The sequence below is a fragment of the Vicia villosa genome, unplaced genomic scaffold (assembly GCF_029867415.1).
Source record: "Vicia villosa cultivar HV-30 ecotype Madison, WI unplaced genomic scaffold, Vvil1.0 ctg.000189F_1_1, whole genome shotgun sequence".
Taxonomy (NCBI): Eukaryota; Viridiplantae; Streptophyta; class Magnoliopsida; order Fabales; family Fabaceae; genus Vicia; species Vicia villosa.
Genome location: NW_026705059.1, coordinates 654,772 through 726,860, shown reverse-complemented (window position 1 = coordinate 726,860; position 72,089 = coordinate 654,772). Strand labels below are relative to the sequence as shown.

General features: G+C 35.5%; 1 protein-coding gene and 1 non-coding gene across 2 annotated transcripts; one reads left to right on the top strand and one right to left on the bottom strand.

Annotated features, from left to right (window-relative positions):
- Nucleotides 1–11,605: 11,605 nt before the first annotated feature.
- On the top strand, nt 11,606–11,678 carry TRNAK-UUU (transfer RNA lysine (anticodon UUU)). The gene has a single exon. It is a non-coding gene; the product is annotated as a tRNA-Lys (tRNA).
- Nucleotides 11,679–19,816: 8,138 nt separating this feature from the next.
- Nucleotides 19,817–27,982, bottom strand: LOC131625146 (protein PAT1 homolog). The gene is made up of 5 exons (XM_058896043.1): nt 27,585–27,982; nt 26,843–26,985; nt 26,597–26,653; nt 24,320–24,383; nt 19,817–22,658 (listed from the first exon to the last, which is right to left on the bottom strand). The coding sequence occupies exons 1-5, from the start codon at nt 27,673–27,675 to the stop codon at nt 20,377–20,379; spliced, it is 2,637 nt and encodes an 878-aa protein (XP_058752026.1). The 5' UTR covers nt 27,676–27,982; the 3' UTR covers nt 19,817–20,376.
- Between the last annotated feature and the right edge of the window lie 44,107 nt (nt 27,983–72,089).

Genomic DNA, 72,089 nt, shown 5'->3' with positions numbered 1-72,089 from the left:
TAAATATTTGGGTGTGGGCTTTATGAATTGAAATATATATTATTTTGAAATACTATACTTTGCAGCACAATGGTATGTATGTTTTGCTTTTTATTATATATTTATATAATATTAGTTTCATTAACCTTTCAAATTTTATTTTTTAATATAAATTTTAGGTAATATTTATTTTTTGTAATTAAATATTTAAAGATTTATGATATGACTAAATTATTTATTATTAAGTTCTTAGGCTAAAAAATATCATATAATTATTAGTGATTTGATCTTGTTCTATAAAAAGATATATTGTTAAATTTTATTTTACAATAATATATTTAAACAATGATCGTACATCTTGGTATTGCGTATGTTAAATCATCATCATCAAGGAGCGCGTCAATATGAATTCTCCATGAAAGATCAAACATCTGAATTTGTACTTATATTTGTTTACCTCGTCTGTTGAGTGATATTTGTAAACACTATATCAGTTATCTTTTTATATTGATTGTATTTCCATAAAGGACTAAGTTCCAGTCATGTTCTGGGAGAAGACACGAAGATCTAGTTGGTTCTAGTTCCATGTGTTTGATAAATCTAAGATATATATTATTTGAACAAGGACATATCTTAATAATTTATAATCGATTGGATTATAGTGAAATCTCTCAATTGTGATGGGAATTGGACGTAACTCCAAGTTGTAGAAAACCAAAAAAAATTAGAATCAAGGACAATTAGAAGTAAGGAATTGAATTAATATGAATAAAGCTAGTTAAGGAGTTTGGACTTTGTAAGAAGAAGAATATGAAAATAATGTAATATGATATAATGATAAAGTGAAATTAAGATAAGTGAGAATTAAGAGTGAAACTATGTTATAATAGAGACTAGTAAAGATTAATAGATATGATAAGTATATACATCCTAGTGGACACTCAATCATATTATATGTTTGGGTTAATAGGTATTTACACCCCTGTAATGTTAGCAAATTTTGTTTTTCCCCCCTCCGTTGCCAAAGGCAGGTTTTGGCAACGATTTTTTTGAAAAAACCGTTGCCAAAACCTACCTTTAGCAACGGAGGGGGGAAAAGCAAAATTCGCTAACATTACAGGGGTGTAAATGCCTATTAACCCTATATGTTTTTAGTAATTTTATTAATATTTATAATGTTATTTTTAGCTTATTTTCTGTGAAATAGATAAAGACAAGACATAGTTCAAAACATTATGGAAAAAGCTCGATCTGATTCAAAATAATTCTAATTAGACAAAATTTATGATGTTTTCTTGATGGAAGTTATTGTCACAAGAAGTGAAGCGAGACTTAGACACAAAAATTATAAGAAAATGAGAAGTCTGAAGAAATCAACCAATTTTCTTAAGTTCCATATTCATTGTTAGCTACTGGAAAAATCACATTGCACCTAGCATGTCAACACAACATGTTACAAGTTATATACTCTAATTTGAGAATGGGAGGAGACAGGGAAGTTCCCTCATAAACACACATAGGAGCTTTTGATAACCATTACATTGGCGAGCTTTAAACACACCCACAAACCTTAAACCTTAGACGACCCAACACAATTAGGGGATGTCCATCACTAACTTGGGCTTCAACTTCAATCTACCTTACCACTAGTGACGATGATGATGATATCATTTTTAGCGGTGATTGATAACGACGATAATTATAACACTCCAATTTAAATTATATCTTTTATTTGGAATTTTATGAATTTTGTGTGATTTATTTGATTAAATTAAATTATTTTGGATGGTTGGGGTGTGTGACCATGAGGTAAAGGTGCGTGGAGAGTAATTAGATATGAGTGGAGTAATTTAAAATTATTAGAATTATTTAAAAATAAAAATATTTTTTTTGTGATTTATTTAACTAAAATAGGAGAATAGAGAAACAAGGGTTAAAGTTGGCATCTAGGAGAAGAATGAAGACAAAATAAAGAGTTAGAGGAGTAAGTGAGGGTAGAATTGGGAAAGCCCAATTAAGGAGTTGATTTTCTTATAAATATGAGAGTTAGGAGATGAGCTTTTTTGTCAGTGCGTGAAAAGTTGGAAGAGAAAAAAGAAAGGCTTGGGCAAGAAGAAGGATAAGAAGGGCTTGGGAGAAATCAAGGATTCTTTCATCTTTGCTGGAATAATCAGGTAAGAGTGGGAATCTGGTTTAATAATATTGGTATGAATGGATTGATGGTAGAATAAGATTTAAGTTTTTTTTTGAATTGATGATGATTGTTGATGTTTGATGAATAAAATTATGTTTTTCTTTATGGTGTTCGTGTATATTCCCCATTGATGAGTTTTGAAGGTTTTAGGAATTAATACAATATTTGTAGGTTCTTGAGTTTAATAATTGAATTAATGATAATTGACGAATACATGATGAAATTAGGATGGCAATTTGATTCATTGTGTTAGCAACCTGAAATAAGCTAATTAGATGTTAGAGTGTGTTTGGAGGGAATAAGAATTGGAACCATGGTGATACGTAATAGTAAAAGATGAATTTTTGGAAAAAACAGCAAGACCAATCGATTGGAATTCCTTCCAAAAGCGTGGGATCATGGACAGAACAGTAGAACAATCGATTGTTCTGCAACATAAACCTATTATTTTGTTGAGTATTTTGACCATAACTTTTGAGCCGTAAGTCCAAATGAAAGTTCGTTTGAAGCATTGGAAAGCTAAAGCAATTCCCTATCTAATGGTAGTATACACATAGACTGAATAGGTCTATGGTTTTATTGAATTTATCTGTTTTATTAATGAATTGTTGTATTGTGTATTTATGTTGTATGATAATGATGTAACTAGGTTATTACTATCATGATAATGTTGTTAATGATGATACATGTTCTGATATATTAATAATATGATTTTGGTGATTATGTTGTTGGTGGAATACACTGTTAGGAGAGGGGCCAAGTGTATGTGTTGTTGCATAATTGAGAGTTCATGCATTCATATTGTCTGAACTTCGATTCTTTATTTGAGCCACGATCCTAAGGTGATCGTTTGGATGTGAGTAGCTAATTCCTATGTTGAAGGATTAGTGAAGCGTTACTTATGGTGATGGTATCGATTTTTGTATGCTTCGGTTCCAAGAGGGAATCGATCCTATGGTGGGGAACATGGAGTGAAATGAACCTAAGTATTCATAATTTGGTATCACATGCATGACGAGTTAGTTGTCGATTGCATTTACATTGTGTTGCATCTTGATGATTTATTTCGGTATTATGATGTATGAATTAGAATACTTGATATGTTTATTTCGTTGTTATATATTTGTGATGTGGTGATTATTCTACTTCAAATTGTTCTTTACTGCTAATTATTGAACACTTAGGTTCCTTGGTACGCGACATGTGTGTGAAACACTGTCGGTGCTTGCTTGTTTTTTAATCGTTTGTCTATAGGAGTGGAACTTAAACAAATGGGGGAGAAAAATTTTCTTCTTTGAGATGTTTTAGTTGTGAATTGTTGGTTCGGTGCGATGTCGATTGCAATAGTGCAAGTGTTGTTGGAGTTGTGTTATTTCTCAAACCCGAAGAGAGCGTCAAATCGAGATTCTCGTCTACCGATCAAGTTGGGATGTCTTTTAGGGAGAACAATAAGGTATTATTGATATTTGCTCCTCAGAGAGTGAAGATCAATGTGAAGGCTAGTGGTATGCCATTGGTGTGTGATTCCTGATGTTTTTCCTGAGGATATATGTGACTTACATCTAGAGCGTGAATTTAAGTTCGCGAAGGTGAAGAGATGTTTATTTCTTCTAAGCAAGTAGATGAGTCTATGAAAGCTGTTTAATTCTTCTAAGCAAGCAGTTTTAAATACAACCGACCTAACAAATTTATAAATATTTACAAAATTGCCACCGCATCGCTTCTTAAGTCAGATGGTTTGTGAACTGACTTAAAAACCTCTGCTAAAAAGATATTTTTGTACTAGTGTCATCAGATTCATGTGAAGGCTGAAGATATTCAGAAGACTGCTTTTAGAATGAGATATGGTCACTACGAATATTTTGTGATGCCATTTGGTGTGACCATTGTGCCAGGTGTGTCTATGGAATATATGAATATGGCTTTTCATCAGTATTTGGATAAGTTTTGTGATAGTGTTTATCGATGACATACTAATTTATTTGAAGACAGACAAAGAGCATGATGAGCATTTGAGAATTATGCTGGAGTTGTTGAAGGAGAAAAAATTATATGCTAAGTTATCTAAGTGTGAGTTTTGGTTAAGGTAACTGAGTTTTCTTGGCCATGTAATTTCTAGTTGTGGTGTTGTTGATCCGTCAAAAGTTGAGGTCGTGGTGCGGTGGGAAACTCTGAAGTTTGTGACAAAGATTACAATTTTTTGGGTTTAATTGGTTACTACTGTAAGTTTATTGAAGGTTTTTCTAAGTTAGCATTGTCATTGACTCTGCTAACTAGGAAAGGTCAAGCATATGTGTGGGATGTGAAATGTGAAAAGAGCCTCCAAGAGCTTAAGAAGAGGTTGACGCCGGCTCCAATGTTGATTCTGCCGAGTCCAACTGAATCTTTTGTCGTATATTGTGATGCTTCCAAGATGGGGTTGAGTGGTGTACTAATGCAAAACGAACAAGTTATGGATTATGCTTCGAGGCAACTTAGAGCTTATGAAACGAATTATACTACGCATGACTTAGAATTGGCCACCGTTGTGTTCGCACTTAAAATTTAGAGACATTATCTATTTGGCTCTATATTTGAAGTGTTCAATGATCAAAATAGCTTGAAGTTCTTGTTCAACCAGAATGCATTAAATATGAGACAAAGAAGGTGGCTAGAGTTGTTGAAGGACTATGATTTTGGTTTGAATTACCATCCCGGTAAAGTAAATGTCGTAGCTGATGCCTAGAGTCGAAATACATTGCATATGTTAACCTTAATGGCTAGAGAGCTAGAGCTAATAGAAGAATTTAGAGATTTAAGTTTGGTTTGTGAAGTTACGCCGCATAATATGAAACTAGGCATGTTAAAGCTTACTGGTGGTATTTTGGAAAATATTAGAGAGAGTCAAAAGAATGATTTGAAATTGGTCGATTGTTTGACCTTAATTAATCAAGTTCAAGGTGGTGATTTTAGATTGATGATAATGATGTTATAAGATTCTGTGACAAAATTTGTATTCCTGATGTGTCTGAACTCAAGAAGAGTATTCTTGAAGAAGGACACCAAAGTGGTATGAGCATTCACCCCGGGGATACTAAAATGTATCAAGACTTGAAGAAGATCTCTTGGTAGTCAGGGATGAAACAACAAGTTGCTGAATTTGTGTATGCTTGTTTGACTTGCCAAAAGTCAAAGACTGGGCATCAAAAGTCGTTAGGTTTGATGTAGTCGTTGCCTATTCTTGAGTAGAAATGGGATAGCATTTCGATGGATTTTGTGTCAGGATTGCCAAGGACGGTGAAAGGTTGTTATAATATATGGGTTATTATGGATAATTTGACTAATTCTGCTTATTTCATTCTGGTTCGTCTTAACTATATGTTGTAGAAGTTGGTTGAGCTGTATATTGAGAGAATTGTAAGTTTGCATGGGATTCTATTCAGTATTGTATCTCATAAAGATCTAAGATTTACATCGAAGTTCTGGGAGAGTTTGCAAACTTGTTTGGGGACTAAGCTGAAGTTGAGTTCTACATATCATCCACAAATGAACAGTCAAATAGAGAGGATCATCCCGTCGTTGGAGGATTTGCTGAGGGCTTATATGATAGAACAAGAAGGTGATTGGGATAACTTCTTGCCATTGATTGAGTTTACCTATAACAACAGTTTCCATTCGAATATTACAAATGGTAAAATTCGAAGCCTTGTATGGTAGAAGGTGTAGGACGCCTTTTGTGTTGGTATGAATCAGGAGAGGGTGATGTAATTGAGCATGAGATTTTCCAACAGACCACGAAGAATATCAAAGTGATTCAGTAGAATATGAGAGCTTCTTTGAGTCTCCAAAAGAGTTATCATGATAAACGGAGGAAATCACTTGAGTTCCAAGAGGAGGAACACATGTGTTTTAGGGTTACTCTGATAACCGGTGTTGGTTGAGCTTTGAAGTCTCAAAATCTAACTCCATGTTTCATCGGTCCCTACCAGATTTTGTAGAGGATAGGAGAAGTGGCCTATCAGATTGCTTTGCCACCGTTGCTTACTAATATTCATGATGTATTTTACGTGTCTCAGTTAAAGAGGTATATTCTAGATCGGTTTCATGTGATCCAAGTGGATAATGTGCATGTGAGAGATAACTTGACTGTTGAGGCATCACCCATGCAGATAGAGGATCGAGAAGTGAAGAAGTTGCATGGTAAAGAGATTACCTTAGTGAAGGTAGCCTGGGGAGGACCAGCTGGTGGAAACGTGACTTGAGAGCTTGAAAGACAGATGAGGGATTCGTATCTAAATTTGTTCACTTGAGGTAATTTTCGAGGGCTAAAATTCTTTAAATTGGGGAGAGTTGTAACACTCCAATTTAGATTATCTTTTATTTAGAATTTTTATGAATTCGGTATGATTTATTTGATTGAACTAAATTATTTTAGATGGTTGGGGTGTGTGACCATTAGGTAGAGGGGTGTGAAGAGTAATTAGAGATGAGTGGAGTAATTTAAAATTATTAGAATTGTTTAATAATAAAAATAGAAATGATTTTTTGTGATTTATTTAATTAAAATAAGAGAATAGAGAAACAAGGGGTAAAGTTGGCATTTAAGAAAAAATAAGGACAAATTAGAGAGTTAGAGGAGTAAGTGAAGGTAGAATGGGGAAATCCCAATTGGGGAGTTGGATTTTTTATAAATAGGAGAGTTAGGGATTTAAGGAGATTTTCTGTCAGTACGTGAAAAGTTAGAAGAGAAGAAAGAAAGGCCAGAGCAAGAGGAAGGAGAAGAATGACTTAGGAGAAATCAAGGATTCTTTCATCTTTGTCGGAATGAATAATCATATAAGGTTCGGAATTCAGTTTAATAATAGGGGCATGGATGGATTGATGGGTATAATAGTATTTAAGTTTCTTTTGAATTGATGATGATTGTTGATGTTTGATGAATAAAATTCTGATTTTCTTGATGGTGTCCATGTATATTCCCGGTTGATGAGTTTTGAAGGTCTCAGAGATGAATGCAATATGTGTAGGTTGTTGTAAATTATTATGTTGAAACTTGTGTTACTGAGCAGAATGTGTTTCTATGACATATGTGAAACCCTTGTGTTAGTAATCACGATTAAATTATGTGAAAGTTCATGTGTGGGGTTTATGGTGTTACAATAATGATGGAAAAAGGTGATTAGGGGGAACCATAGAAGGAGTTAAATGAGATTCGTGACATGGCAAGAACAACACTGCTCATCCACAAACCTTTATCAAATATATTGAAGGTGTTTTATATATAGCAAGCTTTATAGTGGTAATTGCATCAATTTGATAAATTTTTGAATGCTTTTGTGTATGGCATTTTATTATACTTTTTTGGTTTACATTGGGTTAGAAACATTCTTTACTTGTGTGCCTTTCAAGCTCATATATGTTTAATAATATAAATTAATATCGGCTGCGAAAAACTTCATCATGGGTGAATCTTGTATTTATTTTGATGAAGTCAACTATTGCATTCTATAATGATTTATTTGTTAAAGACTCGCATGGGCAAGATAAAGACCTTTCCTTGTTGGGTGCTCACCTAGGCATGACTTCAACTTGTTAAATGGCCCTCCCTAATAGGAAAGTGGGGATGATGCTGTGTATACAGTCCATAACCATGTATGGAAGAAGTCATGACCATGATTCCCTAAGTAGCATATATTCAACATGTTCCCTAGTCAAGGTGAGACAGTTATTGCTTCTTAGGAGTTCCCAAAATCCAGGTCCATAGGCCTTTATAAATATCTCACCCTTAGGTCTGAAGAGGACAATTTGATATTCATAGAGTATACCTTTAAATACAAAGCTTCTAGACCTCATGATTTTGCTCTAACCCCAAAGAAAACATCTCCAAAACAGGGTTCCTCACCCTCATGAGCTTGCATATAATCCAAAAACACTAAATCCTTTGGCAACCCCTACCAGCGTAGGGTTGTTACGCATATGTAATTTTTTAGAAAGCACACATTTCCTTTTTTCCCATGGAATGTTTTGTAAATTGTCATAGTAATGTTGTATGTGATATCCATTTTGCAAGCATTAGTTATTACTCAAAGCCAAGGTATGTGGTTAACCAAGTAACATTTGTCTACTGGGTGATCTTAAAGTTTTTAAAGAAAATTCATGCAACCTTATGAGTGCTTAATTTGCAAAATGGTTGTCTGTAGAAAAGATTTTATAGTGAGATACAAGTTGATGTTTTTGTAAAAGCTTTTGACCTTGAGGTCACTGACAAAGCTTCAATTCATAGGTCACAAACACATGCTTTAGATGCAACGACAAGACAACTCAAGGAAGTAAAAGGAAAACCCAAAATCGATTATGCTATGGAATTTGGACGCCATCGGTTGAAGGAATAAGTATATATTGGACCTTAACTAAAGGATCCTTGCCATTCATTAGGCTTTCGAATGTTGGACTTCAATAAAGTATTCTTGCCTCATATAAGGCTATTAAATTCTAGAGCTTCAATGAAGTGTCCTTGCCACCCATGAGGCTATTAAATGTTGGAACTTCAACGTAGTATCCTTGACGCCTACGAGTCTATTGAATGTTAGATCCTTAAAGAGGAATCCTTGTCGTCCACGAGGCTATTGAATGTTAGAACTTTAATGAAATATCATTTCCGCCCACGAGCCTACTGAATGATGGATTTCAATAAAGTATCCTTTCCGCCCATGAGGCTATTGAATATTAGAACTTTAGTGAAGCATCATTGTCACCCATGAGGAGACTGAATGATGGAACTTCAATGATGTATCTTTTCCACTCGTGAGGCTATTGAATATTAGATCCTCAAAGAGGAATCCTTGTTTCCCACGAGGATGTTAAATTTTGGAACTTTATTAAAGTATCCTTGTCGCCCACAAAACTCTTAAATGTCGGAAATTCAATGAAGTACCATTGCCACCCACGGGGCTATTTAGTGTTATAACTTCAATGAAGTATCATTTCTTCCCACGAGGGTTTTGAATGTTGGAACTTCAAATAAGTATCCTTGTCGCCCCCTCCGGCTATATAAAGTTAGATTCTTAAAGAGGAAACATTTCCGCCCATGGGGCTATCAAATGTTGAAACTTCAACATAATATCCTTATAGCCTGCGAGGTTGTTTAATGTTGAAACTCCATTGAAGTATCCTTATCTCGCATGAGGCTATTGAAGGATGGAACTTCAACAAAGTATCTTTGTCTACCATGAGGTTGTTGAATATTGGATCCTCAAGTAGGAGTCCTTATAGCCCATAAGGCTATTGAATATTGGAACTTCAATGAAGTATCATTACTCCCCAAAAGGATATTGACTAGTGGAAATTCAATGAAGTATCCTTCCCACCCATGAGGCTATTAAATGCTAGAACTTCAATGAAGTATCCTTTCCGCCCATAAGTGTATTAAATCTTGAACCCTAAAAGATGAATCCTTTCTGCCTGTGAGGTTATTGAATGTTGGAACTTCGATAAAGTATCATTGTTGCCTTATGATACATATCGTCACGAGGCTGCCACCTAATTATCCTTATCAATGTCATCTCTAAGCAATGTTTGTGGGACTCTCCCCATACAACTCTTGAGGGACTCATCTCAAACAATAAATTTGTATCGCCAAAGCATCATAAACTTTGAAATTAATTGAAAAAATACAATGGAAATCAAATATCCTAAAGGGAATCACCATATAGTCTAAACGTTTTTTTTATAAGCCTCTAAGGGCATAAGAGGTCTACAAAAGGTGGTAATATATTTGGTAAGAAGTAAACTAAAAATACCAAAGTAACCACGTTCAGGGCGGGGTTGATTCCTTATCCTTTTGAACAAATCCAAAGCTTACCTGAGGGACTCGCCCCAAGCTGACTTGAGGTGCTCTCCCTAAGCTTATTTAAGGAACTCGCCCCAAGTTTCGCTTAAGGGACTCACAAAATCATTAAAATAGTATCTATGTTCGAGATAAATCACTTTTCACTTTCCAATGCCCCTACTTGAGAGACTATGGAGTGGGATAATTTTGTTGGACCTTAATAAGGGTATCCTATGAGAATCGAAAGCGCCAGATACATTAACATCGGGCGAGCTCTTTAAAAAAAGGTAATAACCACCCAAAATAGACCTATAGGTTACCTTATTGGGTTAGGCCGTCCAAGGTGAATTGTGTGATAGGGCTTAGGTCAACACCCATGGTTGGCACCACCTATCACATGTAATAATGACGTGGTTGAGGAATAACGGTCTAAAGAACCAGTCAAGAAGGATGTCATGGGGAAACCTAGAGAGTTTAAAGGGTATAGGTTAAAGTCTCAAACATTTGGATACCTTTGGGAAAACCTGAATGGGCTTTGTCATTCAATATAGGTGAATCATATGTGCCAAATGAAATATTTATATTACATCTTATATGTTATTATTTATGATGTTAATTAATCATATAAATGATATCTAAGTATGTATACCATGATTTCAATTAAGAATAATGAAGTATACGGTATGAATGATTGTAGTTGGAGAATTCAGTAAGATATAATTCTCACTCCAAGTCATTTATTTTCTTTACAAATAAACATGTATTGGATAAGGGTAAACAAAAAGAGACTTAGTAGTTATTTTGAATATTTAATATATTTTGTGTATTATTTGTTTTATCATGTAATAAAGTGAAGTAATGCTAAAGTTGAACTTTAAACAAGTGACAAATTTTTCGAGTTAGTAAGATTATAAATATTCTCAATGTATCTAGTATACATGTTCCATATGTGCGTGTAACATTGTGTTGTTGTTGTTAGGGGTGAAAATAGGCTGAGCCGAGCAAGGCTTTGCCAAGCCTGAGTCTGGCCTGCTAAAAATTTCAAAGCCTAATTTTGGCCTATGGCCTATCAAAGACTTGTTTTTAGACCTGATCATGGCCTTTTCGAATGCCTGATTGGCCTATTAGCCTACATAAAAGTCTATTTTATTTGAACATTTTCAAATAAGCAATTCAATTAATGTTAAAATAGACTAACAAATTAAAAGATTAATTAGACTTGATGTTTACTTGCATTGACTTATCCAAGTTTACCTATTAACATATATTTTGTGATACTATTTGTTTGAGAGAATTTATGAAAACAACTAATGACATTGTTCATAAGGTTTTTTCACCGTATTTTCATAAGTCCTTCTAGACATCTAAAATTTATTTTTGTATTTTAATTTTAAATATAAACATCATATAATAATAATAATAATAATAATAATAATAATAATAAAATTATTCATATTTATTTAAATAGGCCGGCCTGATAGGCTTTAAAGGTTTTTTTTTTGCGGCCTGTGGCGTGGCCTTTTTAACTAAACATGCTTATTATGAGTTGTGGACCCTATTAATACTATAATTTTGGCAACATAATATTTATGTTGTTTATTATTATATTTCAAATCAGATAGCAAGCCGTCTTAGCTCAGCTGGTAGAGCGCGTGGCTTTTAACCACGTGGTCGTGGGTTCGATTCCCACAGACGGCGCATAATAACCTTTTTTAATTATATTTTGAAATCTTTGGTTTTGATTACAACAAATAAGAAATTATCTTTAAAGATATTTTATAATTTGTCTATGTTTTATGCAATCTAATAACTTTTTACAAAAAAATTGTTGAAATAAATTATTTTTATCTATAATATAAGTGATCAAACATATTTTATCTGTGTGATTTTATTTATCATTATTATTATATGACAGAGAAAAATAGTTGAATATATAATTAATATCATATGTTTAAAAATACTATTCTATATGTTATCGACACTTACATCGTGGATACTATAGTCTTACGTAGTTCATGGAAATTTATAACTATTTGTGATATATCATCTATAATAATAATAATAATAATAATAATAATAATAATAATAATAATAATAATAATAATAATAATAATAATAATAATAATAATAATAATAATATTGAAGTCTCATATATTTTCAAACTTGTAACCTAATTATGTCTCAAGTGTATGTGACTTTATTTACAACCTTAGAATTTTTAGTGAATAATTCAAAACTTGGTATAATTTCATATTCAACTTTTGTATGTTGGGATTTAGTTTCACTCATATGATGATGTACTTTTGGTAAGTACAATAGAGTCGACCATGTATACAATGAGATGCACAAGAGGGTTATTTGGTTTTGATGTGTGAAAAAGTGATTGAATCCCTAAAACCGTATGATCGAGGTATTTATATATTTAACCCTCTGGTCCAATTTTTGTCTTGAAAACTGATTCCAATGCCTATATGTTCGTTTAGATCATGGGAATATGAGGAATCATTCCTCCACCCTTAGTAGGGGTACAATTATCTTGTTGAACTAGTGGTTACTTCATTTATTTCTCCAATACGCGGCTTAACAATTTCATCTATGATTCACAGTTAGGACATATTGGGTTGGAGCCGGTGATATATGATTGAGGCATATTCAGTTGGACCGAGCAATATCATGTGACTGCCAAGTGATGTCACCCTTTCATGTTGAATATTCTTCTGCTTCAATCTTAGGTTAAATGTGTGATGGGATAAACTTTAAAGGCCCATGAGAAGTTATCCTAGTTTATAGCCCCTCAACCACAAGGTCTGGAAAGGCGATGTGACTAAAATAAGGCATATTGGTTCATAATCCCTCAAACACGAGGCTTGGAAATGCGATGTTATTTAAGCGAGGTTGTGTTAATTTATAGTTTCTTGAAACTTAAGGCTTGGAAGAGGTGGTCCATACGGTGTGAGACCTCCATAGGCATAAGGCCTAGAAGGATAGTCACTTAGCTACAAGGCCTAGAAGAGTGAGTACCTCAAGCACGATACATGAAAGGGATGGTACCTTGAGAATGAGGCCTGGAAGAGCGAGTGTGTGGAGGGTTAATTCTCATTTATGAGGTGTGACGCCCCATGATGTTGATGTCATGCGTCGCAGTTGTGTTCTTCGGGGTACATGATGCATTTAAATAGATGTAATGATGAAACTTCCTTGGAAAGGTACAAGCAATGTGTGTCGTCAATCTATTTACATACTTGTAGTGAGGTTTGTTGATCCTTTACCCCTGTTGTAGTAGGTATAACTCTATTGTATGGGTGACGATGACCCTACTCGGCCTGGGGGTAAATCAAACTATAAAAGCACGAGTCATAGTTCTTCCTTTCTCATCGATTCCTTATGCATTTTTCTCTGAAATTTCTTAGGGTATCTTATTCAATCTCATCTCCATCATATAACTAAACACATTTAAGGTGTATAACTTTTCCCCCAATCGTTCCTTTTATTTTTCACTACTAGCAATGGAGATTCTTAGAGAATTAGTTGAAAATGAATTTGCAGTAGGACTCATTACATAAAAGGGTATTTGAGATATATGGGGACATTTTGTGGCGAATTCAAGGAGGACTGGAAAGAGGGTCGATTAGAATCTTGGATATTTATAAATGTTTGGTGTGACACCTCATATTTCATTAACCCTAAATTAGTCAAAGACGACTAATACTAAAAGTTTCTTGTATTCTTCCATATTTAAGTCGTTCGATTACTTTGTATTCAGTTAATTTATTAAGTGAGAATTTAAGTAGAATCATGGATGATACAAGAGGAAGAACATTTATGGGTAAAACAAGAATAGAAGGTTAATTTCAGGGGCCAAAGAGTCTTTTGCCAATGGGCTATTTAAGCCCTCGAGAAAGAAGGAACTGAGACTTCCTCATCCTGATTCTCAATTTTAGAGAGAAGAGTGTGTGTAACTGAGATAGATAGATAGATACATAGATATATATATATATATATATATATATATATATATATATATATATATATATAGAGAGAGAGAGAGAGAGAGAGAGAGAGAGAGTGAGTGAGAGAGAGAGAGAGAGAGAGAGAGTGAGAGAGAGAGAGAGAGAGAGAAAGAGAATAGGAGAGAAAGAGAATAGGAGGAAAAAGAAGAAGAAGAAGACATAAGGACTAAACAACGGAGTCTCGCTCTTGAAGATGTGTTTTGTAATACCCTGATTTTTTGATATTTTATTTTAATAGATTTTTTGAGTGTTTTTAAGTTAATTATTTAAGTTGGTGGATTTTGTGTAGAGTTTTATGGTATTAAAACTTAGTGTATAAGTGAGGAATTATGGTAGATTATAATTAATTAGACTTTTTATTAATTTAATATTTTCAATTGAATTCAGAGTGATTAATTTAATTAGAATTTTTGAGATTATTGATTTTATTTAGAATTATTAATATTTTTAGTTGAACAAACAATAATAGAAAAATGAGAATATGAGTTTTGAGGTAATAATAGATATTTTAAATAGTTTATGAATTATTTTGAGGGGAAATAGTGAGAATTAACAAAATAAAAGAGAAATTAGGTTTTATTTATTTATTTAAATAGAGAAGTTGGGAGAGAATTAGTCAGTACATGAATAGTTGAGAAAGAGGCAAAAGAAGAAAAACCCTAGGAGAGCTTTTGGAAAGGGAAGAAAGAAACTGCCATTATTAAAGCTTCAAGTTTATTCAAATTCAAGGTAGGAGAAACTATTCATGTATATGTGTTTAAGCAAATGAATAGTGAGGGTTTCTTACCCTCCTGTCTTCGGTTCTTTTCTTTCCTTTTTGATGATGTTTGAGGTCGAAGAAGGATTATGCAAAACCTTTCTAAGACGGTTTATATGATGTTGTTTTTATGTTTGTTGGGTTTTGATTTGTTATTTGACCAAATATGTTGGTGTGTTCATATTTTGAAGCCTTTTGATAAGACACGAGTTGATCACATAATTTCTGTTGATGCCTTTTGATAAGGAAAGAATATAAAAGTTATTAATTAATAAAATATGATGATGCCTAAGAGTAAGGCGAGAGTCAATTGTTGAATATGTGATGTTTGTTGTGATAAAATGTTGAATATGTCTTGGTGGGTGTTTTGTTGTTTGTTTTCTTCATATAATTTCAAACACCCACCAAAATTGAGTCAATTGTTGAATATGTGATGTTTGATGGTTGTTTCTTTGTAAGGAGAGACATAAATGCACGAATATGTCTTCATATAATTTCATTTTAATAAAGATAGTTTTATTTAAGACATTATCGTGCATTTAAAGTATGTACTTTTTTTAGGCTTTAGGCAAGGAGATCCAATATCTCCTTATTTATTTACGATCTGTATGAATAAATTGTCTCATATGATTCTAGAAGCAGTTGAAGAAGACAAGGGGAGTGTATGAAGGATGGGAGGAAAGGACCTAAGATTTATCATTTAATGTTTGCAAATGACCTATTATTGTTTGGAAGAGCTTATGAAAAGCAAATGAGGATTATCAAAGGTGTGTTAGATAAATTCTATGTAATATCAGGTGAAAGGATAAGTTATGAGAAGTCTACTATTCTCTTTTTCGAAAACATTGATCTTATGACTAGGAAGTTGGTCCTACAAGTGGCAGGTCCAGGGTCGTATCAACCAATATTGAAGCCTGAAGCGAACTCTAAGAATTGTGCCCTTATAAAATTATTTTTTATATAAATAATTTAAGCAAATTTTATTTTTTTGAGCTTTTTGAGATGCAAAATCGTTTATTAAATTATCATAATTGATTTCTAGTAAAATTTCTTTTTCAATAAATAATAAAGTCATTTTGTTTAATCTTTATTGATACATTGTTAATCTTAACTAGGATTTTATTAATTTTAATTTTGAAAAACAAGATTTCGCAGAAGCATCACTTACATGAATTGTTAACATTATTGTAACAACTACAATAATTCTAAATAAAATATTTCTCCATGTTCTTTATCTTTATTTATTTGTTCTTGGACATGTTTGTTAATTGGTTTTTTGGTCATGCAGCCTAGTGATTGGAGTACACCCTTCTCAGGTTCGAACTTGCGAGCCTGCACCTGATGTTCTTGCACATCTACCAATCGAGTTGACTTAACGGGACATGCTTGTCAATTCTTTTTTTTAATAGTCTTATTTCTAAATCAATCCAAGTACTCGAGTTTATAATTTGTTTGTTAGATATCTCATGATTCCTTAACTTAAAACAAATATTTCTTCAATCCTTACTTCGTTCATTAACTAATTTATCCGAAGTATAAACATTGTTAAACAATTTGTAACAAAAACAAAATGTTGTATCTAGGTCTTGAGAGTAAATTTGCTATTGTCTTTCTCACTTTTATCCACTAGGCATTTTTTGAATATAAAGTGATGAGAAAAAGTGTCATGATAATTCACCCTTAGGAAAATTGATTTTGGTAATTTTAATTGGATCTTTTTCTACTAATAAATCTTGCAAACTCATACCGATATTGGTCCATTGACTAGGATCGTTTATATTTTTAACTATAGATGTTCTATTTTCACTTTCATTTTCATTATGACTAGAATAATGAATGTTATTTTTTCCAATAGCTTACATTTTTTCTCCATTTTCATTTTCATCATTGTTTACGCTGTTTACATTTCTGGTATAATGCATGCATACTCTGGTTTTTGAATATTTTGGATTATGAAGTTTCACATTAAGTTATTTATATTTTGTACAATAAGATTATTGAATGATCTCACTAAAGCAAAATAGGTGTAGTTTACAGTAAAGCAACAAGCAAAAGTAAGTTTGGCAGTATTCTGAATTTTATCGTCTCCACAGAGATCAGAACGAGGGATCAAATGTCGTTCAATAGTCTCCATGTTTCTAAGCTTGGGTGTGCAAATTGTTTACATGTATAAGGTATAAAATGTATAAAAAACATAAAAGTAAAGTCTTAGAGAGAATAGAACTTTTCAGGATTGGATTTCATTCGCCCATAGAATATGCATTTTACCAATCAGTTAAATACAATCTAGACATTCATTAATAACATCACGTATCGCTCATAACTGAAGTCATGTCTAACGCAAAATTGAGATTTCAGCCTTATTATTTAATCGACGATATCTCGACCTATCAAACAATACGACAACATTAAGAATCAACACTCTTGTGAATGTTAAACCTAAAGTTATGTCTAGCATTTAGAATCTAACAGAGGCAAAGATGTCCTTAGTATTAAATCAGGCAAAAATTACAAATAAAACAATGATCAATAAAAACCTATAACAACAGGCATTCTCTTAATCTTAGCATGTAAACAAAGTTAATCACCTCTATAATTACGTATCACTCGTCAACACCGTCTATGTCTAGAGCGGCGTTGCATATTATACCGGTTGTTTAATAGATAATGTCTCAACAAATCAAACTACAAGTAACATGAAAATTTGATACAAAGTGAATATCAACACCGAATTTTACCCTTTATAGTTCCTTTCCAATGAGTTGTATACAGTGTCTTGAAACAAAAGCGTACAACCTGGAATAGAAATGAGTGTTATACTGATGCTCAATATTGACAATAATATTTTGAAATGACACTTTGATTAAACCTAGCTGCAACTTCAACATGGTGTTCACAACATCCCAACTTCAGCATAAATCTCCCCGACTTGTAGTGAACATGTTTTTTAGTCTCCAATGAGCATACTTCACCCTAAAAACCATAAATAGAAACACATTCCATGACATTCATCAATGCAAGTTCTCGATCCGTCACCACAATCTTCGATAGCAATTTTTCCAAAGAGAACAACTCTTTGAGCTTCTCCAGTGCCAATGTGAAATTCTCCTCCCTTTCATGTTCCAAATATGCAAAGGCAATTGAAAACGTCAACTTCGTTGACGTAACACCAACAATCTCAATTAGTGGTATATGGTACCTGCACGATGAAAATGCAATTAATCAAACTCAACTCAACATCTACAACAAATATCAAGATGTGCATTAAAAATATATTACTTGTTTGTCTTGTATGTGCAATAAAAAATCAACACCAAATGAAACATATTCAACAAATTCACAGAATCAGGATGTTTCCAAAAGATATTAGCTACATCTGAGTTGTCCTTATTTCTAGTCCAACACATGTATTTCTCTTTATGAATAAGGCTCAACAACATCTGCATTTTTGTCAATGCACCTCTCTTGTCAGTTATGTATGTAGCTATAACTGTATACACCTGAGTAACACTCGTGAGATTTTCTGGATCTTTATCTTTCTAAGTAGTAACTATGTACCTTGGAGCCATATTGTACTTCGTCGTGTCATTCACAAACTTTATTTCATGATCTTTTAGACAGCCCAATATGTCATGGCCTTGTAAATCCTTGGATAGTTTATGATTGTGCATCCCTTATCTAACCATCACCTTCCAACCGGTACCATTTGGAACAGATATCTGCCTAAACGGATATTTAACTTTCATATTATATAGACCTTCTAAGGAATTAGTGCTCTCAGATAATTTTTTCCTTCTTTTGTAATTTCCTCCTCTCTCACAACCCATAATCAATTTATCATTCCTCCATGATATTCCATTAACAACATCTGAACAAATTTGAGACAACAATAATGTCATGTCGTTTACCAGTAGCTTGTGCCCATGTTAAAACTTTAGATCAAAATTTAAATTCGTCAATTACAACACATAAATATTAAACTATCATTTTCATAAACAATTTAAAATTGCATTAATTGAATAAGAAATATACGGTATATGTGGTGAAGAATTCCGTAAAATCTGTACGGAAATTCGTCGAAGAAGTTATCGACTCTGGACCACATAAGAAAAGAACATGATCTGCAAACATACCGGAAATTTCAAGCAATTTCAAAATTTCCGATAATACCGAAAATTTCAAAATTTCTTGTAGATTTTGTGGCAAACCAAAAATTTCAAATATTCTAGTAAGTTACTCTGATTTATTTTTCAGCACCGACAAATTTGAAATTTCTAGTAATTCGCTACCAAAAATTTATCAAATACAAATATATTTCCAATACAACAACTATTTCGTGTACCGGAAGTTTTAAGAGTGTACCAAAAAATTTAAATTTTAATGATTTTGAAAAGTGATTTTTTTTAACTATAACTATTTTTAAATAAATAGTATCAAAGACATTTTTGTCAATAAATAAAATAAAAAAATGGGGTTCTTTTGTCAATACAAAAATACAAAGAATACCATATATAATTTAAGGGGTGGCATATGGAATCTTCGTAGGTAAGTTTCAACTACCTAAAAGCAATATCATCCATTACCATGTGTTGAACTATAACTATCAAATTCTAAAAATTGTAAGTCCACACTTATTCTTAAAGTCAGTTAGTGAGAATTGAATAATTAGAAAGATAAGAAAGTCATGCATACGTAACTAGAAAGAAAAGAAATAGTAAAGTTAGTACTTACGAAGACAATGAGGTTGGATTTCACACTAAAAAAGAAAAGGTTAAAAATGGTTTAGTTGAGTCAAATCAATTGACAATCATATCGTATAAAAACATCAATTATTCAAATCCGCAACATCTCAAATATTCAACTTAAAAAATGTGAACCGGAACCACTAGACTACATATCATGTGAAAGATAATATGCAGTTATAAATTACTATTACTATGATTTTTTAAAGTATGTCAAACATAGATGGAAACAGTGAAAAAAACAGAATATTCTCACTAGGGAATACATAAGAAGCGCATATATACAAATTGACAATTCTAAAACGTATCTGAAAAATGATAAAATCATGCAACAAGGTACAATATAACTTATTATTCACCAGTGTTCTTTCGAGTTTTTCAGCAAGCTAAATAGTCAACCAACCTGTTTCTTGGTAAAGTTTCACATCCCCGATAGCCCTTAAGAAAACACATCTTCAACCGATTCGGTGCAGATTACAACCCACCCTTACCCTTCTATATATAATAATAAGAAAGGAAACATGGGAATCATATATACCTAAACCTGTACATACTAACAACTACTGTGTTCCTAACAGCCACACGTAGTAACAAATTAAAACCCCTTCTTGTCAATAGAAAAATAAAAGACAAGAGGAACAAATCAAGCCAAGTGTATCATAAAATAAAGGGCCTGATTGCATATTTGTTTCACAATGCTGCATATTTTTTCTGCATCATGACAACTAGTAGATGATGAAGGATGAGTAAGAAGCCTTCATCCATCATATAAGATTGCTCCAGAAGTACTTTTGAGCACTGAATGTATCTGAACAGATGCAGGGTTGTGTAAGATGTGATTTTTCAACCTAAAAACCATTATGGAGAGCTTTTCTTGCAGCTATCTTTCAACTTAGCACTGTCTCTGAATTCAGAAGACCTCCGCTTCCTCCGGAGTTACTGTTAAATCCAACCACAGGAACAGATCGCTGGGCAAAATCCAGTAAAAGCTTCCTTTGGCGGTCATCAGTATGAGGGAGGCTTGCACGCAAGAGTTCAACAGGCATTTCATTACTAATAGCTTTAGCAGCATCTGATCCAATGTCATCCATATTTGGAGTGCTTTGTATAAGCAGGGACTGCATGATACTATGGTATTTACTCATGCAATACTTGGTAAGAAGGCCAAAGAATTCATCAAATGAGGCCTGCCAAAACGATCGATTACCCATATTATAGTTGCAGGCTGCATGTGGATCGGTTAGAAGCTCGGTAGCCCTCTCAAGAACAGATACCAAAATAAGGGAAGCACCATCTCCAGCAGTGCTTCCAACAGGGCGTAGAGGAGGATGCTCTGCAGAACAAACAACTGCAGCAAGACAGGCGCTAAGAGCACCAAGATCCATTCCTCTGACACATTGGCAAACAACTTTGGCAAGGTTGCATGTAGTCACTGCAGCAGCAGGGTCTGAGGGGAGACCCCCAAATAAGAATCTTAAATGCCGAAGGACAGTCATGCAGACTATTCGCATAAGCTCACTACCAGGTAGAAGCAATTGAAGATACTTTGCAAGGAGCTTGCGACCCTTAAAGACAGATACAATCCGTAAGAAAACAAGGTCATCCTTAGCTGCAAGCCCAACCTTATGTCCATTCTTTCCCAGCGGGTCAACTAGTTGAAGTGAAGTAGCTAGCCCTTCTAACAGGACCTGCCTTCTTCGTCTTAATTGTGTTCCACCATCTTGTGGCTGATTAGACTGTAGGAAACGATCAATATCCTCTACATCAAGAAGAAGACAAAGACCATCTTCAATTGTGACTCTAGCAGCAAATGTAGGCTCCTGTTCGAGAGGCTTTTCTGAAATCTTTAGCTCAGAGCTACCAGGAACAGAAGAGTTTGGAGGATCAACCTCGAGAAGAGGGCGAGGCCTACGAATGGACGAAAATGAAACCCTCCCTAGGGTATCAACCTGAAGAAATGCATGTGGATCATTACTAGAACGTGTTCGTGAAGGAAGTTCCTTTATTTGGGTTGGGCAAAACGGATGTTTTAACTTTGCCACAGAAGGTTTTTTCGCAAGACGGCCTTGGTGGTAATAGTCATCTATGTATGGATCATTACTTTGAGTGACAGCAAGCTGCATTCTAAGAATACTCTCAATTTCATCACTTGTCATATGTTTGGAGCGAAACTGTAACGAACAGCTTTCACTCTTCTGGCTACTGGCATCAGAACCCTGATGGGATAACCGATGACTATGTTTACCTTTTTGAGATGATTTTGGTCTATGATCATACTTGCTACTGACGGATGAGCTAGAGGAAAGGTGGGGGTTAAATAAATGAGACTGAAAACCTGACAAGTAGCCTGCAGATTGCTGAACAGGATGGTGCAGTCTGTGCTGCTGTTGCAATTGATTCATCAAGTGAGGAGAAACCGGTCCATTATGAAGCTGTAATTGTTGCTGCAACATATTATTGAGGAGGTTGGAACGATCTCCTGGATATAACCCTGCTTGGTTGATCAATTGGTTCTGTATTCGTTGATTAAGAGAGGAGGAACCACTAAGAAATTGGCGTGTGTTTCCACCAAAATGTGACCCGAGGTTTAATCCACTCAACTGTAGAGCAGAATTGGAGAAATGTGAACGATTTTGAGATGATAGCGCCATCTGAGCTGCTGCTCCAGTGTGATAAGGAATGTTTAAGTGACCTGTACTTTGACTTGGAGAACCCTGCTGAGACCGACCACCTGGCGGAGGATAAGAAGTGAATGAAGACTTCTGTACCAATATTGGCTCACTAGAAAAACGTGTAAGCTCCGGTTGTTTGTCTGGATATGAAGATGTTCTGTACAAGGATGTTGGTTCGTGCAAGTGTGGAATGGAGGTATGCGGCTGAGATGACCACCGTTTGTCATCATGAGCTGTTTCAATATCATAAATCTGCTGATCAAGCCAGTTGTGAACGGGCTCACTAGAACAATGTTGGAGGTGGTAGTTTTGATCCTGCCTTTGCTGCTCAGGATATGAAGATGTTCTGTACAAGGACTTTGAATTTTGTAAATGGGCAAGAGAAGATTGGGGCTGTGATGACCATCTTTTTCCATCAATTGAACCTTCACTGTCATAAGCATTCTGATCAAACCAGCTATGAACATCTTCCCTTTGTGCCAAATCAGATGTAGAGTCTGGATAGTGGATACAATAAAAAATATAAATAAGTCAGTCAGCTTAAAAAAGATTGTCTACAGTGAGGAAGAGATTAAGCTAACTAAAACCCAGCAATACATAGTCCCTGTGAATACAAAAGACATATAACATCATCTTACAATATTTTGATGTGGATTTTAAACAAACAAGACCAGACCTAAAAAATCATTATGTAGCCTAAAACTAGTGTCTTTCCTCAATCATTAGTTTTATGCAATGAAGCATGGACACGATACGAGTATCGGATACGATACGTATCCGATACGACGATACGTTACTAATTGAAATCTAGAAGATACGATACGTTTAGTTAAATTATAGTCTAACAAAACCAAACTCAATGGAATTTTAAATACATTACTATATTGCTGGAAAATATTAAAGTAATACCTATATTTTAGTAAGATGTTCTTAATGAAAAAATGTGAAGGCATTATGAAGAAGAAGAAATTAATCGTTGCAGAGAAAGAGGTAGCAACGTATAATATTGAAAGTTAAACTTTCTTGTAAAAATTAAAAGGAATGATACGTAAGAAAAAAGAGGAAGTAATAATTAATATGAATTAAATTTAAAATGTTGAAAATTGGTAGTAATAAATCATGAGAAATTAAACCATTCTTGAAAAATGACAGGTTTTTGGAAGGAATTAAATAGGTTATTAAAAATGACCATTAAAAAGAATAAAGAGTCATTAAAATAAAATAAAAAACTCTTAAAATTGAGAAGTCACGTATCCTGACGTATCGGAGACGTATCGCTGGCGTATCGGAATTTATTTACTTATTTTTTAAAATAAATAAATCCGGATACTCCTTCGATACGTATCGGCGCCGTATCGGAGCGTATCGGATACGATACGGCCTAGTTTTTGAAGTATCCGTGCTTCATAGGTTTTATGACTACATGATGCAAGATAAACACTGAATAGACTCTGGACATTTAAGTTATCCTCACTTTTACATCACACTCCTTTTTCCTGAATAGCTGTTTTCTACTTAAAAACCTGTCAGATTACGAACAAACTTATTGTAAAATCCATGGTGGCCAAACTCTCGAAAGAAAGATGATGGTAGTTAGTAATGTATAAATAGGCAAATTAGTCATCAAAATTATAAGCATCGATCAAAATAGTTCTTGTAATTCGCAAATTGACATATCCTTTAAATTATAGTGGTCAAATCAAAATGGTCACTTCATTAACTTCTGCTGCCGGATGATATGAAATGGCACACTAAATAAACATGTGGCCTTCCAAGTGGATCCCATATTAATACATAAATTTAGAGTGATGTGTTATAGTTTATAAATGTACTTGCCATTGTGTTAAATTTAAGGACTGTTTTGACTAATGCTGACAATTTTGAAAACCAATTTGCCTATTCACACAAAATGTTAAATAAATAAACGAAACTAGCGCAAAAAATTGACCGCATTTAATTTAATACTACCTCTGTTCCTTTTTATAAGAGACAATCCACTTTTTAGATTCATTGAATAATCAATGTATCTAGTCTATAAATAGACCAAATACATTAGTTATTGAATGAACCTAAAAAATGAATTGTCTCTTATAAAAAGGAACGGAGGTAGTAATAGAAAAGGAAAAATTGGTGAGTGAAATACAATTGCTTTACTCACTTTCTCTTGATCCCCGTTCACCAATAACACCTGGGTTTCTTGGACCGCTGACAACCTTGTTCAACTGAAACAAAGTTTTAAAACAAAAAAGAAGCTTAGTATTCATATTGAGGAGTAAAGCAGAAGCAGTGATTATTTACAGAGACATGGAATCAAGTATGATTAGAATTATAGTAGTCAGAAACTGAATCACAAAATTGCACATATAAGCACGCATATCAAGAAAAGATCAAACAACTAACTTTTGTTTTGAGAACTAGCTAGTTGATGCCAATAACATTCAACTATGTTTGAAATGCCAAAGAGAGCAAACTAATCTGATTAATCTTTCATTTACTAACTCTTCCATTAATGTGGTACCAGAAATACCTTGACGGCTGAACCTACAGAAAAACCTTGCTCTAGTTATCATCTTAAGAATTATGGTTGGGTCTAACTCAATCTTACAAAATCACTATTCTTGGTTGACTATCTAACCCCTCAACGTCTATCATGTCATCAGAGATATAATACAAAAACTAATGTCATCATCTAGAATTTTAGGCTTTTTGAATAGTTGGTTCATGGCATCGCATCAAAGCCTATATAACCTTGTAATCTAGAATTTGAGCCACCCCATTACTGCAATAAAAAGATCAATTTAAAACTTCGGTTGATTAAACAGTGCATAGTGCACCACACTTCACACTTCGAACTCGTAAGGTTTGTGTGAGTGAACATGTTAAGCTTTTGGGCAGTTGGTTCATGACATGCCACAAAACTACATCAAAAAACTCTGTTGGTCAGGCCAGGCAAAGCCCGGGAATAAATACCAACCACTTATATAATATAATAGCATAAAACAGGGACAGCCGTGTTGTCAGACCAATGTAAAACAAGAATAAAAATCATATTGTTAGTTCCACATGCCCAAACCACCCACCAAACATAGTTGTCAATCCCAGCAGGCAGTTGACCCTGAAATTAGGATAGTGTATAGAAGGATGGCCGTTATTTGAATATTCATATTTATATCTAAATCTAAATAATATCTATTGTAAGTGGGAATGGCTCCTCTGCAGTGAGATTTTCACTGGAGGAAGTCCAGTGTCAATCTCCTCCCTTCAATATTTCATTTACTGATTAAAATAATATATTGCACAAAAAATGAGTGATTGAGATTTCACTGAAACAATGTGTGTGTATAAAATATCAAGTAATTTATTTATTTTTGGTGAACAGGTCAAACCTACCTTTTAGTTGATATTTATTTAGATTTAAGGGTAAAAATTGTCTTCTCCTTTAACCTAGTAAGATCTAAAAGACATCATAAATCCTGTAACAAACATTCGGCTGCCGCAGCTGCAAGTCACAGTATTAAAATGTTGCCGATCTGTGTGCCGCGACGAATGTGCCTCGCACCACTGCGTTCTGGTTGAGGCCCCGGCACCCTCGGTGTGGGACGCTCTAGGCCGAACTGTGGTGGCCAGCAACCTGTGGCCTCGGCACCCTCGATGTGCGACACCCTAAACCTCACTATGGCGACCAGTAACTATTCTGTCTCACACCGGCGTGAAAATCCCCTATTAATTACCTAGCAACGAAATAGTAATATTATTCCCAAATGTTTAACTATCTAGTTCGAATATGGACTTGGAAAAAGCAGCTAATCTTGAGAAGACCTAATATGATAGGATCTGTTTGTGGTGGAGCACATGAAACAAAATGTGCCTAGTCTTAACATAAAATAAATTAGAAACAACACTTTTCACAAGTCAAGCTAGAGATCTTCCACTCTCTGGCATAATAGCTTAAAATCAAAGAAACCTTGGCTGAGATAGAATACAACAGGGGGGGAGGGGAACCCATACTCAAGCATAGGATGAAGCTTCTTGCGATATACCCTGAACTAATTTAAGTGTATGGTTATACCTCATAGTTAACAAATATGGACCAAACCTGTGGCTTGTTTCAAATTTCAACTATTCCTCATTGGAAAGTTAAGAAATTTTAGGGAAAACAAAATCAACTGAAATCATAGAAAAACCGTGCAGGCATAAAATTACAGTTGGGTCACTTTTTAGTCTTTCTCCAAATCATGACTCAACTCATATTTGAAACATTACATCAATCATAATACAAACACACAATTTTGTAAAATTTATCTTTCAAATATATATTTTTAGCATTTTTGCATTAAACATGCAAATTTAACATGATCACAACACTTAGTCACTTCTCTAATTAAAAAACTCCAGAATCCAGAGAAGTGCGATAAACATAGTTTAACATCCTTACCTTCCAAAAGGTGGTCGTAAGATCATCAATATCAGAAAGAGATCTTACATCCTCATCCTGCAAAAGTGAGAGTGAATATTAGTTGATACAGAACTCAGTAATCATGTGTGTGAAACATGTGAGAAAGGAAGAGAGGAGAGACGTTGCTCAATTAAAATTTTAAACTCTACATGAATATATTTCAAAAATATTCTAGCTACATGAATTTTGTGAGAAAAAATAACAAACATAAGATTGAAAACGAACCTGTTCTCTATTAAAAAAGAACTCCTCCTCGTTAGACTCAGAAGTCGGCAAATGGGCATTGTCCTCTAAACCTCCCAAATCAACTTCCTGGACAGCATCTTTCCCAAAGAATGCATATTGTGATGCATCAAAAACAGCACCTCCTGCATAACAAAAACTTCATCAAACACATTGTACCAATTTCTTTGAACTACTCAACATGAAAAGTACAGATTTCAGTGTTGCACACGCCTCGTTCAAATGGAAGAGAGTCCCCATGTGACCATAATTTGCACCAAAATAAAATCTAGATAAGCACACCACTTAGTACTAAAAATAAATTGATCGTAAGCGTGTGTGAGACTATTTGCAAGTGTTTACGAAAACAACTTATGACATGTCTATAAATTGTTTTAAGCTTATAACTCTCTAGAATAGCTTACAAAACAACCCAAATATGGCAACAATAATTCACACATAAATAATCCACACACAAACAAATAAGCTTTAGATTCAGCTACTCTGCAATCCATACAACATGGAGCTTAATTGTATGAAGTAAAAATAACAAGCAAATAAATAAACAACAAATGTAAAACTAACAATTATGCACCAACTTTTCCAATAATTCAAATTAAATTACTGTAAAAAAACAAACCAGATCTACATGAAGAAAATTAATCGAAGAACACAAAAACGAATATCAATTAAACAAAACAGTTTCAAAAATAGAAATAATTGCATCACAGGATATGAAGCAAACCTGTGGGAACATCAGCCAATTGCCTAAGATCTCCATTATTAGGACGTCCTCCAACATCACCCCCACCTCCAAATCCATCCATATCCACCATAAAAACGAAGGAAGAGAAAATCACAGAAGATGAAAACGCTAACAGAATCAGAGATTCGAGGAAGGAAGATAACCGATGTGAAAAATATTGAAACTAGAAACGAAGAGTGTTTGAGAAGAAACGGTGAAACGAAGAAAGGGAAGATTGAGGAGAAGATCTGTGTTAGGAAATTAGAAGTTAGAGATGGGTTCGATTTGGATCAGAGCGAAAGATGAGAGAAAGAAGAACCCTAGAAAGTAAATATAGGTAGAATTTTAGGCATTTTCGTATGGGAAAATCATAGTGCTCTAAGCTAAAGGGAATAAATTGAGATATTTTTTGGAGAATATAATTAGCATTGGTTTTTTATTTAACAGCTAAAATTTCATTAAAAAGATCAATAACACCGGAGAAGATTCGAACTCGCGTCTACGTATAATAAATACTACTAACTAAGTTGACTTAGCAAAATATTTAATTTTAATTTTTACGTTTTATAATAAAACAAAAACGAAAATAATATTAATTTTCACTAAATTTAAAGTATCCTTCTATCTAAAGTTGTACGAGGATTTATCTATCATCAATCAACTATCTACCCAATATTAAAGTGTTGCTCAAACTGACCTTTTTGTCCTTCCAAGCAAATATTTTTCCCTTGCTAAAGGTTATTCCAGTAATTAACAAAATAAAAATTGCTTCATGCCAATTGTTCTCTTTTCATTGGTCACTTTAATGATCTGTTGTACTTTCAGTTTACTTTTCATCTCACACGTTTTCTCTTCTCCCTCGCACGTTTTCTCTTTTCTCTTTCCTTTTCCCTTCAAACCCTAACACAGCCACCCCTTTCTCCGCCCTCTGCGCTGCTGAAACCAAATGGGAAAAGGAAGACGAAGCAACTCGCAGCAAATGCAGAAGGATACCTTAGATTGTATTTGGTTTATTGATTGTGTTTTTGTACATAAGGATACCTTGGATTGTTCTGTGGAGATCATAGCCCCTTCGATTTCTCCAGATTCAGTTCCCCTATAGGTTTCAATGAATGTAAGATTCTCTGATTTTCCTAAAATTTTGGAACTCCATTTAATTGCAGCCAAAGCTACTTTGAAATAAAAAAGAATCTTTGGTTTGTATTTGGTTTTCTACTTCAATTGAAATAATTTTCTTTAGATAACTTTGGAAATCAGTTTATAGCTTACCATAAGATTATACTTTCATATTTGTATTTAGTAGGGAATCTAAAGTTTAATGGATCTTAAATTTTTTTTGGCAGATAAGTTGAAGAAGATTCTCTCTATTAATAATCATCTTGATAGTAGGGCATTGTCAAAAGTTACTAGCAACTATTAATGATCATTTTTGTCTATCACAGCCTGATACACCACAGTTGTTACTAGCAATTATTTTTTTCATTGATAAATCCTAGAAACTATTTTGCATTTCATGAACGTTATATGTTGTTTGACATATTGATATCTGCCAAATAAAGATTTTTATTTCAGAAAATATTATTTTTTTCTCCTTTGTGGCGGTCTTTTTATCGAGACTTACAAGTGTTATTACTAATTTTGTAGCTTTTACATCCCGAGTTGTACACTATGAATCCTTCTACATTCTTTGTGTCGACATTTCTCAAAGCAATTAGTGATAATACATATAGAAAAGCTTTAAAAGCATAATATCTGAGCCCTGTCCAAATTTTCTTGTATTTCAAATGTTTTAGCAAGACTTCTGTGAGTTGTTGCTATCTGAGGTACTTTATCATTTTAACTATCTTTTTTTCTGTGGTATACTCGATCTCATCTTTTGAATCCATAGTTGCACGTGAATGCTTTTGCACATGCTGATGTTTTGTATATGTTAAAATTACTTTTGGTTTATCTAGATTGAACATTTTAAGAGTATATTACCTAGAGTATGTTACTTTCAGTTGCACCTATTCTAATTGTATCATTATCATACATTGTTCTAATTATATTTGTGTTTTTTCTCTATCAGTGGAGTTCTATTGTTTTTATAAAACTAGATGATGCAATTGGAAATTTAGAGCTTAACCAAGGACAATCAAGAACTTCAGGAAAAATTTGCTAAAAAATCCAGGTCAATATCAATCTCTTCTTCATCATTTAAATGTTTAATCAAAAATTTAATATTTTCTTTAAGCACACATACTACATTTTAGCTTTAATCGAAAATGTTTAATGATATATTAAAGTTTCGGGTAGCTTTTAAAACCAAATGAAGTATCTATAATTTAAGCATAATAATGAGAACATGAACTTATGCTGATAACCTCATTTCTGGTTTTTAAATGTTTCCAAAATTAGATAACTTATTTGTTGCATGTCTGCCGGTATTCTCTCTTCCCATTCCAAGACCAAGAGAAGATCTGATGTTGCAGTTTGGAAATGATTATCCTTCTACAACTTATCATAGTTGTTTCTCCAAAGATTGGTATTATTCTACATGAAGATAATACCATATTGTCTGTTACTTTTACTTATCATTGTTGTTTCTCCAAAGATTTAGTAAATATGTTTTCATTTATTTCTTTTTCAAAAGTTGTATGCTTTTAGTGTTTTCATTTCTACACTAAATATGAAATTGTTATTGTTTTTGTTCGTCGATGTTTATTGTGTCAATGTTAAGCCTTTAACTTCTATTTAACTATGGATGATTCTTTTTTCATTTCACTTCCAATTTGTTAATTTGAATCTAAGTTGTATTTAACTCATTCTTATTGTTAACTGGAATGTTATTAAAATGTTTGGATAAATAAAAGAGACCATAAAGAAGGGTCATGGAATTTTGATACGTTACTTGATTCACATGATTGTTACAAAAATAACTTTCTATAGTAAATTTTACACGTACTACTTATAAGTTATCATTTGGATCTAAATACATTTTATATCGCATCAATTAATTTTTTTTATTTCACGGGTCATTATCAGCACAATATCTATTTTATTTTTATCTGAGCGGGAGCACGGTAATCAATTATTTTTGTTCTTATCATATTATTAAATTCTAATTATTTCAAATTTATTATTTTCTCAATGTAATAAATTTACATTTTGATTATGTAAATTGCTCATAGTTCCTTTTATTCATATTATTCATATCGTTCAAAAAAATACTACACCAGAAAAAAATTACCCATGCGGGAGCACGGGTCTCTGACTAGTTTATTCTAGAAGGTTAGAAGGTAGTATAATAAACTACGACATTTTTTTTCAATTAGAAACTATAAATAAAAAATGACATGGTGAAGTTGTATTTTCGATGGAGGGGATAGGAGATTGGTCTGTAAGGTCAACACTTCAACATTTAAATCAGTGAGAAAAATTGAGAGTAAAATGTGAGTGAGAATGAATTTGAATTCCTTGAATGACGTGTTTTACCCTTGTATATCAAGAGCGGTTAAAAAGCTCACATGTGATGTAGCGTGTTGTGTGGACGGTCTGAAGGAGTGAAAAACACTTAGAAGGGGATATTGAATAAGGGTTGTTTCTAATAATGGCAGATAAAAATAATTACACAGTTATTTTTATCCTGGTTCGTTGTTAATCAAACTACTCTAGTCCACTTCTGACAGAGTGATTTACCTCCATTGAGGATTTAATCCACTAATCAGCCTTAATTACAATGGTTTTCCACTTAGACAACTTCTAAGTCTTCTAGAGTATACAGATCACAACTTGATCACTCTAGGAATTCCTTTTATAGAATAGTAAACAATATTACAGGAGTTTAATGTGCTTCTTAATAAGCTATAATCACCAAGTGATTTTCTCTCAAGATTAAGTTCTAACACTCACTAAGATATTACAAAGTATGTGAGGTTAAAGATGAAGTTTCTTTGCTGTTTGTGTGAAAACATTATGAATCAATTTTGGCAGCGTAAGTTCTCTTAGCGTGTTTTTTTTCTTCAGCATCCAGAACTTCTCTTTTATAGGCAATGAGAAAAGTGACTGTTGAGTATCATTTAATGCTTTACGTGAATAATACACTGCTGCATTTAATGTTTCACTCTTTTGTCAACTACCTCGAGCCTTGTTTCAACTGCTCTTGTTGACTTTGCCTTTTGTAGTTTCTAACGTTCCTTTTGTCAGATAGATTTGACGTTGTAGCTTTTTCATCTTATACTTGCTTCTGGACTCAGACTTTTAGAATGACGTTTGAATATCAGAGTCTTCAGCGTTGGTGCATATGCAACTTCAGTCATCAGACTTTGGAAGTTCTTTGTAGCGTGATACCATCAGATCTTCAGAGCCTTGCTTCTGATTGCCATCTTATGATGCCTTCTAGATCATGTTCTGGTTTTCTCAAGACCATCTTCTGATGTCTTCCAGACCACGTTCTGATGAAGCCATCCAGATCTTCTGGGTCAGAGCTTCTGAAAGATGATTTAGTGCATACTCTTTTAGACTTTTCCTGAAATGGAAAACGTGAATAATTAGAGTACCACATTGTCTTATACAAAATTCATATATAATGTTATCATCAAAACTAGAAATATTGATCATAACATTTCATGTTCTAACAATCTCTCGCTTTTTGATGATGACAAAAACATACAGAATTGATATGAATTTGTTTCTAGAATATCATATGAAAAAGACAATACACAGATATAGCATGAAAGCATATTAATCAGAGTGTGTGAATATGTCTCCCCCTGAGATTAACAATCTCCCCCTGAAATTAATACTAGAAGAGTTTAAAAATAAAAGACTTCCCTGAGTATTTTCCATTTCAGATGAGACTTTCATGTTGAACTTTATCTTCAGATGATTCAGAGCTTCCATTGGACAGCTTCGGAGCTTTGAATATTTCTTTAGAGCACTTGGCTTATCAGAGCATCAAAGTAGCTTGCTTCAGATCTTGTATCAGAGAATTATACTTTGTTTGCTTATAATCTTTGGAAGATTTTCTCAAGAAACGTTTCTCCCCTTTTTGAGCTTTTTCAGAATATCACATTCCTACAAAACTAGTAGAGACAAAAACTTTGCAATATTTGTTAGGAATGTTGAGACTTAAGCCCAACAACTGCTATAATAAATCAATTCAAGTCATACGTTTCTCCCCCTTTTTGTCATAACATCAAAAAGCATATATATAAAAGATTAAGATGAAATACGCAAAAGATGAAGAACGAAATTTCATTAATTAGCCAGAATGTTTACAATCAGATGCAATGGATAAAGGAAAAACATATGCAAGAAACAAAGAAGACCCTAAACAAAGACTCAAAACGCAGACTGAGACGGGTAGAGATCCTCTCCATTTCTTAAAAGAAATGGAAGACTCCATTACTATAGTTTTGAATATATAAAATTAAATAAATGTGAAATAAATGTCACATGTCATGAAAATACGTGTTATTTATATACAAAACTATAATAATGGAGAAAATGGAGAGGATCCTAACCCGACTGAGACTGGTAAGCTTAGAGGCTAAGGCTGCTAGCAGATTCTTGATCTCAGCAGTATCTTCTGCATGCTTCTTGGAAGCTTCTTCAGATCTTTGCATCCAAGTCTTGAATTCAGCATTTGTTTCATCTTGCTTTTCCAGACGACTGAATAAAGTTGCTTGATTTTGCTGAAGTTCCTTCAGAGTTTCCAACACGACAGAAGTTGAAGGGACTGCAGTAGGAGCAGAGGCTGGAACCATTTGGCCAACAACAGGATTCTCCTCAAGAGGATTCTCCTTGAACCATTCAAACAGCGTCTCCATGTCTCCAGTCAGAACTACGGATTCCTTAGGAGCAACCAAAGGCTTCTTTGGAGTCCAGACTACCAGAGGTAGAGGGTTATCAACTTCCATATCATCAGAATCCCATTCCATCTCATCAACAAACGGAGCAAGATGGAGCTCATATTATGGTATATTACTTAGTATAGTTTCTCTATTCTCTTATATGATTGATGTTCTAGAAATGGTTGAGGAAGATTGAACAAGTTTAGATAAAAAAGGTGAAGCACTAACTGTGATGAATTATATGCAATCTTTTGAATTTATTTTCATCTTGAACTTGATGAACTTTTTTTATAGGAATTACACATGATTTATCTCAAGCATTAAAACATGTGATCAAGATATTGTAAATGTTATGAAGTTAGTAAAATTGTCCAAAATAAGACTACAAGTTATAAGAATTATTGTTGGGATTCTTTGTTGAATGATGTTTCATTATTTTGTGAGCATAATGATATTGACATTCCAAATATGGATGACACTTTTCAACCGACATAAAAAAAGTCAAAGAGAAAAATGGAGAAAGTATCTAATTTATATCATTTTCAAGTTGAATTTTTTATGAAGTGATTGATCGATAACTTCAAGAGTTGAATAATCATTTTACAGAAGTGAATAATGTGTTGCTCCTTTGTGTAACTTATTTAAGTCTAAGACATTCAGTTTTTGCATTTGATAAGGAGAGGTTGATTCGTTTAGCTCAATTTTATCCTTCGGAGCTTTCTCAAGTTGAATTATTGGCACTAGATTGTTCGCTTGAAAACCATTTCTTAGATGTATGCTCTGACAATGAATTTTCAGAATTATAAGGGATTGGTGACCTTTCTATCAAGCTCGTAGAGACTAAAAAACATGTTGTGTACCCGTTGGTATATTTGCTTTTAAAGTTATCTTTGATATTACCAGTGGCAACTACAACAATTGAAAAAGTTTTCTCTGCTTTGAATATTATCAAGAATCAAATGCGAGATTGCATGGGAGATTAATGGTTAGATGATAGCTTTGTTACTTACATTGAGAGAGATGTTTTTGTTGATGAATAAAATGAGAAAATTGTTCAACATTTTCAGAACATGAAAAATCGTGGAGAACAATTATAATGTATATTTATATTTTTGAAAATGAAATGTTATATTTATATTGACCCCACTACTCAAACTCCGTCCCTGAAGGCATTTAATCATTTTTTAAATGTGAATAAATATTTTATGAATGAAAGTGAGGTAGCTCAAAAGTGAATTTTATAAAATGATTGTTATTGTTAGCGCCGGGGGATTAGAAAAAAATTTAATTTTACTTTCCATTACCATTGAGAAATAGGGGAAAAAAGGAAAAAATTAAGTGTGTTAAATATCATCTAGCCAAAATTTCAAGTGTTAAGTATCATCTAGTTGTTAGGATGCGTAAGTGTTAGAGATGATTATAAAATAGCATATATGGTGAATGAACACATGTGATAATAACACATTCGTAATTTAAATAATATCAAATTTCAGTACTCGATTATAAATTTTTCGTGACACGGTATTATAGATGGAGATCACAGACTCCCATTAAGTATGAAAGTTATAATCACTATTCAAAATTATCTTTCGTGATATTGTAGTATAGATGGAGTTTTAGACATCCATTAAGTATAAAAATTAGTATCACTTCTCGAAATTATCTTTCGTGATATTATAATATATTGAAGGTTTTAGACCTCCATTAAGAGTTAGCATCACTACTCGAAATTATCTTTCGAGATATTGTAGTATAAATGAAATTTTAGACCTCTATTAAATATATAAATTAGTATCACTATTCAAAATTATCTTTCGTGATATTATAGTATAAGAAAATTAATGGTTGTGGAAAAATCAAAAGTACCCTTATTTAATTTTTTGCCACCACATTAAAATTGTAGTTTTTGAAGGATAGAAAAACACTTAGAAAGGGGGGGATTGAATAAGTGTGACTTTAAATCTTGGACGATAAAAATAAATTGCACAATTATTTTTATCCTGGTTCGCTGTTAACGAAGCTACTCCAGTCCACCCCCGCAGAGATGATTTACCTCAACCTGAGGATTTAATCCACTAATCGCACGGATTACAATGGTTTTCCACTTAGTCCGCAACTAAGTCTTCCAGAGTCTTCTGATCACACACTGATCACTCCAGGAACAACTGCTTAGATACCCTCTAAGACTTTTCTAGAGTCTACTGATCAACACGATCACTCTAGGCTTAGTTCACTCCTAAGACTTCCCTAGAGTATTCTGATCAACACGATCACTCTAGTTACAAACTGCTCAGCCAACTGCTAAGACTTCCTAGAGTATACTGATCACACGATCACTCTAGTTCCTTACAACTTAATGTAATCTATTCAAGAGTTTACAAATGCTTCTTAAAAGCGATAATCACAACTGTGATATTTCTCTTAACGTTTAAGCTTAATCTCACTAAAATATTACAACAGCAATGTAGTGAGCTTTGATGAAGATGAAGATTCTGAGATTAGATTTGAACAGCGTTTCAGCAAGTTTGATATAAGATGTTTTGGTGCAGAATCGTTAACCTTGCTTCTCATCAGAACTTCATATTTATAGGCGTTGAGAAGATGACCGTTGAATTCATTTAATGCTTTGCGTGTTCCGTACAGCATTGCATTTAATGTTATACGCTTTTGTCAACTACCTCGAGCCTTGTTCACGCTGTGTCTACTGACGTAGCCTTTAGTAGCTTTTAACGTTCCTTTTGTCAGTCAGCGTAGTCTGCCACCTGTACTTCCTTCTGATCTGATGTTTGTGAATACAATGTTTGAATATCATCAGAGTCAAAACAGCTTGGTGCATAGCATCTTCTGATCTTCTGACCTTGAAGTGCTTCTGAGCGTGATACCATCTTCTGATCTTCAGTGCTTCTGATCTCATGTTCTTCTGATGCTTCCATAGACCCATGTTCTGATTCTGCTTCGACCATCTTCTGATGTCTTGCCAGACCATGTTCTGATGTTGCATGCTGAACCATTTGAGATACAACTTCTGAGCGCTGAATTATGCGTACTCTTTATATATATTTCCTGAAAGGGAAATTGCATTGGATTAGAGTACCATATTATCTTAAGCAAAATTCATATTATTGTTATCATCAAAACTAAGATAATTGATAAGAACAAATCTTGTTCTAACAATCTCCCTGTAATACGGTGAACTGACTTTTTATCGATCGAAATGTCGCGGTAAGCAAGAGTCGCCACCGACTTTTATTTTATCCAAACAAATTCGGAAAGGCAAAAAGAAACAGAAAAAAACCTTTTTAAAGAAATCTAAGTTCGGGGGGTAATTTATGCCAAGGGAAGGTGTAAGGCACCCTTTGCATCCATGGTTTTCCATGGGCTCTTAATTGCTTTGCTTGCTCGTTTTCAGAAAAAGTAGATGAAAGAGATAGGGACTTTAGCTTGTGAATAAGCGTTGCCCTTTTGAAAAATTATGAGAAAGAATATAATAAAAAGGTTTGAGCATTGCAAGGCAATTAGGGGCAATTACCTTAAACTCAGATGATAGGTCTCTTTTTAGCCTTTCAGAATGAAAGGGTCAATCCTTGCCATAAGAGGGCAGGAAGCCTTTCGTTTGGAGGTTGAAGGGTCATCGAAGCATCCTTTGCCATAAGACTGTCCCATGCCATAGAAGGGCAGGTAGTCTAAGGTAAGGATCAGAATAAGCCTTTTCGTAGGCAGCCAGAAGATACCTCAGCCTTTTCCGTAGGCAACTTCCGAGGGTCGAGGTCATGTAGTGTATCGAAGGCAGCATCATTTTAGGGTCCCATGACCTTTTATCGAGGCAACATGGCTGAGGTATCCTCATATTCGAGGGACTGGCTATTCTGCAAAAAACACAAAGGCAACAGGCAACAAGGCAACAGGCAACAAGGCAACAGAGAGGTTACCCCAAAAGAGTGCGTGTGTGCACCAATCACGTGATTATATTCAATTATATTATCTTGTAAATTAGTGAGGCTAATTCAATTTAATGGTTGTCACTCCCTATTTTACTAACCACACAAATATGGGGAGGGGAAAGAGAAACCAGCGGATCAATAATGTAATAATGTAATAGATCTGACACAAGTAATAACTAAAAGAAAAAAAAAGGTGAAATTTCGGGTTACCGAACATTCGAGCTTTGACTGGTTGGCTAACCCTGAAAATTGGAAAAGGAAAAATAAACACGAAGGGGTGAGTGCATTATCGATTCGGGAACAGGTATGGTTAACCCTAATCAAGAATATAAGGACAAAAGAAAAAAGATAAAAAAATATGAAAGAAACTTAGCTTCGATTGATGAAGGTTGACAGCCGGAGGTTGCCTTGAGCATTGACTCTGACCATCTTGGAATTGACAGAAGATAATAGGACGTGAGTGTATGGACAGTTCTTTTTCAAATAAAAGACAAAACCTTAAAATAAATAAAAATTTAAATAAGGCTTAGATCAGAACTTAGCTTTGTAATAGGCGTGGCCGATGGTAGTATCTCGCAATCAACAAGAAAGTGTTAGTACAAACATATAAAATGATAATGAAGAATGATAAAAATATAAATAATCATTGATTTAAAAGAAAAATCTAAAATAGTCACGTTAAATTCTAAAAGAGAAATTAAAATTACACAAACTATATTTGGTATTCTTTATGTGAAAAATAAAAATCTAATTCTAATATTTTTTGCAATTTTTTGGATTTGTGTTGTTTTTTAGAGAAAAAAAAAATTAGAATAATAAATTAACCTAAACTAACTAAAACTAATTAACTTAAATAAATTTCTAACTAAAAATTATTTTCAATTACTAAAAGATAACAAAAGGTAACGAAACAAGTTAGGGGCGACTACTCACTTACCTGACTCTCTTGTCAATCAATTTTTTTTTTAAAGGGATCCTTGGCATGGTTAAGATGATAATAACAAAACAAATACATTAAGAGAAGATTGGAACACTTGGTATCAGTAAATCAACAATAGATTCTATCATTTGGTTTTTGACTTTTTAATACTAATAACCATAGCCAATTAGGCCACGACATATGGCGAGGGATAAAGAAGAAAGAAAAAAGACAATTAACAACAACCTGTGAGAGAGAATATGAATCACACAACTTCTCTCAACCTTCTTCTTTCTTACTCTCATAACAAAAGCATTCTCACATCCAAAAATCAAACCATTCAAACACAAAAATCAACAATGAAACATGACTAAAATACAAAATTAAACGAAATTACAATTCTAAGATTCAAAAATTGATGAAAAGAAAGTGGCACAACAGTTACCGGTGCTTGTTCGACGGTGAGCGGCGGCCGGAATGGGGGCGGACAGTCAAGTAGCGCGGTCGCCACTTATCGGTGTGGTGGGCGTCCCCGTGACGAGTCGGAGGCGAGTCCGGATGTTGTTCAAAATCAGATCTGCAACAATGGTGTTTCCGATTTTGTTTTTTTTTCTCGTCTTTGCGGCTGCTGTCCCAACTTTATTGTTACCTGTCATAAAAACAAAAGAATACAAATTGTTGTTGTTATTGAGTGAAGATCATTTTTTCTTTCGATTTTGGTTTTGTGATGCGTTGATAAAATTGGAATTTTGAGAGTGATTGCAGGATGTTTGTAATGTAATGGTTTTAGTGAAGGTAAGGTTGTTGTTATGTACTGTCTGTACAAGCAAGGCTACAAGAGAAAAGAAAAAATCTTGTGAAAGTGAATGTGGTTTCTGGAATTTGTACGTATGTAGAATTGAGAGAATTGTTAGTTTCATGGAACTTGTTAGTTGTGGAGACTTACACCCGAGAAAAAAAATATATACATGAATAGTACTAAGAAATAAGGGTTAGGAATAGGGTTAGAAATTTATCAATGAGAACAAGGTTTTTGTGAGAGGGCCTCGAAAAATTAGGTTAGAAAAGGTTTATATAGGAAAAAAATAGGTTAGAATGATTAAAAGAGAACAAAATCAATAATCAATTAAAATAATAAAAATCTAAAATCAAATATTATTTGATTTAAATTTATAATTATTTTAACCAATTATATAAATACTCTCCTAAAATAGAGATTACCATCTAAAAAGAAAAGAAGAACAAAATCTTTCAAAATTTTTATTTTATGATTTTTTTATTTTTTTGTGAATAAATGTGAATAAAGTAAAATAAATATTTTTTTAATAAATAATAAATAATAAAAACGAAAATAATATTAAAAAACTTTTTTTTTTTTGTGAATTTTTGAATAAATGTGAATAAAGTTAGATGTAAAATTAAAAGCTTATAAAAGGGAAGAAATGTTAGAAGTGGGATTCGAACTCGGGACCTCTCGCTCTTGTACCTTTTACCAACAAATTCTTACCAACTGTGCTATGTTACTTAATCGAAATAAAATGACATTTGCGATTATATGAGGGCAAATTTTGGGGTATGACAGCTGCCCCTGTTCAATTATCTTAAACCTGAAGATGTAGAGTGGTCTGTATGCCAGTCGGTATCTGAAGGTTGGAGATGATTGAACACAAGAATACCAAGAAATTTGCCCTATTTGAAGTAGGGACTTTTGTCGGAGATGGGCTTGTGGATGCCATCTGGTAGTTGAATTTTGAGAAGATGTAGTTTGCGCGTTGATCGTGTCATTACCGTTCGTGGTAGATGAATTAGATCCTTGGGAATTGATCGTGTCAGTATCGTTCGTGATACTTGAATTAGATCTTGGAAAGATGATCGTGTCTTCATCGTTCGTGATGATAGAATTAGATCTGAGGAGATAATCGTGTCTTCATCGTTCGTGATGATAGAATTAGATTCTCTTGTCGTGTCAGCACCGTTCGTAGTGACTGAATTAGACTGGGAAGGCCAGTGATCGTGTCCACACCGTTCGTGATGATAGACTTAGACCTCTGAAATTTGATCGTGTCAGTACCGTTCGTAGTATCTGAATTAGATCTTCTGTCGTGTCAGTACCGTTCGTAGTAGCTGAATTAGACTGAGAAGGTCAGTGACCGTGTCTACACCGTTCGTGATGATAGAATTAGATCTCTGAGAGTTGACCGTGTCAGTACCGTTCGTAGTAACCGAATTAGATCTTTTGTCGTGTCAGTACTGTTCGTAGTAGCTGAATTAGACTTTGAAAGTGATCGTGTCATTACCGTTCGTGGTAAATGAATTAGATCTTCGAGCATTGATCGTGTCAGTACCATTCGTAGTAGCTGAATTAGATCTTGGAAAGTTGGAGATTTCGTTCATTTGTCGGTACCTGTATTCTGAAAAAGGTAAGATTAAATTTATGCAATGTCATGATGCATGGATTACATAATGAATCTCTCAAAATAAATGAGAAGCTTCGTATGTTATGTATGGATTTTTATGAGGTAATGTATGCAAGGTATGAATGTGAATATGATTTATGAACTATGCTTTATGATGTAGTCTTGACTGGGAAAGTAAGTCTCTGTTTCGTTGTAGTTTTGATATCTGGTTTCGTCTTGAAGATGCTCAACTGGGGATTTATGATTTCTGCTTGGGGATGATCAGAATCTTGATGCACCCTGACTGAGGATGAGAGATATTAGTAAACCATGTTTGGAGAAGAGCAAAGTGTTGGAGAGATGATAGTATTGAAGATGTAATCTCTGTTGGGGATCTATATCTCTTGTTGGACGAGAGTATTTGAAGATGTCTTCTTAATGATTACTCTGCGGGGATGTGGTTTTGTGAACCTGGCTCTGTGGGGAGACATGGGTGAAAGTTGCCCCCAGTATTATAGTAACCACTACTCGATTTAGGACACGTCACTTAAAATGTCAAACGGGACTTGTATAGATTTGCCCCAGTTAGTAGGAACTTTGGAAAGATTCGCCTCGCGAGGACTTTATGAGATGTGCACTTTGGGCGGCATGCCCCTAGTAATCATAGACTCATGACAATGTCTCACGTCGATTGGGGAGTAGCTTTAGATATTCTTGGATGCATGCCCCTGATTGTTCGAGCATCCATGAGAGATTCTCGGAATCTTGACTTGATTACCCCAGATTGATTGGACAAAACATGTCATGCCCCTTGTACACGCAGGAGACATTGCTTCTGGAATGATCTTGTCTGTCGGGATAACTGTTAGTCATTAGTTATACCCTGTGCAAATTCTTTCTGTTGCTAACATTTGAAATTATGTAGCAGAATATGTTTAATAATGAATTCATGAGATGCAATGCATACATTTGTCTTGAGTTTTATTGAAAAACGTTAAAGCAGGAGATGTAAAAGTGCGATATTTGTAAAACATGTTATTTGTAACAACGTGATGTTTGTAAAAATGAAATATCAACTCAGCATTTTTAGCAAACCTTAAGGAGTCATGATACCTTTTTTGGTGACAGTATGCTTTCGAACTAACCATGCTTCAGTTAGGACTTTCAAAGGTTGTAACGTGGCTTGGTTCACGGTTTAAGAAACAAAGGATAATGGCTCAAAATTTGATTGTACCCACCCCTCTTCGTGATGAACTTCAGTCCTAAGCTCAGTCAACTCAACTTATGCATTCAGGTTCCAAGAGACTTTTGGATTTGTGCTTTTGATAACGATGATGGTTCGCAAGCTAAGAGAGCCTTTGAGATGGCAGTCACTTCTTCCTTTTGGTAGTCACAACATTGTGTTGTTCAGGAATTTATTGACTTCTCTGTTTTCATTCATTTTTTTTTATATATATCCCTAACTTTTGCCTGAACTGTCCTTTTTTGCGCTTACAGTCAGCGGGGTGCCTTGATTTTTGCCTAAGTCATCTTTTGATTTTTTGACTTAGCAGGCTTTTCTTTGTATATATGTTTTTCCATTTTTTCTTTTGAAAGATATTGACTGCGTTGCTTAATGATTGATGAACCATCATTGTCTTTTGATTGAAATCTCCAACATTTCTTTGATGTGTATGGTTGAACCTTTGTTGAAAGGTGTACTGAATGCTTCTCTTAAAATAGAATGCACAGCCAAATTAACTGAGAACTACCCTGCCCCAGGTTATGATCAAGGGTTTTAATTAGTACGAGAAAGAAAACTTCTACTTCTTAGGCTCAAAGGGGTTAACGAGTGATTAACATCCTTATATCTCCACTGTTTAGGAATTGAAACAACGCCTGTACATCGTCAGCATAGTCTGTTCAAAAGCATACTATATGAGGCTGCGGTATCGTTCTCGTCATCCTCCCTCAAAAGGCTTACAGCTTTAGCAGGAATTGAGTATCATAAAACATATGCAAAGTAAAGACATAATTTAAAGTGGGTGGTAGCGAAATAAATTACTCAAGACAAACATATGCAATGCACTGATGATGATTATTAAAACAGATAATGTCTATCATAAGTCGAATGTTTAAACAAGCAAAAAAGAAATTGCAACTGAAAGTAAAACTAATGATCTTAGAGTCCATCCTTCTAGCCATCCACAGTATTAGCATTCTTGTTGTGATTAGGCATGGGAGCAGTGATCACGTTAGGAGTTGCAGGAGGATCGAACTTGATTTCCCCGGCATCGATCATGTCTTGAATCTTATTCTTCAGTGTCCAGCAGTTGTCGGTGTCATGTCCAGGACTATTGGAGTGATATGCACACCTCGCGTTGGGATTATAGCGAGGGGAGGAAGTGTTGGGATTTGGATGAGGAGCTATCTGTATAAGTAACTCTGCTTTCAACAAGTGTTGCAGCGCTTGAGTCAAAGACATGTTGATCTTTGTGAATTGTCTTTTGGATGCGCTTTGTTTACGTTGGTTGTTTTGTTGTTGTATCGATGCTTGATTAGAGACCAAAATTGCCCCAACAGTGTCAGATTCATTCCTCCCATTGTATGACTTTTTTATAGTACCGGAAGAAGTAGCCACCTGAATTTTTCCGCTTCGGATACCACTTTCAACACGTTCTCCAGTCAGTATAAGCTCAGTGAATCCAGATGATGAACTTCCCAGCAAATGACTATAGAAAGGGCCAGTCAGTGTATTCATGAACATATCTACCATCTCTCTGTCGGCCAAGGAAGGTTTGACTCTTCCAGCTAGATCTCTCCATTTCTGGGCATACTCCTTGAAGCTTTCCTTAGGTCCCATAGACATGCTTTGTAGTTGCATGCGAGTTGGTGCGAGATCGGAATTATATTGGTATTGCTTATAGAAGGCAACAACTAAATCTTCCCAAGTATGGATGTTGGTACTTTCCAGTTGATAGTACCATTCGAGTTGAGTTCCAGATAAGCTTTCCTGAAAGAAATGGATCCAGAGGCTCTTATCAGCAGTGTGAGGCTGAATCTTCCTTACATAAGACCTCAAGTGTAGTTTAGGACAAGAGACTCCATCATACTTAGCAAAGGCGGGAGTCTTGAATTTTGGAGGAATAATGACTCCAGGAACGAGTCCTAGTTCTTCAAAATCCAGTCCAGGTATCTTCTGAATTTCTACGGCTTTCATACGTTCTTCAAGCAACTTGTATTTGTCATCAGGATGTTCATCCGCATGGTGATAGTCCTCTTCTTCTTCAGAAGGCTTGGCAGAATCATGGTTACTTTTTACATCAGTCTTGACACTAGCATCATCATCTTGCTCATCCTCATCACTGTCTTCAGAGGTTTCAGCATCCCTGAGTTGCAAGATCGGTCTAAGCTTTTTCACTTGAGTCTTCTTACCCTTCTTCTTCTTCTTTTTAGTCAGCATGGCTTTCAGCTCTTCTTGCCCCTTGGACAAATTCAGAATCAAGGCTTGGAACTCAGTGTTTTGAGCTTGGAGATCCTTAACTGATTGTTCGAGATTCATGATGCTGAAATAAACAGCGAGGAAGGATGAGAGACCTATTGTAAGAAACCTGTTATGCGATGTTTATGAATGCAAATGCAATGTCTTTCAAAGATCTTTAGGAATCTAGTTAGCAACATTGAAAATGGTTTGGTCGCATCTCTGATTCTTGGATGTTCTTTTATGGGAATCAAGCTCACCATATCCAGTGGGTCATAGCCTCTGATTCGGGATACTTATGAATTTGAAGGTGCAAGGCTATAGGAAAATAAATCCTCTTGCCCCTTGATAGGTACTGAGTCTCTGAATTGGAAGGTACGTGGCCAGAGGAAAATAAATCCTCTTGCCCCTAGATAGGAATTCAGTCCTTGATAAGAGCACCTGAAATTGTGCGCCCTAAATTCCTAAGATCCTTGAAAGGGTTAGTTAAATTATGTCATGCTTATGATGTCATGATGTTATGCGAATGCAGTTTGTTAGACTTAATGCGAGATGGTAAGGACAAACAAGTCCTTTCAATAAAACCTGCGAGGAAATGAGGGTTAGTAGTAAACACAAACAAGTCACGCAAGTCACACAAGTCACACAGTTTTTGGCTTAAGGCTTGCACGGAGTCTGATCAGGTGTCCTTCCCAAGGGTATTTCTATGGATAAAGAGATTTCAGCAACGGGTTCTACCAAGTGACTCAGAATTGTCAGCCCCCTCTAAAGCACCCTCGAACATGGTACATGCATACCACGCAATGATACTTTAGGAAGAAACCTATCTGAGCTGTAGTATCGGGTAGCGACCATAACTTGACATGCACCAAGAATAGCCCCCCCACTACGTTCCTAAAAGTTAAGATGGGTTAAGGGTTACTAAAGGTCCTTGAGCTCCGACGCACCCAAAGATACATGCATAAACCTCTCTCATGCAAAAGAGGTACACAATAACCAGTGGAGGCCTAACTCAAGTGTGAACTTCATTTTGACCAACCCCAAGCATGCACAAGGGGGGTCTCCATGACTATGCCACTCCTAAACTTAGGTGTTCTTGAATCCGGGAATAGGATTCGTCCTTCAATTTTCCCAAAACGCCCCTGAAAAATAAAACAAACAAAGCAAACAATAGAAAACAATTATGTGATTCCTAAACTTTTAAGGTAACCCCTCTTTTATCGAAATTTGGTCCCCAGCAGAGTCGCCAGTTCTGTAACACGGTGAACTGACTTTTATAATCGAAAATGTTGTGGTTAAGCATGAGTCGTCACCGACTTTTATTTTATCCAAACAGATTCGGAAAGGCTAAAAGAAACAGAAAAAAACCTTTTTAAAGAAATCTAAGTTCGGGGGGTAATTTATGCCAAGGGAAGGTGTAAGGCACCCTTTGCATCCATGGTTTTCCATGGGCTCTTAATTGCTTTGCTTGCTCGTTTTCAGAAAAAGTAGATGAAAGAGATAGGGACTTTAGCTTGTGAATAAGCGTTGCCCTTTTGAAAAATTATGAGAAAGAATATAATAAAAAGGTTTGAGCATTGCAAGGCAATTAGGGGCAATTACCTTAAACTCAGATGATAGGTCTCTTTTTAGCCTTTCAGAATGAAAGGGTCAATCCTTGCCATAAGAGGGCAGGAAGCCTTTCGTTTGGAGGTTGAAGGGTCATCGAAGCATCCTTTGCCATAAGACTGTCCCATGCCATAGAAGGGCAGGTAGTCTAAGGTAAGGATCAGAATAAGCCTTTTCGTAGGCAGCCAGAAGATACCTCAGCCTTTTCCGTAGGCAACTTCCGAGGGTCGAGGTCATGTAGTGTATCGAAGGCAGCATCATTTTAGGGTCCCATGACCTTTTATCGAGGCAACATGGCTGAGGTATCCTCATATTCGAGGGACTGGCTATTCTGCAAAAAACACAAAGGCAACAGGCAACAAGGCAACAGGCAACAAGGCAACAGAGAGGTTACCCCAAAAGAGTGCGTGTGTGCACCAATCACGTGATTATATTCAATTATATTATCTTGTAAATTAGTGAGGCTAATTCAATTTAATGGTTGTCAACACAAATATGGGGAGGGGAAAGAGAAACCAGCGGATCAATAATGTAATAATGTAATAGATCTGACACAAGTAATAACTAAAAGAAAAAAAAAGGTGAAATTTCGGGTTACCGAACATTCGAGCTTTGACTGGTTGGCTAACCCTGAAAATTGGAAAAGGAAAAATAAACACGAAGGGGTGAGTGCATTATCGATTCGGGAACAGGTATGGTTAACCCTAATCAAGAATATAAGGACAAAAGAAAAAAGATAAAAAAATATGAAAGAAACTTAGCTTCGATTGATGAAGGTTGACAGCCGGAGGTTGCCTTGAGCATTGACTCTGACCATCTTGGAATTGACAGAAGATAATAGGACGTGAGTGTATGGACAGTTCTTTTTCAAATAAAAGACAAAACCTTAAAATAAATAAAAATTTAAATAAGGCTTAGATCAGAACTTAGCTTTGTAATAGGCGTGGCCGATGGTAGTATCTCGCAATCAACAAGAAAGTGTTAGTACAAACATATAAAATGATAATGAAGAATGATAAAAATATAAATAATCATTGATTTAAAAGAAAAATCTAAAATAGTCACGTTAAATTCTAAAAGAGAAATTAAAATTACACAACCTATATTTGGTATTCTTTATGTGAAAAATAAAAATCTAATTCTAATATTTTTTGCAATTTTTTGGATTTGTGTTGTTTTTTAGAGAAAAAAAAAAATTAGAATAATAAATTAACCTAAACTAACTAAAACTAATTAACTTAAATAAATTTCTAACTAAAAATTATTTTCAATTACTAAAAGATAACAAAAGGTAACGAAACAAGTTAGGGGCGACTACTCACTTACCTGACTCTCTTGTCAATCAATTTTTTTTTTAAAGGGATCCTTGGCATGGTTAAGATGATAATAACAAAACAAATACATTAAGAGAAGATTGGAACACTTGGTATCAGTAAATCAACAATAGATTCTATCATTTGGTTTTTGACTTTTTAATACTAATAACCATAGCCAATTAGGCCACGACATATGGCGAGGGATAAAGAAGAAAGAAAAAAGACAATTAACAACAACCTGTGAGAGAGAATATGAATCACACAACTTCTCTCAACCTTCTTCTTTCTTACTCTCATAACAAAAGCATTCTCACATCCAAAAATCAAACCATTCAAACACAAAAATCAACAATGAAACATGACTAAAATACAAAATTAAACGAAATTACAATTCTAAGATTCAAAAATTGATGAAAAGAAAGTGGCACAACAGTTACCGGTGCTTGTTCGACGGTGAGCGGCGGCCGGAATGGGGGCGGACAGTCAAGTAGCGCGGTCGCAACTTATCGGTGTGGTGGGCGTCCCCGTGACGAGTCGGAGGCGAGTCCGGATGTTGTTCAAAATCAGATCTGCAACAATGGTGTTTCCGATTTTGTTTTTTTTTCTCGTCTTTGCGGCTGCTGTCCCAACTTTATTGTTACCTGTCATAAAAACAAAAGAATACAAATTGTTGTTGTTATTGAGTGAAGATCATTTTTTCTTTCGATTTTGGTTTTGTGATGCGTTGATAAAATTGGAATTTTGAGAGTGATTGCAGGATGTTTGTAATGTAATGGTTTTAGTGAAGGTAAGGTTGTTGTTATGTACTGTCTGTACAAGCAAGGCTACAAGAGAAAAGAAAAAATCTTGTGAAAGTGAATGTGGTTTCTGGAATTTGTACGTATGTAGAATTGAGAGAATTGTTAGTTTCATGGAACTTGTTAGTTGTGGAGACTTACACCCGAGAAAAAAAATATATACATGAATAGTACTAAGAAATAAGGGTTAGGAATAGGGTTAGAAATTTATCAATGAGAACAAGGTTTTTGTGAGAGGGGCCTCGAAAAATTAGGTTAGAAAAGGTTTATATAGGAAAAAAATAGGTTAGAATGATTAAAAGAGAACAAAATCAATAATCAATTAAAATAATAAAAATCTAAAATCAAATATTATTTGATTTAAATTTATAATTATTTTAACCAATTATATAAATACTCTCCTAAAATAGAGATTACCATCTAAAAAGAAAAGAAGAACAAAATCTTTCAAAATTTTTATTTTATGATTTTTTTATTTTTTTGTGAATAAATGTGAATAAAGTAAAATAAATATTTTTTTAATAAATAATAAATAATAAAAACGAAAATAATATTAAAAAACTTTTTTTTTTTTGTGAATTTTTGAATAAATGTGAATAAAGTTAGATGTAAAATTAAAAGCTTATAAAAGGGAAGAAATGTTAGAAGTGGGATTCGAACTCGGGACCTCTCGCTCTTGTACCTTTTACCAACAAATTCTTACCAACTGTGCTATGTTACTTAATCGAAATAAAATGACATTTGCGATTATATGAGGGCAAATTTTGGGGTATGACACTATGATACATATAATGTTATGGCTCTGATACATTATTTGCTCTGATACATTATTTCAGCCTATATGGCTCTGATACATATAATGTGTTCAATCATACATTTTATGTTCTAACTCGTTCATGCTGACTTTTGTCGTTTAGTTTTTTCTGTAACATTTCAGGATGTAGAGATGCTCTGATGATGCTCTGGTACATTCAACAATGTTCTGATACAAATCTAGCATGAAGTGATGTTGGTAGACATTCAAAGTTCTGAAGCTATCCGAGGGAAGCAGAAATCAGAAGATGTGAATGTTCTAAAAGATCCAGAAAATTCAAGTTCTGAAGCTGTCCTGAATGGAAGCAGAAGTCAGAAGCTGTGAATGTTCTGAAGATCAAAGAAATTCAAGTTCTGAAGCTGTCCACGATGGAAGCAGGAATCAGAAGCTGTGAGTGTTCTAAGGATCTAAAGAAATTCAAGTTCTGAAGCTGTCCAATGGAAGCAGAAGTCAGAAGCTATGAATTCTCTGAAGGCAGAAGCTTATATGATCGTCTCTACCGAAATAATCAGGGAAGTCTTTTATCAAAGTTCTTCGAGTATTTATTTCAGGGGGAGATTATTTATCTCAGGGGGAGATTGTAAATCTCAGGGGGAGACATATTCATATGCTTATGCTATAGCTGTGTAATTTGTCTTTTGCCGTCTACTCTTTCTGATCGCAAATTCATATCATTTATATATGTTTTTGTCATCATCAAAAAGGGGGAGATTGTTAGAACAAGATTTGTTCTTATCAATTATCTTAGTTTTGATGATAACAATAATATGAATTTTGCTTAAGATAATATGGTACTCTAATCCAATGCAATTTCCCTTTCAGGAAATATATATAAAGAGTACGCATAATTCAGCGCTCAGAAGTTGTATCTCAAATGGTTCAGCATGCAACATCAGAACATGGTCTGGCAAGACATCAGAAGATGGTCGAAGCAGAATCAGAACATGGGTCTATGGAAGCATCAGAAGAACATGAGATCAGAAGCACTGAAGATCAGAAGATGGTATCACGCTCAGAAGCACTTCAAGGTCAGAAGATCAGAAGATGCTATGCACCAAGCTGTTTTGACTCTGATGATATTCAAACATTGTATTCACAAACATCAGATCAGAAGGAAGTACAGGTGGCAGACTACGCTGACTGACAAAAGGAACGTTAAAAGCTACTAAAGGCTACGTCAGTAGACACAGCGTGAACAAGGCTCGAGGTAGTTGACAAAAGCGTATAACATTAAATGCAATGCTGTACGGAACACGCAAAGCATTAAATGAATTCAACGGTCATCTTCTCAACGCCTATAAATATGAAGTTCTGATGAGAAGCAAGGTTAACGATTCTGCACCAAAACATCTTATATCAAACTTGCTGAAACGCTGTTCAAATCTAATCTCAGAATCTTCATCTTCATCAAAGCTCACTACATTGCTGTTGTAATATTTTAGTGAGATTAAGCTTAAACGTTAAGAGAAATATCACAGTTGTGATTATCGCTTTTAAGAAGCATTTGTAAACTCTTGAATAGATTACATTAAGTTGTAAGGAACTAGAGTGATCGTGTGATCAGTATACTCTAGGAAGTCTTAGCAGTTGGCTGAGCAGTTTGTAACTAGAGTGATCGTGTTGATCAGAATACTCTAGGGAAGTCTTAGGAGTGAACTAAGCCTAGAGTGATCGTGTTGATCAGTAGACTCTAGAAAAGTCTTAGAGGGTATCTAAGCAGTTGTTCCTGGAGTGATCAGTGTGTGATCAGAAGACTCTGGAAGACTTAGTTGCGGACTAAGTGGAAAACCATTGTAATCCGTGCGATTAGTGGATTAAATCCTCAGGTTGAGGTAAATCATCTCTGCGGGGGTGGACTGGAGTAGCTTCGTTAACAGCGAACCAGGATAAAAATAATTGTGCAATTTATTTTTATCGTCCAAGATTTAAAGTCACACTTATTCAATCCCCCCTTTCTAAGTGTTTTTCTATCCTTCAATTGGCATCAGAGCGCCGGTTCTAAGGTGCGAGCACTTAACCGTGTTTAGAAAAGATTCAGGAAGAGAAAAACGCTTCATCTAAAAGATGGCTGGTGAAACTCCGACAAATCCACCTGCATCTACATCTGGCTCTGCTGAGCAATACAATGGTAACAATGGTTATACTAGACCGCCGGTATTTGATGGTGAAAACTTTGAATACTGGAAAGATAAATTGGAAAGTTACTTTCTGGGTCTAGATGGTGATCTATGGGATCTTCTAATGGATGGTTACAAACATCCAGTAAATGCCAGTGGCGTGAAGCTGTCAAGGCAAGAAATGAATGATGATCAAAAGAAGCTTTTCAGGAATCATCATAAATGTAGAACTGTTTTGCTGAATGCTATCTCTCATGCTGAGTATGAGAAGATATCTAACAGGGAAACGGCCTATGACATATATGAGTCCTTGAAAATGACTCATGAAGGAAATGCTCAAGTCAAGGAGACAAAAGCTATTGCCTTAATCCAGAAGTATGAAGCCTTCAAGATGGAGGATGATGAAGACATTGAAAAGATGTTTTCAAGATTTCAAACTCTTACTGCTGGATTGAGAGTTCTTGACAAGGGATACACCAAGGCTGATCACGTAAAGAAGATCATCAGAAGCTTACCCAGAAGATGGGGTCCTATGGTGACTGCATTCAAGATTGCAAAGAATCTGAATGAAGTTTCTCTGGAAGAGCTGATCAGTGCCTTGAGAAGCCATGAAATTGAGCTGGATGCAAATGAGCCTCAAAAGAAAGGTAAGTCTATTGCATTAAAATCTAATATCAAGAAATGCACTAACGCTTTTCAGGCCAAAGAAGAAGATCCTGAAGAATCAGAATCTGAAGATGAACTGTCCATGATCTCCAGAAGGCTAAATCAACTCTGGAAGACCAAGCAAAGGAAGTTCAGAGGCTTCAGAAGTTCAAGGAAATTTGAACGTGGAGAATCTTCTGACGAAAGAAGATTTGACAAGAAGAAGGTCATGTGCTATGAATGCAATGAGCCTGGACACTACAAGAATGAATGTCCAAATCTTCAGAAGGAAAGTCCCAAGAAAAAGTTTCATAAGAAGAAAGGTCTTATGGCAACCTGGGATGAGTCAGAAGATGATTCAGAAGATGAGCAGGCCAACTGTGCGCTGATGGCGACAGAAGATGACGGATCAGAATCTACATCAGAATCAGATTCTGAAGAGGTATTTTCTGAACTTACTAGAGATGAGTTAGTTTCCGGTCTAACTGAACTTCTGGAACTCAAGTCTCAGATTAGTCTCAAATACAAAAAGCTGAAAAAGCAATTTGAATTTGAAACAAAGAAGCTTGAGTTGGAGAATTCTGAATTAAAAGAAAAACTTTTAAAATTATCCAATAATGTTGGATCTCCTTCTGATTCAGAAAAATCCACTCCTAGTCTAAACCATATTCTGAAAGAACATGATTTAAGTTTCAGGAAGTTCTTATCTAGAAGTATTGGCAGAAGTCAGCTAGCTTCTATGATATATGCCGTATCTGGAAACAAAAGAGTTGGCATTGGTTTTGAGGGTGAAACCCCATACAAACTTGAACCTGTTGATGAAATGAAAATTACATACAAGCCATTGTATGATCAGTTCAAGTATGGCCACTCTCATGATATTAGGCACACTTCACATGCTCAAAGCTTTCACATAACACACACCAAGAAGCATGTGACACAACCTAGGAAATATCATAAAACTCACATTAAGAATTATCATGCTGTTCCTCCTATTGCTTACAATGTTAAACCCAAGTTCAATCAGAACTTGAGGAGAACTAACAAGAAAGGACCCAAGAAAATGTGGGTACCAAAGAAAAAGACTATTTCTTTTGCAGATTCTCTTGGTGACAAAGAAGATAAAAGTCAACATGACATGTCTCCTGGACTCAAGTTGATCTCAACACTTGAAGGGAAGAAAGATTATCTTCCAAGTTCTGGTTCTTAAATCTGTTGAAGAAACTATGTTTGTAGGATTTCAGAAAAGAAAGTTTATTAGTCTTGGAACCATCTCTGATGTTTGTCTCTAAGGCTTTGATGTTTCTTTCTTGATTAATCTGAATGCTCTAAATGCTACAGAATATACAACATTGAAACATTGATTGTGGACAAATCAAGAAACATCTGTTTTGATGATAAACTTGTTTCTGATGAAACAAAGAGCTTAAGAATTTCTGCAGATACAGTTTTGTCTTATCAGAAGCTGCAGAACAAAGAAGTGAACCTCCAGAAGCTGTGTATATCAGAAGTAATGAATCAGAAGATCATTCAGATTTATATCAGCACACTTCAGAAGAAGTGTTTTCAGAAGAGAAAGTTGATCAGATCAGAAGCAGTGATCTAAATCTGAAGGCGTAAAATCTCTCTGATATTTACAGCTGTCATCTATTATCTGATGATGAACACGTGTCTGTACGGTTTGTACAAAGCGTGCAGTTGAAAAGACGCCGACCTAGGTAACTGTATTAAATCATTTCATTTACTGTGTTCTCTCTCCTAATGTCATCTCTCATTAAATGCATAATGATTTCTTTTTAAATCTTTTAAATAACCCGCTTCATCTTCATTCCCTCTTTTTCTCTCTTTCTCTCTCTTTCGTGCATTCACTTCGTTGCATCTCTCTTCAAACCCTAGTTCTTGATTTGATCTCAAAGCATTATCATAATGAATCCATCTTCTCGTTCATCAATCTCTAAAGATAGAATCACTTCCACACAGAACCGTTTAAGCAAAAATGATGCCCCATTGAAAACATGCTTAATACCCACGAAAGAACTGGAAGTTCTATGTGAATCGGCTGTGGACGTCAACAACCTTAAAGCAAATGGCTTTCAGTGTGATGCAAGAATCTTTGAGCAAGGATGGTCTAAATATCTTGATAGATTGGTTGGTCCAATTTATCTTGAACTTGTAAAGGAGTTTTGGGTACATGCAACAGTTACCCCAACTGCCATCATTTCATTCGTGCTAGGGCATGAAGTGACTATCACTGAGAAACTCATCAGAAAGCTGTACAATCTTGATGATGAAGAAGGTTGGTCTGAGTTTCAACCCCATACAGTTGACTGGACTTTAGTTGAAAAACAAATCTCTACGGTTGTTGGAACTGATTCTCATTTTACGGGCAACTTAAAGCCTTTTTATAAAGTATGGGCTGAGATTATTCTGGGTTCTCTTCACCATAGAAAAAAGATGCGCTGCTCCTCCTACATCAGTCCGACTCACAAGTATACTCTTTTCTGCATTGGCAAAAAGATAGAGATCAACATCTCTCATATTCTATTTGAGAATCTGAAAACCTCTATCTTTGAGTCAAGAGAAGATGAAAGGGAGAAGTACCCTCATATTCCAAGAACAACCATTCCTTTCGGAAGGATGATTTCAGACATTCTGATTGAAAGCAAAGTGGTGGACTCCATCAGAAATCGTAATGCCTCGCATTTTCTTGGAGTAACTCAAGGTCCCATCTTCAATGGTGTTGATCTGTTCGGACTGGAAGTCATTAAGAATGTACCTGTTATGTGCACAAGCTTTCCTGACATTCTGTCAAGAAGAATTGCTGTTGAAGGATTCATATCTTTGTATCATAAAGAACTTGATCAAGTTGTCAAGTTTTACTTGGAAGATTGTGTGAGGAAGCAATCAGACGTTGATCCTGCTTGGATCCGTGGCAGAGTACTTCCATCCAAAGATGATATTCTGAAGAAGGATAAAAAGGAACGTCAGGCAAGGCTAAAAAGAAAGGCACAAGAAGATGAGGCTGAGAGAGCCAAGAAGTTGAGGGTCACCTATGATCCTGACAAGGTGGACTCCAATGAACGAAGAGATAAAAGGATCAGAGATTCCTTTCGCAGAACCAGATCTTCTTCTTCTTCTGTACAAATCTCCAGAAAGGTCTTTACTCCACCTCCTTCTGTCCCTAAACCATCTTTCCAATCACCTCCATCTGAACCAAAAGTAAACTTCACCCTACCAAATCCTTCTCCATCATCTTTCTCCTCTCCCATACTAAACCCCACACCTTTAAGTATTCTTCCCCCAACTCCTTCTGATAAATCTCTCTCACCAATTCCCTTTACAAACACTCCATCCTCGTCTCAATCCATCATTTCTGATATTCCATCCTCATCAATCATTCTCTCAGATATCCCCTCTTCCTCATCCACCGTTCCTCCAACTTCTATATCTCATCCCTTACCTATCGAAAATTCCGAACCTTACTGTCTTCTCTATCCTGACTACAAATTCACCTTCAATCCGCCTGAACCTGAACCTGAACCCTATACCTACCTGGAACTTTTCAGACTTGAGGTGATTAGCAGTCTAGACCTTCTGAAGGATGCATTCCTAAATGGTCTGGATGATGTTTCTACAAGAAATCTCTGGAGAAGATTTCGCAAGGATTTTCAAGTAGAAGCAATAGCAGTACAGAAAAGACTAGTGGCTGCTGCCCCTGGTTACCCTGGTTACCTTCTGGAGGGAGATAATGGTATATACTACCATCCTCTCAGAAATTGTGTTGCTGCTGAGGAGAAGCCCTTTGTGGATGAATTGGAAGTATTAAGACTGGCTGCTGAAATGGAAGCAAATCCATGCAGGGATATGGTTATCTTTATTCCTGACTATCCTGTTCTGCTAGGAGACTTCAAGACTCTCTTTGACTATCTGAGGGAAAACCCGTCTGAGAAAGATCCAAACTTGGTCATTCCAGAAGTTGTTGACCCACCAGAAGTTGAAGGTCCCTCTGCTCCCAGGAATTTAGCTGCCATCCTTCAGGCACTAGAGAATGGAGACTCTGAAATTCCTGCTGCAGAGTATGGAGATGCTTCTATGCAAGAAGCAGATGCTGAAGATCATGTTGCTGAATCAGACCCTGTTGAGGAAATCCCAGCAAATGATACTTCTATGAAAGCTGCAGATCAACATGCCATTCCTGTAGTTGAAAGCGGTGAAGCTTCTTCTGATGAACCTTCTCGTCTTGCAAGGACTCTAGAAGCGATTCAGAGGAGACAGGATGAGCAAAGCTCACTCAATGACAAGTATGATGCTTTCATTGAAAGGCAAGAAGGACACAACAACGATGTTAAAGCGATGCTGGCCAAGATCTTATCAAGACTAGGGCCATCTTAGATTGAGTCTGTGTTGTTTCTTTCTTTTCTTTGCATCTGTTTTGGTTCTGTGCATCTGATCTTATCATTTTGTACTTCTGTACCCAATGGTTGAACCTTAATGAAATCATCTTCTTCCTCCATGTGTTCTGTTTTATTCATCTGAATCTTTTCTATTTTTTGATGTTATGACAAAAAGGGGGAGAAGATAAATGATAAATGATTTGATTAATCTATCAGTTGCTGGGTAAAGGCTCCCACACATTCACTAACAAGAACTGCAAGTTCTATATGGTTTAAGTGTTTTGCAGGTACAGAGAAGTGAAGTGAATCTTCAGAAGCAAACACTAGAAGCAAAACCATGGAAACTGAAGCAAGTTGAGTGCTGTCAAGCTTCAGAGATCAGAAGCAAGAAAGAAGAATGAATCAGAAGCACTGATAATAGAATTTGAATATCATTGTCTATCCTGTTCTGACAAAATTCTATTTGCTATGATACATATAATGTTATGGCTCTGATACATTATTTGCTCTGATACATTATTTCAGCCTATATGGCTCTGATACATATAATGTGTTCAATCATACATTTTATGTTCTAACTCGTTCATGCTGACTTTTGTCGTTTAGTTTTTTCTGTAACATTTCAGGATGTAGAGATGCTCTGATGATGCTCTGGTACATTCAACAATGTTCTGATACAAATCTAGCATGAAGTGATGTTGGTAGACATTCAAAGTTCTGAAGCTATCCGAGGGAAGCAGAAATCAGAAGATGTGAATGTTCTAAAAGATCCAGAAAATTCAAGTTCTGAAGCTGTCCTGAATGGAAGCAGAAGTCAGAAGCTGTGAATGTTCTGAAGATCAAAGAAATTCAAGTTCTGAAGCTGTCCACGATGGAAGCAGGAATCAGAAGCTGTGAGTGTTCTAAGGATCTAAAGAAATTCAAGTTCTGAAGCTGTCCAATGGAAGCAGAAGTCAGAAGCTATGAATTCTCTGAAGGCAGAAGCTTATATGATCGTCTCTACCGAAATAATCAGGGAAGTCTTTTATCAAAGTTCTTCGAGTATTTATTTCAGGGGGAGATTATTTATCTCAGGGGGAGATTGTAAATCTCAGGGGGAGACATATTCATATGCTTATGCTATAGCTGTGTAATTTGTCTTTTGCCGTCTACTCTTTCTGATCGCAAATTCATATCATTTATATATGTTTTTGTCATCATCAAAAAGGGGGAGTGTCATACCCCAAAATTTGCCCTCATATAATCGCAAATGTCATTTTATTTCGATTAAGTAACATAGCACAGTTGGTAAGAATTTGTTGGTAAAAGGTACAAGAGCGAGAGGTCCCGAGTTCGAATCCCACTTCTAACATTTCTTCCCTTTTATAAGCTTTTAATTTTACATCTAACTTTATTCACATTTATTCAAAAATTCACAAAAAAAAAAAAGTTTTTTAATATTATTTTCGTTTTTATTATTTATTATTTATTAAAAAAATATTTATTTTACTTTATTCACATTTATTCACAAAAAAATAAAAAAATCATAAAATAAAAATTTTGAAAGATTTTGTTCTTCTTTTCTTTTTAGATGGTAATCTCTATTTTAGGAGAGTATTTATATAATTGGTTAAAATAATTATAAATTTAAATCAAATAATATTTGATTTTAGATTTTTATTATTTTAATTGATTATTGATTTTGTTCTCTTTTAATCATTCTAACCTATTTTTTTCCTATATAAACCTTTTCTAACCTAATTTTTCGAGGCCCTCTCACAAAAACCTTGTTCTCATTGATAAATTTCTAACCCTATTCCTAACCCTTATTTCTTAGTACTATTCATGTATATATTTTTTTTCTCGGGTGTAAGTCTCCACAACTAACAAGTTCCATGAAACTAACAATTCTCTCAATTCTACATACGTACAAATTCCAGAAACCACATTCACTTTCACAAGATTTTTTCTTTTCTCTTGTAGCCTTGCTTGTACAGACAGTACATAACAACAACCTTACCTTCACTAAAACCATTACATTACAAACATCCTGCAATCACTCTCAAAATTCCAATTTTATCAACGCATCACAAAACCAAAATCGAAAGAAAAAATGATCTTCACTCAATAACAACAACAATTTGTATTCTTTTGTTTTTATGACAGGTAACAATAAAGTTGGGACAGCAGCCGCAAAGACGAGAAAAAAAAACAAAATCGGAAACACCATTGTTGCAGATCTGATTTTGAACAACATCCGGACTCGCCTCCGACTCGTCACGGGGACGCCCACCACACCGATAAGTGGCGACCGCGCTACTTGACTGTCCGCCCCCATTCCGGCCGCCGCTCACCGTCGAACAAGCACCGGTAACTGTTGTGCCACTTTCTTTTCATCAATTTTTGAATCTTAGAATTGTAATTTCGTTTAATTTTGTATTTTAGTCATGTTTCATTGTTGATTTTTGTGTTTGAATGGTTTGATTTTTGGATGTGAGAATGCTTTTGTTATGAGAGTAAGAAAGAAGAAGGTTGAGAGAAGTTGTGTGATTCATATTCTCTCTCACAGGTTGTTGTTAATTGTCTTTTTTCTTTCTTCTTTATCCCTCGCCATATGTCGTGGCCTAATTGGCTATGGTTATTAGTATTAAAAAGTCAAAAACCAAATGATAGAATCTATTGTTGATTTACTGATACCAAGTGTTCCAATCTTCTCTTAATGTATTTGTTTTGTTATTATCATCTTAACCATGCCAAGGATCCCTTTAAAAAAAAAATTGATTGACAAGAGAGTCAGGTAAGTGAGTAGTCGCCCCTAACTTGTTTCGTTACCTTTTGTTATCTTTTAGTAATTGAAAATAATTTTTAGTTAGAAATTTATTTAAGTTAATTAGTTTTAGTTAGTTTAGGTTAATTTATTATTCTAATTTTTTTTTTTCTCTAAAAAACAACACAAATCCAAAAAATTGCAAAAAATATTAGAATTAGATTTTTATTTTTCACATAAAGAATACCAAATATAGTTTGTGTAATTTTAATTTCTCTTTTAGAATTTAACGTGACTATTTTAGATTTTTCTTTTAAATCAATGATTATTTATATTTTTATCATTCTTCATTATCATTTTATATGTTTGTACTAACACTTTCTTGTTGATTGCGAGATACTACCATCGGCCACGCCTATTACAAAGCTAAGTTCTGATCTAAGCCTTATTTAAATTTTTATTTATTTTAAGGTTTTGTCTTTTATTTGAAAAAGAACTGTCCATACACTCACGTCCTATTATCTTCTGTCAATTCCAAGATGGTCAGAGTCAATGCTCAAGGCAACCTCCGGCTGTCAACCTTCATCAATCGAAGCTAAGTTTCTTTCATATTTTTTTATCTTTTTTCTTTTGTCCTTATATTCTTGATTAGGGTTAACCATACCTGTTCCCGAATCGATAATGCACTCACCCCTTCGTGTTTATTTTTCCTTTTCCAATTTTCAGGGTTAGCCAACCAGTCAAAGCTCGAATGTTCGGTAACCCGAAATTTCACCTTTTTTTTTCTTTTAGTTATTACTTGTGTCAGATCTATTACATTATTACATTATTGATCCGCTGGTTTCTCTTTCCCCTCCCCATATTTGTGTGGTTAGTAAAATAGGGAGTGACAACCATTAAATTGAATTAGCCTCACTAATTTACAAGATAATATAATTGAATATAATCACGTGATTGGTGCACACACGCACTCTTTTGGGGTAACCTCTCTGTTGCCTTGTTGCCTGTTGCCTTGTTGCCTGTTGCCTTTGTGTTTTTTGCAGAATAGCCAGTCCCTCGAATATGAGGATACCTCAGCCATGTTGCCTCGATAAAAGGTCATGGGACCCTAAAATGATGCTGCCTTCGATACACTACATGACCTCGACCCTCGGAAGTTGCCTACGGAAAAGGCTGAGGTATCTTCTGGCTGCCTACGAAAAGGCTTATTCTGATCCTTACCTTAGACTACCTGCCCTTCTATGGCATGGGACAGTCTTATGGCAAAGGATGCTTCGATGACCCTTCAACCTCCAAACGAAAGGCTTCCTGCCCTCTTATGGCAAGGATTGACCCTTTCATTCTGAAAGGCTAAAAAGAGACCTATCATCTGAGTTTAAGGTAATTGCCCCTAATTGCCTTGCAATGCTCAAACCTTTTTATTATATTCTTTCTCATAATTTTTCAAAAGGGCAACGCTTATTCACAAGCTAAAGTCCCTATCTCTTTCATCTACTTTTTCTGAAAACGAGCAAGCAAAGCAATTAAGAGCCCATGGAAAACCATGGATGCAAAGGGTGCCTTACACCTTCCCTTGGCATAAATTACCCCCCGAACTTAGATTTCTTTAAAAAGGTTTTTTTCTGTTTCTTTTTGCCTTTCCGAATTTGTTTGGATAAAATAAAAGTCGGTGGCGACTCTTGCTTACCGCGACATTTCGATCGATAAAAAGTCAGTTCACCGTATTACAGAACTGGCGACTCTGCTGGGGACCAAATTTCGATAAAAGAGGGGTTACCTTAAAAGTTTAGGAATCACATAATTGTTTTCTATTGTTTGCTTTGTTTGTTTTATTTTTCAGGGGCGTTTTGGGAAAATTGAAGGACGAATCCTATTCCCGGATTCAAGAACACCTAAGTTTAGGAGTGGCATAGTCATGGAGACCCCCCTTGTGCATGCTTGGGGTTGGTCAAAATGAAGTTCACACTTGAGTTAGGCCTCCACTGGTTATTGTGTACCTCTTTTGCATGAGAGAGGTTTATGCATGTATCTTTGGGTGCGTCGGAGCTCAAGGACCTTTAGTAACCCTTAACCCATCTTAACTTTTAGGAACGTAGTGGGGGGGCTATTCTTGGTGCATGTCAAGTTATGGTCGCTACCCGATACTACAGCTCAGATAGGTTTCTTCCTAAAGTATCATTGCGTGGTATGCATGTACCATGTTCGAGGGTGCTTTAGAGGGGGCTGACAATTCTGAGTCACTTGGTAGAACCCGTTGCTGAAATCTCTTTATCCATAGAAATACCCTTGGGAAGGACACCTGATCAGACTCCGTGCAAGCCTTAAGCCAAAAACTGTGTGACTTGTGTGACTTGCGTGACTTGTTTGTGTTTACTACTAACCCTCATTTCCTCGCAGGTTTTATTGAAAGGACTTGTTTGTCCTTACCATCTCGCATTAAGTCTAACAAACTGCATTCGCATAACATCATGACATCATAAGCATGACATAATTTAACTAACCCTTTCAAGGATCTTAGGAATTTAGGGCGCACAATTTCAGGTGCTCTTATCAAGGACTGAATTCCTATCTAGGGGCAAGAGGATTTATTTTCCTCTGGCCACGTACCTTCCAATTCAGAGACTCAGTACCTATCAAGGGGCAAGAGGATTTATTTTCCTATAGCCTTGCACCTTCAAATTCATAAGTATCCCGAATCAGAGGCTATGACCCACTGGATATGGTGAGCTTGATTCCCATAAAAGAACATCCAAGAATCAGAGATGCGACCAAACCATTTTCAATGTTGCTAACTAGATTCCTAAAGATCTTTGAAAGACATTGCATTTGCATTCATAAACATCGCATAACAGGTTTCTTACAATAGGTCTCTCATCCTTCCTCGCTGTTTATTTCAGCATCATGAATCTCGAACAATCAGTTAAGGATCTCCAAGCTCAAAACACTGAGTTCCAAGCCTTGATTCTGAATTTGTCCAAGGGGCAAGAAGAGCTGAAAGCCATGCTGACTAAAAAGAAGAAGAAGAAGGGTAAGAAGACTCAAGTGAAAAAGCTTAGACCGATCTTGCAACTCAGGGATGCTGAAACCTCTGAAGACAGTGATGAGGATGAGCAAGATGATGATGCTAGTGTCAAGACTGATGTAAAAAGTAACCATGATTCTGCCAAGCCTTCTGAAGAAGAAGAGGACTATCACCATGCGGATGAACATCCTGATGACAAATACAAGTTGCTTGAAGAACGTATGAAAGCCGTAGAAATTCAGAAGATACCTGGACTGGATTTTGAAGAACTAGGACTCGTTCCTGGAGTCATTATTCCTCCAAAATTCAAGACTCCCGCCTTTGCTAAGTATGATGGAGTCTCTTGTCCTAAACTACACTTGAGGTCTTATGTAAGGAAGATTCAGCCTCACACTGCTGATAAGAGCCTCTGGATCCATTTCTTTCAGGAAAGCTTATCTGGAACTCAACTCGAATGGTACTATCAACTGGAAAGTACCAACATCCATACTTGGGAAGATTTAGTTGTTGCCTTCTATAAGCAATACCAATATAATTCCGATCTCGCACCAACTCGCATGCAACTACAAAGCATGTCTATGGGACCTAAGGAAAGCTTCAAGGAGTATGCCCAGAAATGGAGAGATCTAGCTGGAAGAGTCAAACCTTCCTTGGCCGACAGAGAGATGGTAGATATGTTCATGAATACACTGACTGGCCCTTTCTATAGTCATTTGCTGGGAAGTTCATCATCTGGATTCACTGAGCTTATACTGACTGGAGAACGTGTTGAAAGTGGTATCCGAAGCGGAAAAATTCAGGTGGCTACTTCTTCCGGTACTATAAAAAAGTCATACAATGGGAGGAATGAATCTGACACTGTTGGGGCAATTTTGGTCTCTAATCAAGCATCGATACAACAACAAAACAACCAACGTAAACAAAGCGCATCCAAAAGACAATTCACAAAGATCAACATGTCTTTGACTCAAGCGCTGCAACACTTGTTGAAAGCAGAGTTACTTATACAGATAGCTCCTCATCCAAATCCCAACACTTCCTCCCCTCGCTATAATCCCAACGCGAGGTGTGCATATCACTCCAATAGTCCTGGACATGACACCGACAACTGCTGGACACTGAAGAATAAGATTCAAGACATGATCGATGCCGGGGAAATCAAGTTCGATCCTCCTGCAACTCCTAACGTGATCACTGCTCCCATGCCTAATCACAACAAGAATGCTAATACTGTGGATGGCTAGAAGGATGGACTCTAAGATCATTAGTTTTACTTTCAGTTGCAATTTCTTTTTTGCTTGTTTAAACATTCGACTTATGATAGACATTATCTGTTTTAATAATCATCATCAGTGCATTGCATATGTTTGTCTTGAGTAATTTATTTCGCTACCACCCACTTTAAATTATGTCTTTACTTTGCATATGTTTTATGATACTCAATTCCTGCTAAAGCTGTAAGCCTTTTGAGGGAGGATGACGAGAACGATACCGCAGCCTCATATAGTATGCTTTTGAACAGACTATGCTGACGATGTACAGGCGTTGTTTCAATTCCTAAACAGTGGAGATATAAGGATGTTAATCACTCGTTAACCCCTTTGAGCCTAAGAAGTAGAAGTTTTCTTTCTCGTACTAATTAAAACCCTTGATCATAACCTGGGGCAGGGTAGTTCTCAGTTAATTTGGCTGTGCATTCTATTTTAAGAGAAGCATTCAGTACACCTTTCAACAAAGGTTCAACCATACACATCAAAGAAATGTTGGAGATTTCAATCAAAAGACAATGATGGTTCATCAATCATTAAGCAACGCAGTCAATATCTTTCAAAAGAAAAAATGGAAAAACATATATACAAAGAAAAGCCTGCTAAGTCAAAAAATCAAAAGATGACTTAGGCAAAAATCAAGGCACCCCGCTGACTGTAAGCGCAAAAAAGGACAGTTCAGGCAAAAGTTAGGGATATATATAAAAAAAAATGAATGAAAACAGAGAAGTCAATAAATTCCTGAACAACACAATGTTGTGACTACCAAAAGGAAGAAGTGACTGCCATCTCAAAGGCTCTCTTAGCTTGCGAACCATCATCGTTATCAAAAGCACAAATCCAAAAGTCTCTTGGAACCTGAATGCATAAGTTGAGTTGACTGAGCTTAGGACTGAAGTTCATCACGAAGAGGGGTGGGTACAATCAAATTTTGAGCCATTATCCTTTGTTTCTTAAACCGTGAACCAAGCCACGTTACAACCTTTGAAAGTCCTAACTGAAGCATGGTTAGTTCGAAAGCATACTGTCACCAAAAAAGGTATCATGACTCCTTAAGGTTTGCTAAAAATGCTGAGTTGATATTTCATTTTTACAAACATCACGTTGTTACAAATAACATGTTTTACAAATATCGCACTTTTACATCTCCTGCTTTAACGTTTTTCAATAAAACTCAAGACAAATGTATGCATTGCATCTCATGAATTCATTATTAAACATATTCTGCTACATAATTTCAAATGTTAGCAACAGAAAGAATTTGCACAGGGTATAACTAATGACTAACAGTTATCCCGACAGACAAGATCATTCCAGAAGCAATGTCTCCTGCGTGTACAAGGGGCATGACATGTTTTGTCCAATCAATCTGGGGTAATCAAGTCAAGATTCCGAGAATCTCTCATGGATGCTCGAACAATCAGGGGCATGCATCCAAGAATATCTAAAGCTACTCCCCAATCGACGTGAGACATTGTCATGAGTCTATGATTACTAGGGGCATGCCGCCCAAAGTGCACATCTCATAAAGTCCTCGCGAGGCGAATCTTTCCAAAGTTCCTACTAACTGGGGCAAATCTATACAAGTCCCGTTTGACATTTTAAGTGACGTGTCCTAAATCGAGTAGTGGTTACTATAATACTGGGGGCAACTTTCACCCATGTCTCCCCACAGAGCCAGGTTCACAAAACCACATCCCCGCAGAGTAATCATTAAGAAGACATCTTCAAATACTCTCGTCCAACAAGAGATATAGATCCCCAACAGAGATTACATCTTCAATACTATCATCTCTCCAACACTTTGCTCTTCTCCAAACATGGTTTACTAATATCTCTCATCCTCAGTCAGGGTGCATCAAGATTCTGATCATCCCCAAGCAGAAATCATAAATCCCCAGTTGAGCATCTTCAAGACGAAACCAGATATCAAAACTACAACGAAACAGAGACTTACTTTCCCAGTCAAGACTACATCATAAAGCATAGTTCATAAATCATATTCACATTCATACCTTGCATACATTACCTCATAAAAATCCATACATAACATACGAAGCTTCTCATTTATTTTGAGAGATTCATTATGTAATCCATGCATCATGACATTGCATAAATTTAATCTTACCTTTTTCAGAATACAGGTACCGACAAATGAACGAAATCTCCAACTTTCCAAGATCTAATTCAGCTACTACGAATGGTACTGACACGATCAATGCTCGAAGATCTAATTCATTTACCACGAACGGTAATGACACGATCACTTTCAAAGTCTAATTCAGCTACTACGAACAGTACTGACACGACAAAAGATCTAATTCGGTTACTACGAACGGTACTGACACGGTCAACTCTCAGAGATCTAATTCTATCATCACGAACGGTGTAGACACGGTCACTGACCTTCTCAGTCTAATTCAGCTACTACGAACGGTACTGACACGACAGAAGATCTAATTCAGATACCACGAACGGTACTGACACGATCAAATTTCAGAGGTCTAAGTCTATCATCACGAACGGTGTGGACACGATCACTGGCCTTCCCAGTCTAATTCAGTCACTACGAACGGTGCTGACACGACAAGAGAATCTAATTCTATCATCACGAACGATGAAGACACGATTATCTCCTCAGATCTAATTCTATCATCACGAACGATGAAGACACGATCATCTTTCCAAGATCTAATTCAAGTATCACGAACGATACTGACACGATCAATTCCCAAGGATCTAATTCATCTACCACGAACGGTAATGACACGATCAACGCGCAAACAACATCTTCTCAAAATTCAACTACCAGATGGCATCCACAAGCCCATCTCCGACAAAAGTCCCTACTTCAAATAGGGCAAATTTCTTGGTATTCTTGTGTTCAATCATCTCCAACCTTCAGATACCGACTGGCATACAGACCACTCTACATCTTCAGGTTTAAGATAATTGAACAGGGGCAGCTGTCATACCCCAAAATTTGCCCTCATATAATCGCAAATGTCATTTTATTTCGATTAAGTAACATAGCACAGTTGGTAAGAATTTGTTGGTAAAAGGTACAAGAGCGAGAGGTCCCGAGTTCGAATCCCACTTCTAACATTTCTTCCCTTTTATAAGCTTTTAATTTTACATCTAACTTTATTCACATTTATTCAAAAATTCACAAAAAAAAAAAAGTTTTTTAATATTATTTTCGTTTTTATTATTTATTATTTATTAAAAAAATATTTATTTTACTTTATTCACATTTATTCACAAAAAAATAAAAAAATCATAAAATAAAAATTTTGAAAGATTTTGTTCTTCTTTTCTTTTTAGATGGTAATCTCTATTTTAGGAGAGTATTTATATAATTGGTTAAAATAATTATAAATTTAAATCAAATAATATTTGATTTTAGATTTTTATTATTTTAATTGATTATTGATTTTGTTCTCTTTTAATCATTCTAACCTATTTTTTTCCTATATAAACCTTTTCTAACCTAATTTTTCGAGGCCCCTCTCACAAAAACCTTGTTCTCATTGATAAATTTCTAACCCTATTCCTAACCCTTATTTCTTAGTACTATTCATGTATATATTTTTTTTCTCGGGTGTAAGTCTCCACAACTAACAAGTTCCATGAAACTAACAATTCTCTCAATTCTACATACGTACAAATTCCAGAAACCACATTCACTTTCACAAGATTTTTTCTTTTCTCTTGTAGCCTTGCTTGTACAGACAGTACATAACAACAACCTTACCTTCACTAAAACCATTACATTACAAACATCCTGCAATCACTCTCAAAATTCCAATTTTATCAACGCATCACAAAACCAAAATCGAAAGAAAAAATGATCTTCACTCAATAACAACAACAATTTGTATTCTTTTGTTTTTATGACAGGTAACAATAAAGTTGGGACAGCAGCCGCAAAGACGAGAAAAAAAAAACAAAATCGGAAACACCATTGTTGCAGATCTGATTTTGAACAACATCCGGACTCGCCTCCGACTCGTCACGGGGACGCCCACCACACCGATAAGTTGCGACCGCGCTACTTGACTGTCCGCCCCCATTCCGGCCGCCGCTCACCGTCGAACAAGCACCGGTAACTGTTGTGCCACTTTCTTTTCATCAATTTTTGAATCTTAGAATTGTAATTTCGTTTAATTTTGTATTTTAGTCATGTTTCATTGTTGATTTTTGTGTTTGAATGGTTTGATTTTTGGATGTGAGAATGCTTTTGTTATGAGAGTAAGAAAGAAGAAGGTTGAGAGAAGTTGTGTGATTCATATTCTCTCTCACAGGTTGTTGTTAATTGTCTTTTTTCTTTCTTCTTTATCCCTCGCCATATGTCGTGGCCTAATTGGCTATGGTTATTAGTATTAAAAAGTCAAAAACCAAATGATAGAATCTATTGTTGATTTACTGATACCAAGTGTTCCAATCTTCTCTTAATGTATTTGTTTTGTTATTATCATCTTAACCATGCCAAGGATCCCTTTAAAAAAAAAATTGATTGACAAGAGAGTCAGGTAAGTGAGTAGTCGCCCCTAACTTGTTTCGTTACCTTTTGTTATCTTTTAGTAATTGAAAATAATTTTTAGTTAGAAATTTATTTAAGTTAATTAGTTTTAGTTAGTTTAGGTTAATTTATTATTCTAATTTTTTTTTTTTCTCTAAAAAACAACACAAATCCAAAAAATTGCAAAAAATATTAGAATTAGATTTTTATTTTTCACATAAAGAATACCAAATATAGTTTGTGTAATTTTAATTTCTCTTTTAGAATTTAACGTGACTATTTTAGATTTTTCTTTTAAATCAATGATTATTTATATTTTTATCATTCTTCATTATCATTTTATATGTTTGTACTAACACTTTCTTGTTGATTGCGAGATACTACCATCGGCCACGCCTATTACAAAGCTAAGTTCTGATCTAAGCCTTATTTAAATTTTTATTTATTTTAAGGTTTTGTCTTTTATTTGAAAAAGAACTGTCCATACACTCACGTCCTATTATCTTCTGTCAATTCCAAGATGGTCAGAGTCAATGCTCAAGGCAACCTCCGGCTGTCAACCTTCATCAATCGAAGCTAAGTTTCTTTCATATTTTTTTATCTTTTTTCTTTTGTCCTTATATTCTTGATTAGGGTTAACCATACCTGTTCCCGAATCGATAATGCACTCACCCCTTCGTGTTTATTTTTCCTTTTCCAATTTTCAGGGTTAGCCAACCAGTCAAAGCTCGAATGTTCGGTAACCCGAAATTTCACCTTTTTTTTTCTTTTAGTTATTACTTGTGTCAGATCTATTACATTATTACATTATTGATCCGCTGGTTTCTCTTTCCCCTCCCCATATTTGTGTGGTTAGTAAAATAGGGAGTGACAACCATTAAATTGAATTAGCCTCACTAATTTACAAGATAATATAATTGAATATAATCACGTGATTGGTGCACACACGCACTCTTTTGGGGTAACCTCTCTGTTGCCTTGTTGCCTGTTGCCTTGTTGCCTGTTGCCTTTGTGTTTTTTGCAGAATAGCCAGTCCCTCGAATATGAGGATACCTCAGCCATGTTGCCTCGATAAAAGGTCATGGGACCCTAAAATGATGCTGCCTTCGATACACTACATGACCTCGACCCTCGGAAGTTGCCTACGGAAAAGGCTGAGGTATCTTCTGGCTGCCTACGAAAAGGCTTATTCTGATCCTTACCTTAGACTACCTGCCCTTCTATGGCATGGGACAGTCTTATGGCAAAGGATGCTTCGATGACCCTTCAACCTCCAAACGAAAGGCTTCCTGCCCTCTTATGGCAAGGATTGACCCTTTCATTCTGAAAGGCTAAAAAGAGACCTATCATCTGAGTTTAAGGTAATTGCCCCTAATTGCCTTGCAATGCTCAAACCTTTTTATTATATTCTTTCTCATAATTTTTCAAAAGGGCAACGCTTATTCACAAGCTAAAGTCCCTATCTCTTTCATCTACTTTTTCTGAAAACGAGCAAGCAAAGCAATTAAGAGCCCATGGAAAACCATGGATGCAAAGGGTGCCTTACACCTTCCCTTGGCATAAATTACCCCCCGAACTTAGATTTCTTTAAAAAGGTTTTTTTCTGTTTCTTTTAGCCTTTCCGAATCTGTTTGGATAAAATAAAAGTCGGTGGCGACTCATGCTTAACCACAACATTTTCGATTATAAAAGTCAGTTCACCGTGTTACACATAGCAAATAGAATTTTGTCAGAACAGGATAGACAATGATATTCAAATTCTATTATCAGTGCTTCTGATTCATTCTTCTTTCTTGCTTCTGATCTCTGAAGCTTGACAGCACTCAACTTGCTTCAGTTTCCATGGTTTTGCTTCTAGTGTTTGCTTCTGAAGATTCACTTCACTTCTCTGTACCTGCAAAACACTTAAACCATATAGAACTTGCAGTTCTTGTTAGTGAATGTGTGGGAGCCTTTACCCAGCAACTGATAGATTAATCAAATCATTTATCATTTATCTTCTCCCCCTTTTTGTCATAACATCAAAAAATAGAAAAGATTCAGATGAATAAAACAGAACACATGGAGGAAGAAGATGATTTCATTAAGGTTCAACCATTGGGTACAGAAGTACAAAATGATAAGATCAGATGCACAGAACCAAAACAGATGCAAAGAAAAGAAAGAAACAACACAGACTCAATCTAAGATGGCCCTAGTCTTGATAAGATCTTGGCCAGCATCGCTTTAACATCGTTGTTGTGTCCTTCTTGCCTTTCAATGAAAGCATCATACTTGTCATTGAGTGAGCTTTGCTCATCCTGTCTCCTCTGAATCGCTTCTAGAGTCCTTGCAAGACGAGAAGGTTCATCAGAAGAAGCTTCACCGCTTTCAACTACAGGAATGGCATGTTGATCTGCAGCTTTCATAGAAGTATCATTTGCTGGGATTTCCTCAACAGGGTCTGATTCAGCAACATGATCTTCAGCATCTGCTTCTTGCATAGAAGCATCTCCATACTCTGCAGCAGGAATTTCAGAGTCTCCATTCTCTAGTGCCTGAAGGATGGCAGCTAAATTCCTGGGAGCAGAGGGACCTTCAACTTCTGGTGGGTCAACAACTTCTGGAATGACCAAGTTTGGATCTTTCTCAGACGGGTTTTCCCTCAGATAGTCAAAGAGAGTCTTGAAGTCTCCTAGCAGAACAGGATAGTCAGGAATAAAGATAACCATATCCCTGCATGGATTTGCTTCCATTTCAGCAGCCAGTCTTAATACTTCCAATTCATCCACAAAGGGCTTCTCCTCAGCAGCAACACAATTTCTGAGAGGATGGTAGTATATACCATTATCTCCCTCCAGAAGGTAACCAGGGTAACCAGGGGCAGCAGCCACTAGTCTTTTCTGTACTGCTATTGCTTCTACTTGAAAATCCTTGCGAAATCTTCTCCAGAGATTTCTTGTAGAAACATCATCCAGACCATTTAGGAATGCATCCTTCAGAAGGTCTAGACTGCTAATCACCTCAAGTCTGAAAAGTTCCAGGTAGGTATAGGGTTCAGGTTCAGGTTCAGGCGGATTGAAGGTGAATTTGTAGTCAGGATAGAGAAGACAGTAAGGTTCGGAATTTTCGATAGGTAAGGGATGAGATATAGAAGTTGGAGGAACGGTGGATGAGGAAGAGGGGATATCTGAGAGAATGATTGATGAGGATGGAATATCAGAAATGATGGATTGAGACGAGGATGGAGTGTTTGTAAAGGGAATTGGTGAGAGAGATTTATCAGAAGGAGTTGGGGGAAGAATACTTAAAGGTGTGGGGTTTAGTATGGGAGAGGAGAAAGATGATGGAGAAGGATTTGGTAGGGTGAAGTTTACTTTTGGTTCAGATGGAGGTGATTGGAAAGATGGTTTAGGGACAGAAGGAGGTGGAGTAAAGACCTTTCTGGAGATTTGTACAGAAGAAGAAGAAGATCTGGTTCTGCGAAAGGAATCTCTGATCCTTTTATCTCTTCGTTCATTGGAGTCCACCTTGTCAGGATCATAGGTGACCCTCAACTTCTTGGCTCTCTCAGCCTCATCTTCTTGTGCCTTTCTTTTTAGCCTTGCCTGACGTTCCTTTTTATCCTTCTTCAGAATATCATCTTTGGATGGAAGTACTCTGCCACGGATCCAAGCAGGATCAACGTCTGATTGCTTCCTCACACAATCTTCCAAGTAAAACTTGACAACTTGATCAAGTTCTTTATGATACAAAGATATGAATCCTTCAACAGCAATTCTTCTTGACAGAATGTCAGGAAAGCTTGTGCACATAACAGGTACATTCTTAATGACTTCCAGTCCGAACAGATCAACACCATTGAAGATGGGACCTTGAGTTACTCCAAGAAAATGCGAGGCATTACGATTTCTGATGGAGTCCACCACTTTGCTTTCAATCAGAATGTCTGAAATCATCCTTCCGAAAGGAATGGTTGTTCTTGGAATATGAGGGTACTTCTCCCTTTCATCTTCTCTTGACTCAAAGATAGAGGTTTTCAGATTCTCAAATAGAATATGAGAGATGTTGATCTCTATCTTTTTGCCAATGCAGAAAAGAGTATACTTGTGAGTCGGACTGATGTAGGAGGAGCAGCGCATCTTTTTTCTATGGTGAAGAGAACCCAGAATAATCTCAGCCCATACTTTATAAAAAGGCTTTAAGTTGCCCGTAAAATGAGAATCAGTTCCAACAACCGTAGAGATTTGTTTTTCAACTAAAGTCCAGTCAACTGTATGGGGTTGAAACTCAGACCAACCTTCTTCATCATCAAGATTGTACAGCTTTCTGATGAGTTTCTCAGTGATAGTCACTTCATGCCCTAGCACGAATGAAATGATGGCAGTTGGGGTAACTGTTGCATGTACCCAAAACTCCTTTACAAGTTCAAGATAAATTGGACCAACCAATCTATCAAGATATTTAGACCATCCTTGCTCAAAGATTCTTGCATCACACTGAAAGCCATTTGCTTTAAGGTTGTTGACGTCCACAGCCGATTCACATAGAACTTCCAGTTCTTTCGTGGGTATTAAGCATGTTTTCAATGGGGCATCATTTTTGCTTAAACGGTTCTGTGTGGAAGTGATTCTATCTTTAGAGATTGATGAACGAGAAGATGGATTCATTATGATAATGCTTTGAGATCAAATCAAGAACTAGGGTTTGAAGAGAGATGCAACGAA

What these genes read in the sequence shown, in the direction of transcription:
- LOC131625146 (XM_058896043.1), bottom strand. Translation starts at nt 27,675, where the DNA reads ATGGTGGATATGGATGGATTTGGAGGTGGGGGTGATGTTGGAGGACGT. An exon ending in ATTGGCTGATGTTCCCACAG is followed by an intron (nt 26,986 to 27,584) that starts GTTTGCTTCATA and finishes TTTGTTATGCAG; the next exon opens with GAGGTGCTGTTTTTGATGCA. An exon ending in TGAACGGGGATCAAGAGAAA is followed by an intron (nt 22,659 to 24,319) that starts GTGAGTAAAGCA and finishes TCCACTATCCAG; the next exon opens with ACTCTACATCTGATTTGGCA.